Raw genomic sequence first — 70,658 nt, 5'->3', positions numbered from 1 at the left:
CTGGAAAGGAATTCCGAGTCACAGCATCAAGAAAGAGTGGTCGGCTTGGAGCTAGACCAAATATTGTGAGGCAAAGGGAATAGCATGTAGGTGATGTTGTGATGGTTCGTCTGATATGATCTTCGTGTGCGTATAGGAGTTAGTATGTCTTGCTAGAGGCCGCTATTAACTATTGGCCGAGTAGGAGTACTCGGGCCATGTATATACGTTTATGAACCTATAAGGCCACACACTTAAAGGGCTGGAAGTCCAATTCGGATGTGATCTGAATTGGACCAGGTTTAGGAGTACTAATGGGTCTCGGACCCAGAGACCCATTAGGAACCCATATATATTGAAGGGTGGGGGCACCCTAGGATTTAATCCCTTCTCGCACCAGCAGCAGCCGCGCCCCCACGCCCTCACCTTGTTGCAACTCATGGACCTATCAGTCCGGCTTGCGACGCTTCCTCCCGCACGTGTGGATACCTTGGAGGTGTTGCATCTGCAGCACTTGGACGAGCCGCCGCACGAGAGCTCTGACGAGGAACCTAACGAGCCGACGATGAGCTTGACGAGCCGCGGCACGAGGAGGGCGTCTCTGCACGTGGACGAGCTGCGGAGGAGTTGCTCGACATCAACGTGTGATCGACTTCGCTGCCCCGACGCGTTTCTACAACTTCCGCACCCGTGCGTCGAGTGGTAATCCCGTGATCTATAACAGCAGTTATTCCTGATTTATGCGGTAAAAAAATTTTATTTTGCGCTAGCGTAGCCTACCTCATATCCCTACAGGAGGCAATTGGGGGCGGTGGCGAGTGGAGGTGCTGGGCGGAAGGGGGCCATCAATGGTGAGGCTCACAGCGGCAGAGCTTGCGGGGGACTAAAGGTGTGGGGAGGGGAAGCTCTGGTAGCGTGAAGCCTTTTATGGCCGTGGGTGCGTGCGAGGGAGTGAGGCAGAGCCAAGGCGAGCGAGCGATGTGGCCGGAGGCGAGTGGGGGAGGAAAGCTAGGTGGCGGGTGAGTGGCCGGCGGCGTTGAGTGGCAGAAGGAGATGCGGGTCATGGGGTGATCTTGCAGCCATTGGGTGCGGACGATTGCAAGCGCGAAGAAGCAGCTTTGCCGGGTGGACGAATTGGCAAAGCTGGCACACGAGTTGTCGTGTCGAACGCCAGGGTTGGGTAGAGAACGGCGGCCAGTAGGCGGCGACGTCATGGCGGAGGGAGGAGCTCGCGGGATAGGACGGAGGGGATCATTTGTCAGGGGAGGATAGGCTCGCGCGTTCACTGGTCAGGAGGGGTGCCGTTGGGTCTTGTCGCGGCCGCATGTTGGGCACGACGAGCTCGCCGGTGGGGGAGAGCCACGTGGCGACGGCGAGCTGGAGCACACGGCGTGCGCTCTGGCGAAAGGGGTGCGACGTGGTTCAGGCGAAGGGGTGATGTTTGGGCGGGGTTTATTTGAAATTTTTCAACTAATCTTGAAATTTGGCCTTTCTATGATTTGTTGTTCACAGGTCAGGCTTCAACTTCAATAAAAGGGTTAAGTCCAAAATCGAGCTAGATTTGAATTTATAAAGGCTCAAAATTTGAATTTATAAAGGCTCAAAATTCGGCAGAACGCACGAATTTGAGACTTAGGCTGATTTGCAGTCTGGGCTGATTTCACGGATTTGACTAATTTTAGCTTAAAATTTGATGGGCTTAGGTTGGGAATTTGACTAGAGGCTTTTTGATGAAGTTGTTATATGAACTTAGACCTCAGACTTCTATAAAGGGTTTTACTTAAGTTCTGTGAGTAAATTGTATTCCAAGATACACACTTGAACTGTTTTCAGACTTAGCACCATTTTGCAGTTTGAGCTGAGTTGACTGCTTTGGTCGACTTTGACCCAAGTTTTGAAGGATTTTTGTTGAGATTTTGCCCTGGGTCAAAAACGTTAAATTGAAATAGACTTGTATTAATCAAACTTTTATGAAGGGTGTAGGTCAAGTTTGGTATAAATTTTGTGAGAAATAGAGCTGCCAAGTTGAGGAAATTTTCACTGGTTAGACTTTAAGTGCTGTTTTTGCTGAGTTGGAGAGTTAAGCTGAGTTTGGCCTAGAATTCGAGCAGATTCTAAATTGATTTAGTTCAAGATATAATTGTAAAACTTGTTCTTCTAGGTTTACCCTAAAACTTTGTAAAAGGTCTACCCTAATCTGTGGTTTATAATTTGAAATAAAAGCTAGTAAATTACTCTACTCAACCCTGTTTTTAGGACTTGGCAGTTTTTTGGATTGAGTTGATTTGCCTCTGAATTTAAATCTAGTTTTTGGACCTCTTCCTCTTCAAATTAGCAAAAGTGCTAATAATAAAAGTTGTTGGAAATGAAAAGTTCTACAACTCTTAGTTTGACAAAATTGTATGTTTCTATGTAAAATCTCAAGTTTTGAATTACGCCCAAATTAAGCTTTAAAAGGGCAATTTGGACCTTTCATGTGCTAATTGAGTGCCTAAACTTCCTATCCAAGCTTAATCAAAGCTAAATCAGCTAAGGTTGTCACACCTTACCAGTCGGCGGATCCTGATTAGAGTTAGCTACAACAAATGACATTATTATTATGAGGTTAGAGCCAGTCAACCGAGATTGCTCCAAATTTAATAAAATCATATGCTATGAAATATGGTAGTTTTAATTGTGGACAAGGAATCACTCACAAGGCCTATCATTCATGTTCCTCATACGATCATCACTTTGATGGGCGATCGGCGCCATGGCCAATGCCAGCACTACCAGCAAGACGCTAATGCTCGAAGAACGCGCAAGCTTGCTCCAGCACATGGCGGGGTAGGCATTCTCTCAGGTTCTGAAAAACAGCCCGTGGGCACCCTTATAAAGTTACAAATTTCAGATCTTTGTAACCATTACCCGACACAAATCGTTCCTCCCTGGTGTCTTTCTTCCTTGGTGGCCCACTAGGTAGATTCGTGTGTGCTAATAATTCCACTCACCGTGTCTCCACTTGTCAAACTCAATGTCTTAGTCTTCCACTCTTGTCTTAGTGGATTCACGCACATTGGGCAGTCGCTTCCAAATTAGAAGAGTGATGACCAGTTGACCACAAACAAGTCAAAAGTCTTGAGTAATCTCCAGTCTCCTGCGCACCTCTGCCGTAAGCCACGGTGTTCTTTTCATCATTCAGCACTACGACAGACCTTTATTGTCACCTGGCATCCACCATATTACTTGGGAGATTTCTGTTTGCCGAGTCCAATGAATCTATCTCCAACGTTTTATGACGTTTAGAAACTACAACATTAATTCAAGTCTTACTCGTAAATCCTGGGTATGTACACAGCCATTGTTTGGGAGTGTGACATTGCAGGGGATAAAAATGTTTAGATTGAGATTAATCCAATCTAGGAGGAATAATTGACAAACGTACAACAGTTTCTAAATTTAGTAATTACTGGAAATTATATTTACTAACAGACAACTTATAAATGTTCATATATCAAAACTCCATTAGAAAACCAGTATTGCAACTTATCATCTGGATAAATGTATTATTTTTCATTTCATCCATTTATCTGTCTAATGGCTCACATTCGTTCTTTTCTTGTGAGTGAAACAATTTCTAAGTCATTTCACCCAATTATCTAGTGAACACAGGTATCTGGACATGCAAACTCAAAAATTACATAAAGTGAGGTATTTTTAGTACTGTACTTTAGGCTGAATTACATGTAATTTCAGATGGCGATAAATAAGATAATGTTGGGATAAATAGCATTTTCTAATTAGAATGTGACAAAAAGACTGACATGACAAAAATTCCCAGGCGAATGATTTAAAAAATTTCCGTCGTGTTCTATTGTGCGGTCATGGTTATCCTCTGATTGTGATGAACACCTAGGGATGATGGACACTTTGACTCATGATAGTTACATGGAACCATAAATCACATATTCACATTAGTGGTAGATTGCCAGTAACATCAGTGGCCATGTGGGACTAATCACTTAACAAAATCGCTAGCCACTCACACTGTGTGATGTGGTCATTCAAAGTAAGAACGTGTCATTCAACTATTCCTGCTCGCTTCTGCTATTTGGACAGCTGCGGCTGCAGCAGCTGGTGCATGCCAGTCGATCAGCTGCAGCCAAGCATCTTTTTTTCCCATTCCAGTCTGGGCATCTAGCAGCAGCTGTGCGTTTTACTGTAGCAGCTGCTGTTCGGCTGCAGGACAGCCCAAAAATCTCTACCAACAGGCCGTAAGTCTCTTTAAAAGCACTCAACCCCTGTTTGTTTGAGCTATACGTTTTGGAACTTTTCTGAAAACCTCTGGCTGGTTTTTGTTCTGAAAGCCAATAATAGTTTTTAGATGGTGTTTTTAACTTTCTGAACTCACAAAGCTAAGAAAAACTCAGATAATTGAGTTTTCCAGTTTTACATATTAACTTTTAGCTTTTCAGAAGCTGCATAAGAAGTTTGATGTTTGTTTAAACTTCTAGCTTTAGCTCAAACAAACAGGTCTCAGAATGCTGGACCCTCCTTTGCGTACACTGCAATATATTGGCTCTCATTTTATTTTTTGGAAAATAATGGTTCTCATATAAATGTCAAATTCGATGTTAAATCTGGTCTGGAGTATCATGTATGGGGTGATTCAAGTTCATTTATTTAGTACAGCTTGACCTTGCTCCTTATGCTTTGACACAAATAGGCCGATTACACCCGGACCCGGTGCAAGGTAATTAGGTAAATAAGTTTAACCTAACACGTTTTTGAGCATCGACTTCCAGGTCTTCGTCCACTTTCAGGTGCCATGAAGCAACGACTGATGACCATTCCACAAAGCTCGAATGTTGTAAGCAATAATGTGGTCAAATTGTAGAGCACTAGATAGCGGGCTGAATGGGTCATTTGAACTTGTACCTCCCTGCACCAACTAATATTATATATAGTGATAGAAACTCATAGTAACCAATGCAAAAACCACTACTCCCTTTGGTCATCCAATAAGAGGACAACAAAATAACATGGCTGGTCTTTGCAGAAATCTTCACCCACACTTCTCTACCATAGTTCATGTCCCCCTCATCCTGCTCTGCACCTTGCCATCTCCTACAATAGCTGCAACTAACATAAATAACCCATCAGTCACCGAAAAATCCTCTGTTGACAGACAAGCTCTCCTATCTTTTAAGTTGCAGCTCTCCAACGATCCTCTTGGAGCCTTGGCCTCATGGCGCAATGGTTCTGCCAATTTCTGCAATTGGCAAGGAATTACGTGCAGCAAGAAGCACACTAATCGTGTTATTGCACTGGACTTGCGCTCCAAGGGCCTTGTTGGTCAGATAGCACTCAGTGTATCCAACCTCTCCTTCCTCACAACCATTGACCTATCCGATAATCATCTCCACAGTGCCATACCCGATGCAATTGGTGGCCTAAAGAGGCTTAGAAAGCTGAACCTCAGTATGAATTCACTCGATGGCATGATACCTGCAGCTTTATCATCATTGTCTAGCCTTGAGGAGATCAGCCTCTGGAACAATTTACTCACAGGTGAGATCCCTTCAAACCTTAGCCGATGCTCCAATCTCAAGTTCATCCATTTTAGTAGCAACAAGCTCCAAGGAAGAATTCCTCCATGGATTGGCACACTCCCTGCCCTTCAAGTACTGAATCTGTCAGGAAATAACTTTGTCGGTAACATTCCTGACTCATTAGGTACTACGCCATCTCTTACCTTTGTTAATCTAGGTCAAAACTACCTCACTGGAGGAATTCCACATAATATAACAAACAGTCAGTATCTGCAATACCTAGTACTCCCATATAATAGTCTTAGCGGCAGGATTCCTCCAGAATTGTTCAACAGCTCATCCCTCTTGGTGCTTGATCTTAAACGTAATAATTTCACCGGGGTTATACCATCTGTCAATACAGTGTCATCACCTCTTTTTTCTCTTACCTTGAGCGATAATAGCCTTTCAGGAAGCATCCCTATATCCCTGGCGAATTTTTCTTCCCTTTCTCATTTGTACCTTAGTGACAACAACCTCGTTGGTAGCATCCCTTGAAAGTTTGGATATAAGCATCAATGAGCTGTCAGGCTTGGTACCATACTGCATTTATAACATGTCATCATTAACTTTTCTAAGCATGGGTAATAACTCCTCGGCTGGAAAACTTCCATGGAACATTGTCTCCTTCTACCTTCCATTAGCACATTGATACTGCAAGCGAACAGATTTGAAGGTCCAATTCCAGCCTCATTGGTTAATGCGTCTAGTCTTGAAGTCCTTGATCTTGGGCTCAACTCATTCCATAGGTTCATTCCTAGATTAGGGACCTTGACTATGCTGAAGGAATTGGACATAGGCGTGAATCACCTCGAAAAACAAGATTGGAGCTCTCTCTTCTATCTCACAAATTGCAGCAATCTGGTCAAATTGCTCTTAGATGACAATAAGTTTTCAAAGATTGGTCTTCCACTTGGTGTTTTTTCCTTGCTTTCACTGCTATGTATATTACGGTTATTTTTCACTAAGAGAAGACAACCTCAAAGGGTTTTCATCAGTAACAAGAAGCTGAAGAAAGTATCTTATGCTGACATTTTCAAGGGAACTAACAATTTCTCACCTGATATTTAGTTGGTATGGGTCGGTTCGGAGCAGTATATAAGGCTGTATTGGATGTTGCTACTTTTCCTGTAGCGATTAAAGTGTTCAATCTTGAGCAACATGGAGCAGTGAAGAGCTTTTGTGATGAATGCAAGGTCCTGAAGAGAATTCGTCATCGGAATCTAATTAATGTCATCACCTTGTGTTCTACCATTGATTACAGTGGGAAGGAGTTTAAAGCTCTCATCTTCGAATATATGCCAAATGGTAGTTTGGATAAGTGGATCCATCCGACAACATATGCATCCGAAGAGAGGTCACTAAGTCTTGGGCAAAGGATAAACGTAGCCATGGATGTCGCGCATGCTTTAGATTATCTTCATAACCGCCGTGTGCAGGCTTTGGTTCATTGTGATCTGAAGCCAAGCAATATTCTATTGGATTATGACATGACAGCTCATGTTGCTGACTTTGGATTGACAAAATTTCTGTATACAAGCTCATCCATGCTGCATAATAGCTCTTCTATGTCATGTGGACCCAACGGTTCAATCGGACATATTGCACCAGGTTAGACATTAAGCATCTAAACCATGACGTTTCATGCTCGCATCTATCGATTTTTTTTTCTATTTTATATACTACACCAGAAATGATTTGTGCTGGCACAGCTAAATTAGCGTGTTGGCGGGCATGATTGGCACCCGCCAGCATAAAGCTTTCTTGGGCCGGCGACGCAAGCACCCGCCAGCACAGATGCACCCCGTCTGTGGTAGCGGTTGGCTTATGTCGCCCGCCAGCACAGAGCTTGCCAGAAATGCTCCTATTCATTTTCTTCCATAGGCAACCTTCCATTTGGAGCTTGCCCGAGAGAAGCTCGGGAAAAGGTCCAAAAACACCAAATCTAAGGGGGAGGGTTTTGCTCTTGATTTCTTTGGAGGAGGGGCTATATAAGGTGAGTTTGTGCCATTCCAACCTTCTTTTACAGCTTCTATCCATCATTTCTAACTTCAATAGCTTGTCATCTAGATCTAGATCTATAACTAGGAGAGAGAGAGGAGGGAAGAGAGAGAAAAAACTAGAAATAAATTATTTTTTAAATAAAATTTTATGATCATATTATAATCATTACAATGCTATGTTTGTCATTTTAATATAATATAGAATTGAGTTTGATTATATTTTCGTACTTATTAATTATTACATCTATAGTTTAATTAATGAAGTTGATTATCTTAATATTCAATTAAGTTTGATTTTTTTCCCTTCTTCTTATTAATTATTACATCCATGGTTCAATTGATTCTCATTTAGGATAATATATAATTAGTTTTTATTATATTTTTCCTACTTATTAATGATTACATCCATAGTTTTAATTAATGAAGTTGATTGAATTAATATATAATTGAGTTTAATTTTTTTCCTTCTTCTTTTAATTATTACATCCAAGGTTTAACTGCTCGGGAAAAGCTATGAAAACACCAAATCTAACGGGGAAGGTTTTGCTCTTGATTTCTTTGAGGAGCTGGCTATATAAGATGAGTTTGTGCCATTCCAACCTTGTTTTTCAACTTCTATCTATCATTTCTAGCTTCATTAAATTGTCATCTAGATCTAGATCTAGAACTAGGAGAGAGAGGAGGGAAGAGAGAGAAAAAAATTAGAAATGGATTATTTTTGTAAATAAAATTCTATAGTCATATTATAACCCAATGCTATCTTTATCATTAATATAGAATTGAGTTTGATTATTTTTTCCTCTTTATTAATTATTACATCCATAGTTTTAATTAATGAATTTGATTATCTTAATATATAATTGAGTTTGATTTTTTTTTCCTTCTTCCTATTAATTATTACATCCAAGGTTCAATTAAGTTTCATTTAGGGTAATATAGAATTATTTTTTATTAAATTTCTTCCTACTTATTAGTTACTACATTCATAATTTAATTTAGTTTATGGAATAACTCATTAAATTAGTTAATATAACATAGAATTCTTGTCATAGGTTGTTAAAGATGGATCATAGAGCATGGATGTATGGCATACGAAGACATTCACTTACTTTCATGTTAGAGGTATCGAAGTTTGTGGAGGCTGCGAAGAAGCACGCTCGCATTTGCAAGACAAAGCAAATACGTTGTCCGGTTTTGACTGCAGCAACAATATTGTATGGGAGGATACTAACACAGACATTGATACTGGTTGTGATGAAGTGCGTGGTGATGATGCAAACAACAATGATCATGTTATGATGGATGATGATTACGATCGTGGAGATCAAAATGGTGATCAAACGGATGTGCGTGCGGAACCACAGGTGGACGAGGAACGTGATGTTGATATGGAGGACATGTTGCGCCACGTTGAACCGGAAGTGTTGCTAGGGAGTGCTAAAGGGTTAGAAAATTTTGAGACACTCAAGAAGGCAGCAAAGGACCGTATGTATGTGGGATGTGTTAAGGAGTGGACAGTGCTGCGTTTTATCCTTTATCTTCTGATCCATAAGGCTAAATTCGGCTGGTTAGACAATAGTTTCAATAATCTCCTTACTTTGCTGGGCAATTTCCTCCTGAAGCCTAACTTTGTGCCAAAAAAACATATACAAAGCAAAGAAGATTATCAATCCATTGAAGATGCGTGTGCAGAGAATACATGGAACCATTGCATATTGTACTATGGTGAGTACGCGGCATTGGAAAAGTGTCCAAATTGCGATGCTAGCTGTTACAAAAGTTATACTGATTTCTATGAGGACCGTGCCGGTTCCTCCATCGGGAATAAGAGGAAGAAGGTTGCAAAGAAAAGTGCTGGTGCTCAAGTGGAGGATGAGTCCTGTATAGGTACTAACACGATGACTCAGCGCAGAGTCCCTGCCTTGGTGATTTGGTACTTGCTGGTGGTGGACCATCTAAAGCGTTTGTTTTCAAACCCAAAGACCGTTGAAATGATGACTTGGCATGCTGATCGTCCAGTAAAGGATGACAGAAAGCTTCGACATCCTTCCAATGCTCGCCAGTGGAGGACCTTCGATGCCAATCATCCAGAGTTTTCAGATGAAAAAAGGAATGTACGGTTCGCATTGAGTACAGACAGTATGAATCCGTTTAGTGAGAGAAGCAACACGCACAGCACATGGCCAATGCTGAACCATATACAACCTTCCTCCATGGCTATATCACAAGAAAAAGTTTTTTTGCTAACCATTCTCATACAAGGTCTGAAGCAGCCTGACATCGATATAGATGTTTTCCTTGAGAAATTCATGGAAGATATGCAGAAGTTTTGGGAAGATGGGTTTGGATGTGGGATGAGTACAGACACGAGCACTTCACACTAAGGGCCATTATGTTTGTTACCATTAATGATTATCCCGCCCTATTTTCCCTAATAGGTCAGGTAAAAGGTAAGACAGCATGCGTAGTTTGTCTGGATGGAACATCATATGTGTACCTTAAGAGATCTATGAAGACAGTGTTCATGCGGCATAGGCGCTTCTTATTGAAGACACATAAATACCGCAGTATGAAGGACTTTTTCAATGTCACCAATGAGAATGACTTTGCTCCAAAACCGGCTACTGGTAAAATAGTATTTGAAATGTGCGAGAAGATCATGTTCAAACTCGGTAAGAAGTCATTAGGTGGTGCTGATAATTCGAAAAGGGGAAGGAAGCAGGTTGAAACTATAGACATTGCGGACGTGCCGTTTAAGAAGATGTTTATCTTCTTTAAGTATTTGCCATACTAGTGAGAGCTAGCAGTGCGCCATGCCATTGATGGGATGCATCTTCAGAAGAATGTGTTGGATAGCACCACCCGATTCTTGGGCTTATCAGGCAAATCAAAGGACGGACTAAAATCACGAAAGAATCTGGTTGACCTTCAAATTAGGACAGAGCTCCACCCGCAAGAACTACATAATGGTAAGCATTACCTTCCCCCGGCTAGCTACAACTTAACACCAAATGATAGATTGGCTATGTGCAAGTGCTTGCGCGGGTTGAAAGTGGAGATCGAATTTTCATCAAACATCCGGTCACTAGTCTCATTGAAGGACATGATGCTTGCCAGCTATAACTCTCATGATTGCCATGTAATGATCACAATTTTTCTCTCTATTGCGATTCGGGCTATCAAACCAGTATTCGTAAAGATGGTTATCACACGGCTGTATTACTTTTTCAACGTGATTTCACAGAAAGTGATTGATTGTGTCGAGTTGGCTAGGCTTCAACTGTTTGTGTTGGAAACTCAGGCCTAGCTTGAGATGTGCTTCTCTCCGTCCTTTTTTGATATCATGGAATATCTCATGATCCACATGGTCCAGCAAATAACTGAACTAGGGTCTATGTACTTCCATCAGATGTGGACATACGAACGGTTCATGTTGACTCTCAATGGATACATGAGAAACAAGGCCTTTCAGATGGTAGCTTGATCAAGAGCTACCATATAGAAGAGAGTGTTGATTGCTGCATAGATAACATAAAAGATAAGAGAGCTATTGGTTTATCGGAATTTTGACACAAGGGCAAATTGTCCGGGAGAGGTACCATTGGAATGAAAAGATTCATAGACAAGGACAACCAGCAAGTGGAGAAAGCGCATTCAAGCATTCTACAACAACTTGCAATAGTGGAGCTCTTCATCGAGCAACACCTAAATGAAGTCTGTGGACAAAGTAATGGTCGCTCGGAGGATTGGATCATCAAAGAGCAAAAGCGGTGTTTCCCATCATGGTTGAGGGACCATGAGGAGCTATTTCAAGGAAATTTCACAGAAGATGTAACATTAACCAGGTCGGCATCTGGGCCATCAAGCAATGTCACCTCATGGCAAGCATATGAAATTAACGGATACACATTTTATACCACAGCAAAGGACAACAAAAGCGTGGCTTACCAAAACAGTGATGTTCGTATAGAGGTGATTGATACATCCAAACAGAACATAACTTACTACGGTTTCATAGAGGAAATATGGGAACTTGACTATGGAGAGAATATCCAAATACCCATCTTTCGGTGCCAATGGGTCAAACACCCGATGGCGTTACAGATAACAATTATGGGTTGACACTTGTAGATCTAGCTAATGTAGGTTACAAAGATGACCCATGGGTGTCCTGGTAACAACGAGGTGAAATCTGGATGTTGAACAGGTACTTGAAAAGAAAGATATTTTCTTTCCATATTTGGTTCACCTACATCCTCGGTTTGCACCACAGGAGAAGTACCACCTAAAGTTTTGACAACATTTTTGAGCCATCTAATAGAATTGATAAGCTGCATTAAAGTAAATTTAGAATTTATTCATGTGTAGTAACAAAATCAATTAAAAGAAAGAAAGAATATTACAATGTTGGGAATTATTCCTCTGCTTCGATCGCCGAATGGCAAGTCAATGGAGCCATGGAATTGAAGTCCTAGAAGACTAGCGGGAGTGTCATCGTGCCCGAAATATCCCCTGCCACCTCCACGGCCACCACCACCACAGCGGCCACCTCCACGGCCGCTACCACCACGGGGAAAGAACTTTCACTTGCCATAGTTAGCCCAAACTATCCACATAAAATTTACAAAATGTTCAGAATAAAAGATTATCCAAAATAATGGAAGAAATTTACCATTGTTGGTTTAGATCTCATGAACATTATTATAACTAATCATAACGTATTCATTATCATTTTGCAATTGCATGGAATAAAAATGGTAAAACGTAACAACTTTTAATTTCTCACACAATCCTTATGTAAACAAAATTTACACTATCTATATGAAAAAATAATATATAGTGGAAGCAAATAATTTAGAAAAAATAATGCAAAACTTATTTGAACAACATATACATATAAACGATTTACACCACAACTAGCAAATTATAGTAATTGCAATGTAAGTAAAATTCATATAAATAACCATATATATGTGGATAGAATTTCAATCAAATAATCAGATCTACTTGAACAAAAAGGAAAAAAATGAAAAAAAACATCAACTGGCCGGTGGTGCTCGGTGGACGCGGTGGAGGAGTCTCGGCCGGGGAGGACAATCATGATATTTGGCATATAACTACATCGGAAAAACTTCGAATTGGGAGGGCGATCCTCCTGGTGAACTGACCGTGAGGTATGTAGCACCAAGATTATCACACCACAACACTGGTGGTCATGACTGAGGAATATCAAGTTCATGAAGAAGAGATTGTATCCATATTGCTTCGGCTGTACCATTGGCCAGTGCCTTATATTCAGCTTCAGTTGATGATCGCGACACCGTGGGTTACTTTTGAGAACTCCACGAAATCAAATTAGGACCAAAGAAAAGAGCATAGCCTGCAGTAGAACGCCGATCGTCTGCACTGCCTGCCCAATCGGCATCAGTAAAGACACTAAGCAACATGGAGGGAGACTTTTTGATGAGCGGCCCTGTACTAATTGTGCCCTTTACATATCGCAATATTCCCTTCATAGCTTCCTAGTGCATCGTGGTTGGCTTCGAGAGGTACTGACAGACCTTGTTGACAGCGAACGATATGTCTGGTCTTGTAAGCGTCAAATACTGGAGAGCTCCAACAACACTGCGATGAAGATAGGCATCAGCATCACCTAGTGGAGTGCCCTGATCTGAACATAGCTTCTCTTGGACAGACATCGGAGTGGAGACTGGCTTGCAGTTTTCCATGTGAGTGCGGCAGAGCAGATCCTTAGCATACTTGCTTTGTGAGAGTGACATTCCCCCTAGATCGCAAACAACTTCTATTCCCAAAAAAATTGGAGCGGACCAATATCCTTAATTGGGAAGGGGACACGCAGGAGCTGAATGAGACGTGAGACGTGTTAATGCCCTGGGGCAGGAGCTTGCAATGATGATGTCATTGACATAACTCAGCATGTAGATTGTGGTGCCATCCTGAGAGAAGATAAATAAGGAGGTGTCGGATTTGCTGCACCGAGTTGCTTGTGCAGTTTTGCAAACATGATCAGGATGACGGGGTCATCAAAACTCGGCAGTTGGCACATGTAGGTTGTCTCCTCCAACACTCCAATTTCGTGACAAAGCAATAGTGAGCACGAGTCGCACAATAGCCACTTCACTTGGATTTATCTCCTTAAGCGCAAGTCTGATGTTGAGTCCGCTTTCTACAGCTTTCAGATTTATGTTGAACGACAATTCAACACTAAAGTTCGTGTTTTTCAGTCCGATTGGGGTGTTGAATATCGTCGTCTGAATCACTACTTCAGTCGTATTGGTAGGGTGTTGAATATCGTCGTCTGAATCACTACTTCAGTCGTACTGGTATACACCATCGTGTGACCTGTCCACACACCTCAAAGCATAATGGCATTGCCGAACGCAAGCATCGACATATTGTCGAAACAGATCTTGCTCTGCTCGCTCATTCTTCCTTTCCCACTAGGCTGCAGGCCACTAGGCTTTAACATGTACGTTAACACAATATAATTAGGATATTAATAAACATATAATACCTAGTCATAAATAAAAAAAATGTTATGTCATGGATCTACTCATGGATACATAATTAAACTCACAGTGCAACAAATAGCAACATAATTCAACAAGAAAAGAAATTGCAAGGCCAAGACTTCTTTCCCCTTTTAAGTTCAAGCATCGCAAAGTACAGACCGGTAAGCATCCTTGAGTTTGTAAATCTTTGTCCCTGCAAGAATGGATGCTACTCACTAATAGAAGAGCATGCATTTGATGCTAAAAGCCTGATTCTAAAATGCAAGAATGGATGCCCCGTTCACAGCGCATAAGAAAATTGAAGCAGTAGGTCTGATGGAGGACTCGGTGAAGCAGGGAATTGCCAGGCAGCCGGATCCAAACCTTGAGGACAGCTCCCGTCGATGGAGGAATGAGGGATCGGTCAAGCAGAGGAAGACACATCCATGATGCAGCAGCCTTGCAGGTGCGCTTCACTCCCGCCGCCGCTGCCACGCCTTTCCTGTCACCCGTAGCTGCCGCTGTGGCTGTACCATTCCCATCACCCACCGCTGCAGCGCCCTTCCGCTGCACGACCTCTGCCTCGCCCCTCCACTCCCGCACATCTACGAGTGGTCGCGCCGCCGCACCCTTCTGCACCGCCAGGAGCCAGGTAGGGCTCGGATTGGGGATGAATTCTGAGGATGACTTGAGCGTGTGGATGAGGATATTTAGAGCAAGTATAATAATGTGAATAAGCCGGCTGGGAGAAGTCCACATCAGCAGAAAAACAGGCCACGTCGGAGAGAGACTACGGAGCCGGCGCTTCCCATCTCGCCCGACTTGAGCGCAAGGTACGAGAAAAAATTAACCCTCCCAGCCTTCTCCTAGCCCGCATACGAGCGAGATGCCGCCGCTTCCGTCTCCCGTCCTTCCCCTCCCCGAGGGAGATTGGGTGCGCGCACGAGAGATTTGCTGCCATCGCCCTCGGGGGTGAGCCGGCAACCTCTCGCAGCGAGGCGTACAACGGGAGAAGGAGCCGTCGCCAAAGTTTGGGAGCACGAGCCACGGCCGGCCATGCTCTCTCTCCACATTTATTCATGTACACGTCGGAAGTATCTGCCATCATGGACATATACAGTCAGTGTTTGAATACCCCTTGCTAAACTTTAGCACCTGTCATATCGGATGTTTGATACTAATTAGGAGTATTAAACATAGTCTAATTACAAAACTAATTGCACAGATGGAGTCTAATTCGCAAGATTGATCTATTAAGCCTAATTAGTCCATGATTTGATAATGTGATGCTACATTAACTATTTGCTAATGATGGATTAATTAGTCCTAATAGATTCGTCTCACGAATTAGGCTCCATCTATGCAATTAATTTTGTAATTAGCTCATGTTTAGTCCTCCTAATTAACATCCGAACATTCGATATGATCCTATTAAAATTTAGCACATCGTATCAAACACCTTTCTATACGGCTTCTATATAGCTTGAGGACGATCGTTGTACGGGCTTGAGGACGATCGTTGTACGTGACCTTAATGCACCGTACTATAATGGTGGCGGGGTGTGGGCGTGCGGCTTGGGCAGCTGCCGCTGGCTGCTGCTACCGGCCGCGTCGCATCCAAGGAGCGAGGTAATAGGGAAGAGAGGGAGGCGGTAGTAGCTGCTTGAGGAGCTGGGCTGAAATGTTTAGCATGCTGAGTGGTGACGAGCTGGGCCGGCTTCGAATTTGTGCCAAGAAGCGAAGCAGGCCAAGAAAAAGAGAACGGGAGATTGGTGGGCTGGGATTTTGGGTTGGTGTCGGCCCAATCCAAGAGATTAGGCCTAGGAGTTATTTGGTTATTTGTTTGGAGGCTTTTATTTAAATTCGAATTTAAATAGGGTTGCGTTTAAGAACTTAGAGGTTTTGGTTCCTGGAAAGAGTTTTGAACATTTGGTTAAGAACTTTAGGTTTGAATAGTTTTAATATTTGGAGTTTGAATATTTGGATGGGGTTAGGCTCTAGATAGGATTTAGGAATTTATGTGAGGACTTTGGTTGGATTTAAATTTGAAATATGTTCAAATTTAAATTGGGGAGAAAGATTCATGGGATCCAGGTTTTAGAAAGGGAGAAAATAAATAAAGCACACATGTAGATTTTATGCAGGTTTTCAAAATAACAAATGTTTCAATAACTCTAGCTAGCTACTAAAATAATGGAAATAAATTGGATTCATGAAAAAAAATAAAAAAAAGCTAAAATTTTAGTGAATCTTAAATGGTCTAAAAACTGGGGAATTACATTTATTCAATACTATGACTCAGAAGATAAGTAAAAGGATGTAACCTAAAATGAGATGGCAGTAACAGAAGAACTAACTATTTCCAATGCTCCCCTGATAACTCCATTCAAGACATTGCATTGCAATATTCAAGGCCTTGGAAGTGTCTAGGACCTCAACAAAATCAACGAGGATAATCCTCACAATGCTGCATCTCAATTGGTTATATTCGCAGTCACACCAAAGAACATCTTAAATCTAAGCTGTTCCGGAAATGAAAAGAAGGGAGCTGTCATACCGTAAAGCCATACAGGTATAACTTCCATATAGTATGGAAAATGGTCACTGGAATTCACGAACAAAGAGAAAATTGTACGTTTACAGGAAAAAGCTCTAGTTGCAACCTTCTTCCCTACCTCCTCGTCGAAGCATCGCACATCTTTAAACCTAAAAGTTCAGGAAAAAAACATATAATCAAAATCATTTTACTGAAAAGCAAATGCATCTGAAACTTCAAGGAGGGTTCGATTTAGTAACCCATTCTACTATAGTTTGCCGTGACCATTTCGCTCAAAAAGATTTATTTTATTAGAAAACAACTGACCAAATAATTCAAGTCCCTTCACTACGCCAATACATTTGCGCTTGTAAAAGGCAATATTCTCGATCATAATCTATTGTTTCTCCTGTGATTAAAAAGTAACATTGTCAGTGACGAAATTCTTTATTTGTACCACAAATGCAAAATGCATCTACAGAAACCCAATTTTGCTTAAACTCTAAAAGACAGGCCTTACGACCAGGCAGGCATTTCACCTCTTCCGGGTTAGATGCAGAAGCATGAAATTTACCTAAATGTGTGCAATTTATATAAGGTCAATTGCAATTGCACAGCTACTAATACCAATCACTGTCAGAAAACGGAAATCCCCATTCAGATAGACATGAACACTAAAATATCATCTCAAAACAAGATAAGATCATGTCTTCACTTTTAAATTTCCAGTGATTTATAGAGAAACAACTCTCTCCGCCACTAGTATTAGCATCCAGCAACATTGTCTCCCTGGTCGATTCATGAGGGCTCTGCCACATTCTTTGTCGTCGATCCCCAGCTACTGCATACATGATCAGGTTGAAATTCACAAACCGAAGCATAGAAAAGACATCAAAGGGAGACAGGGAGTGCATGTTCAGCTATTCTAGCGAACCAAGCAGCTAGCTAAAAGCCTAAAAGCGAAGCAAGATGAGGGACATGCTCGGCGATGACCCCCTCTCTGAGTCTGCTATTTTCAGAGGCCTCCGTGATCCCATCACAGGTAGAGACTGCACATACGGGCAATGTAAATAAACTATTTATTTATGTAAGCATTTTAACAAATGCATAGTGAGCAAGTTAGCTTGAAGCAGTATTGAACAAATCAACCTGAAGCTTTGAGCTGCTTCATAATCTCATGACATGGCGGTGCGTACACTGAATGCTACACCCTCCGTCCCAAATTATAAGTCGTATTTGTCTTTTAAGATTCATAGATTTTGCTATGCACCTTGATATATATTACTCCCTCCGTTCCAAATTGTAGGTCGTTTTAGCTTTTCCTAGAAAAGCCAAAACGACCTACAATTTGGAACGGAGGAACTATATCTAGATGCATGGTAAAATATGTGAATCTAGAAAATCCAAAGTGACTTATAATTTAGGATGGAGGGAATATGATATTAGCATGGTTCAGGATCCGTTCTTCCTCCCTGTTATCCCCATCACACCATCAATCATCACTACAAGTGCGGGTGACTAAATGTCATCGGGACGTATGGCCGAAGATGATTCGACTCACTAATACACTGTCACCGGTATAGATGGGACGCTGGTCCAATATAGGAGGTCGGTGAAGAGGAGAGCATAGCAACTGTCGTGGAAGGGGTGAGACGGGTATTAAGGAGGAAAGCTTGCGCAGCTTCGTGCCCCGGGAGAGAGGGAGAACTGACGACGTAGCAGATTGGGCCCACCTGTCACCTTAAGAGATAGAGGTTGAAAGTGTAATTGAGGGCTAAAGTATGGGGTGAAACAAAGCTGCAGTGGTGATAAGATCGATGCACGCACTAGGTCATGGTCGATGGGCTGTTGCGTGGGGATGCGTTCGATGTCGAGGCCCATGGCGGTCCGCCACACTTGATTTGGCAAACCTTCTCTAGAGGGGTAAAATCGTCTTTCCACCACATACTTAACAGCAATATGATGGGTGCGTAACGGCGATGGCACGTAGGGGATGAAAAATTAACACTGATGGCATAAAAGGGTGATCTAAATCTGGATGGCATAGAAGGGATGGTTATAATTTCCAATGACATACAAGGAATTTTCTTTTGAAGTTATGGGGTGTGGCCATACGGAGGGGGAGATAGTCAGCGATGTGCTGCCGCATGGACAATGTGTTTGGGAATTTGTAGAATTTGATGGTGCATAATCAGGAGTAGCGGTCACAACGTGGAGCTCAATTTTAGCAACTAAATTGGAATGTGGGAGGAAATGCGGAACGAACTCAACCGAGAAGAACGATACATACATGGAAAATTATAGAGGAAGTGCGGTATCGATCATGCGTAGGCCGATGATAGTAGAAGAGGAAGACAGATATGGGTGGTAAATGACTTGTAGGAGTAGAGATTTAAGCTTGCTTTCGTGGCCTTATGCAGTGGCGGACCCAGAAGCTTCCAAGAGCCGGGGTGGGGGGGGGGGCGTCTTTACTACAGCTCTACATATTCTGCTAACTAATAGCTTAGCATCGAATAAGCTATGGTTAGTAATGGATTTAGCGGATGGTGAGCCCGTGCACGGGCCAAGGTCGCTGGGCCTTGGGTCTGCCCCTGGCCTTGTGGTTATGTTGTCGTGGCTTAATGCTGTTTTTCATGGCAGAAAATCGTTGTTTATTGGGACGGATCTATTTTAGCTTTGCAAAAAAAAAAGCCAAACATGCCATATATATGCCCCTCTTTTCATTATCACAAAATACAGTAGCATAGAAATGCAAACATCAAGGTGATGCGGTGACCATGCAAACATTACAAAAGCAAAGTTGGGTCCAAGCAAGGAGACACAAATTAGGGGCGGGGGTTGAAAATGGTGCAAACCGTTTTTTATTTACCATATAAATTTAGTACAATATGTTTTCTGTTTCAGCAAAAACATGAAACTTGTCATGTTCAACTGATTTAATGATAAAATTGTAATAACACAACCATACAGTTTGGAACCATTTTCGTATTTGTAATATCATTTTCGACAGCTTTCAATTATCTTCATCACTATGTATAAGTGAGAGCTCAAAATGACTTTAGTTTGATGCTTTGAGCCATCCAAAAGTCGTGAGGAAAATGCATGGTTTCAAGAAAGCAAGCAGCGGACACGTCATGTTCCTTCGCCCATATCATATAAGCTAGCAACGTCAATTTTTCATTTACTCCAAAACAGAAACAGAAACACCAGTTTAGTTTCAAACTATTTCAAATAGAGAGTTTTCAATTTTATTATCTCAAAAAATTGTCCCATGCGACCACGCCACCACGCATGGCCACATGAGTCCATTTTTGCTGAAATCCTCCCTGTAAAATGTAGTAAACCTGTAGAGTGGAGACCATCGTCAGAATTCAGAAAACCCGAAGAAGAGAGGCGTGCTGTCTTCCTCCGATCTATACTCGGCTGCAGATATACCGCGGCATATACGAGCCGTGCACAGTTCCCCTTCCTCCTCCTCTCCCTTCCCTCTCGCGCCGCGACAGATCGCCCCATCGCACGTCGCCCCCGACCGCCCCCCAGGCCAATGGTGGCCGCGCTGGCGAGCCGCGTCGAGTCGTGGGTGCGGGACCAGGCGTCGCGGCTGCCGCCCTGGGCGGCGGCGCTGCCGCATGCGCCGCGGTGGCCCTGGCCCCCGCCGCTGCCCGCCTGGCCGTGGCCCGGGGGCCGCATGCGCCAGCGGGAGCGCATGTTCCGGGAGGAGGTCGACCGGCGCCGGCGCCAGCTCCGCGAGCTCTGCCGCGCCGTCCGCGTTGACACCTTCGCCGAGCTCCAGGAGCTGCTCTGCGCCATGGTCCTCGCCGAGTGCGTCTACAAGGTCCGTCCGGTAGCACTCGCCCCGCGCTCGCTGCATATACCTTTTCGGATCCCTATGGACGGATTGTAGATAGATCTGTGCAGCCATTTTCGGCTGGAGATAGGTGCAAATGGTGCATGCGGCAAAAGGAGTAGAATGTTGTCTAGTTGCTGGATATATGAGAGTAGGAGTTGCCTGCCTCTTCTGGTAGGGGAAGGTTAATGAAATGTCTGTATGTTTCTGTCATGTAATGTTCCATCCACCAAATGTCGGCACACCAGCTTGGACACTTTTCCAACCAAAACCGGGAATCCAGGATATTGCATACTCCCTCTGTCACGAATTGTAGGTCGTTTTGGTATTTCTAAGTTCATAGTTTTTGTTATGCATCTAGATATACATTATGTATAAATACATAGTAAAAGCTATGAATCTAGAGATGCCAAAACAACCTACAATTTGGAACGGAGGAAGTACTTCATACTATTAATGTGGAGTTCGTCATTTTGTGATTTTCCCACCAAGAAACATCACTAATCTTTAAAGTGCTTGCTCGATATAGTTGATCTTTGGATTACTTATGCTCATCTTGCTATAACAGTCATGTCTCATGTAGATTTTTCATATTTATTGTTTTTCATATTTACATTTCAACTCTTCATCCCTTTTCCAAAAAGTCCTACTGTCTAATTTCCACCTCGCCCACCTGATCGCTGTGCTAGGACCCACTATGCTGCCCGACTAGCATCTTAAGCTTTCTAAAACACTGTTTTTTATGGATGAGTCACATTAAATGCCTGAATGCTTACACTGGGTCTGGTTGCATATTGTACTGTTACATTACATTATTTTATTCATCTTCACTTTATAATATGTCTGATCATCATCTCTCTTCCCATTTTCTATCTTCCTGAATGTTCTTACTAAAATGCTTTGTTGTTGTTGATAATAACAATAGTTAGAATATTTCACAATATTCAATTTCCCTCCTTGCCACATGTCACTTAATTAACCCTTTTTTTTCAGAGGCCTGTTTCTGAGATGATGAGATATATTAACAAGTTTAAATCTGATTTTGGTGGAACCATTGTGTCCCTGGAGCGTGTTCAACCATCCTTGGATCATGTACCACATCGGTAAGCCAAACGCTAAAGCCCATTCATTACTTCAAATATTTGTGTTTTGTGCTTCTGCTTTCGCTCTCCACAAAAGTTTGTACTCAGGCACTATAATCAAATACAGTACTGTTATTTTTTGTGCAACTCTTATCTCTAGTAGATCAAGTGCATTTGCAGTCCTTGATTCACCTGAGCTCCCTTAATAAAGGCACACGATGAGGTAGTCCTTTTTGCATTTATTGTGAAGAGAAGGCAAATTATGCTATGGGACGTCTTAAATTTGTGATCTTGCTGGAAACCACTCTAAAATTTTGCTTTTCTCATGGAGCCTCCTGTAGAAAATCTGCATTATGTCAAGGACCTTTGAAAGAAATTTGTCGACATATGGTCCTCAAAAAAAAAATTGTCGACATATGGATCTCTTCTTTGATTTGAATTATGAATGGTGACTAACACATGGGGATTAATTCCAGCATCACCAGGCTCAATAGTCCATTGGCATTACATTTTGTTGTGCACATTCTGTATTTTCCTTATGAACCCTTCAGTATCGTATACTAACGGTCTACTGCTCAATTACCAAGTCTTGCAGCATTGTATCTTTAGACAATATTTACATTTGTTCTGATTATCTATTTCTTATTTTAAGTAGTCCAAATAATGGCAATCTTCACACGGTTTGTCTGCCTTTTTTTTATATGAATCTACTTAGTGGTGAAATTATGTAGGTATCTGTTGGCGGAGGCTGGTGACACCCTGTTTGCTACATTTATTGGCACAAAAGATTACAAGTAAGACTTTGTTGGGAACTTCACACTATTTAATGTCCGTTGTGTTTGCAGTAATACAATTGCATCAAGTGTTTGTTTTCCTTCTATAGAGATATTATTGCTGATGCGAATATACTCCAAGGAACCATGTTTCATGAGGAGACTGCTCAGGGTTTCGCTCCTGATGTTGACTCTGCACAAAATGATGCTCAAAAGGGTGAGGAAAACCTTGGCAAATCTTATCGAGAAACATCAAAGAAGTTGAGAAAATCAAAACCTGCAGTGCACCGAGTAAGCATTTTCTTGTGGAATCAATTCATCTTGTGTATTACATATCATTATTGTTAGGATTTGCTTAACGTAATATACCATACAGGGTTTCATGGCTCGTGCTAAGGGGATTCCAGCACTGGAGTTATACAACCTCGCAAAGAAAAGGAACAGGAAACTTGTTCTTTGTGGACACTCACTTGGTGGAGCGGTAGGTACCTGTAGACAACATACAGTGCCTGCTCGTTATTTGCTCATACGCCTTTGATATCTCTGCAGGTAGCTGCATTGGCTACACTTGCAATCTTGAGAGCTATTGCATCCTCTCCATCTAAGGAGGATAACAGGCTTCATGTGAAGTGTATCACCTTCTCTCAGCCACCTGTTGGGAATGCCGCTTTGAGAGAGTATGTTTCTTTAGATATAGCTATAATGCTACACTTGACTGAGCATAAGATTATTAGTTTATTACAAATACTATTAACTAATCCTACTTGATTTGTCTGGAGAGGGTGTGTTGGTTTAACAAGGTTGATACTATCAAAATTGCTTCTTTATCCCTTTGTTTGCCTTTTGCTAGTTATGTTCACACAAGAGGATGGCAGGACTACTTCAAATCCTACTGTATTCTAGAAGACTTAGTGCCACGCATTCTATCTCCAGCATACTTTCACCACTACAATGCTCAAACACTTGAAGCATCTTTTATAAATAAAACTGATGTGAAATCTGAAGAAAATATGGAGACAAGTGCTGAAAGGGCCAAAGGGAACAATGGGGAGCAGCTCGTTCTAGGTGTTGGTCCAGTGCAAAAGTCACTGTGGAGACTTTCAAAACTTGTTCCTTTGGAAGGGGTGCGTAAAAGCTTAAGTGTAATTCAAAAACAAGCAAATGTTTTTAGAAAGGCACCATCACAATTAGATAGTTATTTACAATCAAAGATTGATGAATCAGAAGAAGAACCACAATCTCTAGAGATTCAGGAAGGTTCGCAAGGAATTGTTCTTACCCCTTTATCTGATAAAGATGGAGAGCACAATGAAGATACTAACAGGACTGAGAAAATAAATGCATCTGAAACGGGGCGATCTAAACGCTGGACGAGGGTACCTTCTTTGCCTTCATATGTGCCATTTGGTGAGGTTAGTAACATACAGTCTTCTTAATTTATGTACTCTAAAGGAGTTCTTGTTTTTAAATCCTGTTTAACATGATAGCCACTGTCCCTTTGCCTCCAATTGGAATTTTCAGTTCAGTAAGGCAGATTTACATATTTGTAAACAGATTATCTGTGAAGCACAACTGTGAATGTAAACAAACATGTTGCCACACAATTTCCAGTCACATGATTGAAGGTCATCCACGGCATATCGCTAAACAGCTAGAATTTTGTTGTAAAATATTAACTTTTTCGTTTCTACATTTTCTCCAATTTAACTACAGCATTATTCCACATAATATTCTCTCTCAAGCTAGTCATCATTTGCCTGTTTGAAAATGTGTTTTAAGTCTGAAACTTGCCCATTCATAAAATTAGATGATGAGGATCATGCAAATATATGATTTATTCAACAACCTTAGTGTGCTATGCCTATTAGTGCTCTGATTTTATATGGTTTGCTTATCACCTTAGTGTGCCATGCCTATTAGTGCTCAGATTTTATATGGTTTGCTTATCATCAATCTCTAGACATTATCATATCTTCAGAGAATCATGCAGCAAAAGATTACATTTTATTAATGCGGTATCCATGCTCTTGAAAAGACCCTAAGTAAATTCTCAAGGTACATCTAGATCTTTAAATGGATTAGAGCTTCAACTTCTGTCAATGTTTTTTGTTTTCAGCTTTACCTATTGGGAGATTCTTCAGTCAATACACTATCAGATTCAGAATACTCCAAGATGACATCGGTATGAACTTCTTATTTCACTGCCATTATTTTAAAAACTAAAAGATAGGAAGCAGGTTTCATTTTTCTTAGGTTTTACTTTTCAATTTCTTGCCATATTGGGTCTACTCATTTTCTTGCTATATTTTGGCAAAGGCATTTGCAGGTGCAGTCTGTTATATCAGAGTTAAGAGAGTGTTTGCAATCACACTCGATGAAGTCCTACAGGGCACGGTTCCAAAAGTAAGACCTCACTATCAGGTTATCTTCAGCTAGAACTAGCTCTTACCCAAAACTTTCACCTTCCAATCTTCCATCTCACTGGATCTTATGCCTGAGCTTTCATATTCATACCAAATATGACCATGAAGTCATTGCCTTCTTCAATCTTAAACCTTACATGGATGCTAAATGAATTGCTACAGTGACTAAAGAGAATAAAGGAAATTTGTATTATTTGTAATGGTCTTCTCTGTAAACGTTCATTTGCCATAATGGTTAGACAAGGTATCCACAATGCTGCATCTAACATAGGAAAAATGCGATTAGGTGTGTCCGTGTGTGTCAATGTGACTCTTTACTTTGATTACATTAATTGCAAGGCAGCCAACTCATAATTTATGGGAAATAGATGCAACCGGTTCTCCATTTTCCTGTTTGAAAGTGCTAAATCTGAGCCTTTGCTAGTTTGACAAAAAAAATGCTTTGGTATATTTTGTATCAGATTCAAATTTTGAAATAAGATTTTTTTTCTTTTCTGAAATGAAATACAGAATATGGAAAGATAAATGTTGTAATATGAAACTAAATTTGATGCTGTAAATGTTGGTGCATTTTTCTATAAACTTGGTCAAAGAAAGAGAAATTGACTTAGACAAAATTAAAACGCCTTGCATTTTGGAATGGAGGGAGTATATATCATCCTGTGTGTTATCGTGTTTGTGGTAAATTATTTTCTCCACATTTTAATCATTCACAATTTGTTTCTTAGTTTTAATGACTTGTGTATTTAAGCATTTTCTTTAGTTGTCGTACATCCTTCAGTCAGTCTCATTGAAATCAAATGACTAGTGCTGTTTTCTTTATGCAGAATATATGATTTGTGCATGTGTGCAAATGCCCCCATTTTCACGGGCATTGAACAATTGCCACAATTTTCACATATACAAGAACTAATTGGTCTAGCAGCTGCTGATTCTGTTGAACTTGGTCACATCGTGGACCCTCCTGTTATTCGGACTGCCACTTCTATTCTTCCTCTTGGATGGGATGGACTCCCTGGTGGTAAAAATGCTGAGCCGCTGAAAGTTGATATAATTGGGCATGGCCTGCAGTTGTGCACTCATTTCCAGGCACAGATAAATGGAAACTGGTATGCATTAGTTTGTGAAATATTTTACAGATTTTGCGATACAGCTCATCAAAATCTATTTTATTTAATTAGCAATGTAATTGGTAATCACCATAGCTTTTGTTAGCAAATTTAAAAATACTGGTGTCTTCTATCTTGTGATACTCCATTCTTTAGATGTAGAACATTAAGATCATGATGCTTGAGAATTTTTTTTTAAACTGCCATTCAGAAAAGATTTTGCACATGCTAGTGGTGCGATGTGTATTAAATTTGAAACTATCAGTGAACTGCATGCTTTGTGGAATTTGAAACCATTTATCTTTAACCTATAGACAAGTCATCTAATTCGTTATTTCACACTTGAGGTTTGTGTTGGAGTGTGAGGTAGTACAGCTTTGATTGCTGAAGATTTTTGATGTTTGCATGTTGCATTTGATTGATTGGTTATCATGTACAAGTTTTGCTCTTCACAGTGTTATGTCTATAAGTATTTCCACACTTTAATTGAAGTATTTGTATACAGGTATTCCACGGTAGTAGAGACTCTACCATCAGCCACTTCGTACTCACCAAATGAAGAAATGCAACCTACATTGCAAAAAATGCGGATCCTTGTTGGCCATCCACTAAAGCAGCCTCCCAATTACATTAGCGAGGATTTCCTGGTTCCTCTGATCAAAGGTGCTGATTCAACCCCGGATTTTGGATTTGAGTCATTGTTTGAAGATAAAGATTGCTGCAAGGGTTTGAGTGGATTCCTCATATATGGAACAAATGATTTTGTAACCGTGCGTAAAAAGGTCTATGTCAGGACAAGGAGGGTGCGATTGCTTGGATTAGAGGTACCTCCATATCTTTAGGTATTGTTATAATATGTCCATGTACGTAAACTCCATGGAAATACTACATATTGGATATATTTGTGTGATGTAGGGGGCAGGTAAAACTTCCCTGCTTAAAGCAATGTTAGGACAAGTTAAAGAAAGAAACAGCGTAGTTCTTGAATGCATACATGTAGATTTGCATGGCAAAGGAATATCAAGCGGATTGTGCTACATAGATTCGACAACAGTGAACTTGCAGGTACTGTTGTTACTTTTTATTCTTTTGAAATTATTAGCTCTAAATGTGTTCTGTTAAGAAATTGCTATTAACTTGTGACACGGTTTAAACCATTTTAAAATTGTGGCACTTGTTTAAGTTTCCAGTTGAAGTTCGTATGTGCTGATACAACTAAAAATGTATTATTCTCTCTAGATTTTACACAACTGCATTGTGCTTGACTGTACTACTCACTACTCAGTAGTGTACCACGGAAAATGTAGTGATGTTGTGTGATGAAAATTGACGTGTGAATTAGAAAACAATCTGGAAAAGTATGCTTTGCTCCATTTTTTAACACTATGCCTACAATTTTTTTTTGCCTTTTCATCACCAGAGCGTTTATTCATAGGATTGGAGTCTTTTTTTTTTCTAGTATGATCCTGAGTCTACTGGAGTTAAACTATTACTTCTGAAATGTGTATGTAATTGGTTGGTATTGTTATTGGATTTCATGGTTCATAGAAGTGCAGGTACATGAGAGAAACTTGTTCCTTGTTCTTGTCTGGTGAATTCTTTTATGGTAGATGAAGAGTGGATACCCCAGAAGTTTTGTCTATATCCTCAGTATCTAACCCTAAGTATTGTTGTGAACTCGTCTTATATCAGGAGCTACCTTCGGAGGTTAGGCGGTTCAAAGAAGAATTGCTCTTAGGAGTACATGATGTCAGCAAGAGGACTGACCTCGTTATTGCCGTGCATAACCTAGCACATCGAATTCCACAGTATCAACAGTCCAATACTTCTCGGCCTCAGCCTGCTCTTTCACTTCTCTTGGATGAAGCCAAGGCTCTTGGCATTCCTTGGATTCTTGCAATAACCAACAAATTCTCTGTCAGCGCACATGAGCAGAACACGTTGATCAGCTTGGCTATGGAAGCATATCAGGCTTCTCCTGAGATGACAAAAGTTGTTAACTCTACCCCATTTCTAATGCCAAGTGCTAGAAATAGTTTGATGCCGATTGGTTCATCTGCTGGGAATTTGGGGAACAAGGATCCTGCTAACAGATCTACTTATCTTCCTGTAAACTTTGTATTATCACCATTTCAGAGAAAGGACATTGTTATGCATGTGGAGGGTGTTACTGCCCTTCGCCAACTTGTACATCAAGTAGTCCTCAATAATGAAGAACCAGCATTTGAGGTACGTTTTACTATCCTTCTATGTTTGTTTTAGGGGGGGAAAATGGGGCGAGAGCATGATCTATCCATTGCATGAATATGAATCTTTAGAAACCCAGGTTTCATAGTACTGTGTATGCCACATTGCCACATATATTGCTTCAAATGTGCCTAAATGGTCTTATCACTGCAAAATAGCATGGCAGCTTTCCAATAGAAGGGCGTCATTCCATGAGCTGTGAATTTAGAAGATTGTGAGGCTAGGGTTGATCATTGCTAAGATTTTAAAACATGATTTGTGTATTACTTTTTAGCTGTGACCCTAAATACTGCATATGGTTGGACAGGAGCTTGCTCATGAGAGATTGTCGCTGGACCTGGCACGAGAGAAGGCGGCGTCTCTGCAAGCAAAACAGAAGCCACCGAAAAGAGATGGCTCTGTTACAGCTGCAGCTGTAGGCGCATCGCTTGGTGCGGGACTGGGGATTGTGATGGCCGTAATAATGGGAGCAGCGTCAGCTCTCCGAAAGCCATGACTCTTCATGTCTTGTTTTGATTTATTTGTTGTTTATAATTTCTTTTATTACTGTTGTATATATAGTTTAATTACTCATTTTCCAGGTATGGAAGAATCTCTCGGGAAAAAAGGGCACTAGGATAGGGGGAAAGTAGATCGGAATAGGTAGCGGATAGTGCAGTGCCACATTTGGCTGTATATAGAATGAAATTTACTCCTCATCAATCGACTGATTTCTTGCTTATCCATAATCATCCAAAATTATACTAGAAATTGAACTAGACATGAGAAATTGGAGTTAGGGTTGGAGGGTTTGGGAATTTTTTTTTGGTTTTTTTTTGGTGGGGGCGGGGGATCGAAGGTTTGGGATTTGGGGGTTTACCTCTGTATCTGGCTGTAGAGGAAGCTTCGGGGTGGCTTGGCGGTCGAGGTGGAAGAGATGGCAGAGGTGGCGAGGGTGCCGCCGGAGCCGGGCAGTGGGGACCTTCGGTGGGCAGTTGAAGCGGCGGGGAAGGGGCGGTTTTGGATTGTTGGATCCACATCCAACGGATGGAATAGTGACTGACGGCAAAATGTTTTTTCAATCGACTGAAGAGAAGACAGATCCAGATAGAATATGTTAGGCCTTCACTGATCCTGAGTATGTCTGTTATTTTCGTATAGCCCTCGGGCATGTTCTTTACTACAGTTCGTTGCAAGTTGCAACTCTATCCTACTATATCTTCGTCAAGTTCACTAGCCCAGTAGCCCAAATTTACCACTGTCATCTATTGTTAATCTGACCAGAGGGGATAAAAGAAGCTTTTAAATCGATCAGGAAGAGACATACATCGCGTAATACTGCTCTTCTGGTTGAAGTAGTAAATGATTGTACTCTACCGTCATAATATGCGTTCTTTTTTTTTTGAAACCATAATATGCGTTCTTAAATCTTAACCGACGGCCAGTGGGCGTTGCTTGAAAATTGTGATGCTTACACGGAAGAAGAATAATGGAACGGTGGTGAGTATCGGGAGGAAGAGCAAACTACCACTGCAAAGAGGACGTGACAGAAAGCGCAGTCCTAGCAGGTTGAAAACGATCATGGGCAAGGTCGAATGCACATCGGATGAGCGCACATAATCACATTGATGCGTCTTAGCACCTATCTAAAAATAAATTGAAGGCATATACGAGCACCCATGTTATGTTTCTTCTTCATTCAATTAGGCCATTGCCCGTGAACACAACTGCAACGATTTTGCCCGTGAACACAAGTAGTCATGTGAACGATTTTGCCTTGATAATGAATCATGAAATGGGGAAAAAAAAAAGTGAACTACGTGTTGCTGCCGTCCGTCCAAACGATCGACTGTGAGCGGCCCGGATCTATCCAAACCCACCCCGGTGAGCGGTGGCCGCCTCCGCAAAATCCACGCAAAACCCTAGCCCCGGCCGCCGCCTCGCCCCCTCACACCTCCTCGCCGGAGCTCCGCATCCTCCTCTTTCGGCTGCCACCTGCCCTGATCGCGCCGAGACCCACCTCCGGCTCCCGATGGCCATGGCGCAGCGGGCGATGGGCCTGCTCCGGCGGTCCCTCGGGTTCGCGCCGCCGACGGCACAGAGAGCCCTGAGTACCAGCGCCGCGCCGGCGGCGGAGGGTGCGGCCGCGGCGGCGGCCGAGGCGGTGGCGAAGGAGGCGAAGAAGAGGAAGAAGAAGAACCTGTTCGACGTGGTGCAGTTCCTGCCGGGGTGGGGCGTCGGGTACAAGGTCGCCAAGACCACCTGGCGCGACGTCTCCTACCAGATCACCAAGATCAACCTCTACAAGGTGATCCACTCGCTCGAGTTCCCCCTTCTCCATGCTCACTTGCGCTGATTCGTTTCCTTCCTCGTTCCCTTTCGATTGGTTTATTATGATTTTTGCAATGCAGGACGGTCGGCATGGGAAGGCGTGGGGGATTCGGTACAAGGCAGGTCAGTCTTTGCCACTCTCTCGAACTCTTGCTTTGTTCCTACGCTGTATTTGCACTATGCTTGAAAATGTTGTCATCAACTGCTTGTTCAGTTTCTCTCTTGCAAAAGCACATCCATGAGTGTTTTTATATGAATTGAGATCATTGATTTCATTCAGTTGACATTCGTAGAGAACTTGTGAAATCTAGATTGTGGAATATGCAGAAGATAGTTGCAGTTACACATCAATCTGTGCAGTTGTACTAATGATCCTTCAGTGTCTCTTCTCCTCCTGGCTAATCAAAATGATTTGTCTGTGACTGACAATTCTGGTTTTAAGATGGCCTTATCACAATGGTGGACTGGTGCCTGTACTTTTTAATGACTCTGCAACGGAAAACCTTTCATTGACAATATCAAATGTCTCACGCAACAAAATTAAAGGACGTACCACTTATTTATTTAAATGTTTAGCATACAGAGAAGATCAGCATTTGTTTCTATTTTGACATTTTGGGACACACAATTTGCAAAACTGTAAGGATGGAACCGTAGCTGGTGGAGCATGTGGACAGTGTGATATCTTTTCCAATCAAGATAAAGAGATGCAGGTCAGAAAAATGCAACTGTATGAAGATTCCCATAAAAAAGTACACATAGAATGTGTCAGAACATGTGAAAAATCAAGACTTTAGTTAGATGTTTGGGCACATAAATATTATCAACTGCCAGAATTGAATGGTTGGATTGCTAGTACTTTGTAGACAAATATCCATTACTATTTATATTCTCTTGCAGTTTGGTTTTTCCAATCAAGTAGAGAAACACAGGAGGTTAGCAAATTGCAACTGTATGAAGATTCCCATTAAAACAAAAGGTACACAGATAGAGTAGAACGTTTCAAAACATATGAAAAAGCAGGAGTCTAGATGTTTGTACACATGAACATTATCAACTGCCAGAATTGAATGGTTGGAAAGTTAGTAGACAAATATCCATTACTATTTATATATTCCCTTGCAGTTTGGTTAACAGAAGAAGGATAACACGTTTAAGCCATTACTATTTCTTATAGCACATTCTTATTTCTCTGAAGAAATCGCTTCTCGTTATGTAGAATATGGATCTTTTTGGTCTTTGTTAGGTTCAATGTCAACAAAATAAATTGAGGTGGTGATTGCTCCAGTTGACCAAGTGTTTTTAAAGTCAACTTGAGTAATACAATTATCTGCAGTGTCTAAGGTCTGTTGAGGCATATAGTTTGTAGATAACTGTAGTATCATGTATTGTATTATGTTAAAATATTTTATCGATTATGTTGTATCTTGAAAATCAACTCATGTTTCATGTATCTTGTGGGCATATAACATATTAATATCTTATTAACTCATTGTTGTATAATCATTTCAACAACATGTTCATTGCTGTATAGTTTCTATTATGAGGATATAAAGACAATATTCAGAGTATCCGGTAGACAGATGGACATATTTGTGTGTTCATTTGTTTTGCATCATGTTCAACAATTCTTGGGTATGCTTCTTCTTAGTGTGCTAGGTGTTTCTCCATATATGTATTTAGATTGTGATAGAACCCATGATGCTTTGACTGCTTTTCCCCTCCAGCTTTTCCTGTTTGCTGTTTCTGTTTGTCATGGTAGCTGGCTGCTGCTCGGCAATCAATCAATAGTCCGGAAGGATGATAGTAAAAATTAAAAAAGAAGTGTTGAAACCTTTCAGAGTGCATCTTCTGTTATCTCATATAAAATCATGTATACATGTATAGGTAGGATAACACACAATAAAGTAGTATGCACATTGCTTTAGTTTTCATGATATTTTCTAGAATTTGTTTGCTTGGTTTCTAACCGAAATCTCTTGTAGGTGTTCAAGCTGCAGACGCTCCAATTAGGATCAGTGGGGTTAACAAACGTGGGTGGAAGTACATAAAGGAATCACAGAAGAAACTACAAGATGCCCCCAAAGTAGAAGCCCCTGTCAGTGCCTAGTTGCAGCCTGTAAGATGCTTCTTGTGTTTCTTCCCTTATAGCAAAACTTTAGATGGTTGTTGCCGGATGAACACAGGTCCACTTTTGGTATACACAAGGGTTCCCTGTTTGTCAATGATGACTTAACTCTCTGCAGACTTGCAGTGGTTGATGTCTATTTTTTTTCCTTGGAACTTTTCCCATAATGTACTGATACAGAAGAACTGTGTTGATCGTAGCATCTAGTTTGTATTCTAATGCAAAGCTTTGTTTCATTCAAGTCATTGTTCCCCGGTAATGCTTGTTCACCAAGTTGAAATCTTTCATGTGAAATTACTAAGGGTATTGAATTTTTCATGCTAAGGTTGAAATTGCTGTGGAATGAACACCGCTTATTGAGAGACGAGATACATAAAGCCTCTGTTTAATTCTCGGGTTTGGGCTGGAATTGGAGTGGGATTGGCTGGGGGAATTGGAGGATTGGAATTGGGCTGGGGCCAGAGTTGGAGCATCGGAATTGTGAGTGGGATCTGGTTGCTGTTAGACCTGTTGGGTAACAGCTGCTAAGCAGTGTGTCTTTGGTCGCTTGTTTTGTTTCACGGGCGCGCTTGTAACGAGAGAAAAGGGTGTGCGTGTGTGGGTGTATGGCTATTTAGCTTTTTTTCTCTCTCCTGTATTAATGCAATGATTCGCAGCTCTCCTGTGCATTCGAGAGAATGGGAATTGTGAGGTGGGGAGGATTGAATAATGGGAATTGGGATCCAGCAATTCTATTTGGTTGCAACACCAAATTAGAACTCAATTTAGGTGGAAATGACGCATATCTAAGGGACGGTCTATATCACATTAGTGTTTCTTTTTTACCGCTAGATCCGGATGACATTTTTTCAACCTTCAGGCAACATAGCACGCTCCTTCAGGCAACATTCATCTCCCCCTCCCCGCTCGCACTACCCTACACAACTGACCTCCTACACTGCTCGGGACGTTGGCGCCACCTATGCCAGCCTTACCGCACACTCCTACTAGGCCAGCCTATCACCCCCCGGGCTTCCCTATTAAGCATGGTAATGGAGAGAAACCCAACCCAAACCTAAACCCCTAAATTATAGCCTTGTCAAAGACTCAATGGAGGTGGAGAAGAAACTTGCACTGCCTTGGGTTGGCGAGTGGAGGAAGGAGGCAAGAGGAGGAAGGAAAAAAAACAGACGTGTGAAAAAGACAGAACACTCGAATATCATATAACTTTCCTCCTTCAAATAAGAGATCACTCCTTGAGTCCTGCTTGTCACTATGCTAGGGACATGTCAATATCCACATGAAGACATCACTGATGACACCTCAATGTCATGACAAGTACACCAGTGGCTTCGTGAGGTAACCACTGCTAGCAACAACCTCCTACTATTTGTAAGGTCATTTCTCGCCTCTTGGTCTAGCTCCTAATTAAATTGTTTTCCTTATCATACCCTAATATAGTCACACGGAGCTTAAATACCTATTAGGTCAGGACCTACATAGAGGTGAGGAAGGATGGCTTCGACTATACAAAATCATGCCTACTTGGTTTTATTTTTCCCTTGATAGAAACAAGCCTGTTTGAATTAAATCACTAGCTTCAGACCATTGTACGAATTTAATTTCTTTTGCATATATTGAGGTGTAATTCGTACACTTGCGGACAATCCAATTTGCACATACACAAATAACATTAGTTTATGACACATCCAACTTGTTTTGCATATATTGAATTAACATGTATTGGAATTCATGGACTAAAACCTATCCTAGTAATTTCATTGCATAACATGATAAATGATATTGCAATATCAGATCTAATTGGGTTTTTGAAAAATTCACCTAACAAGTGGTACCTTTTCTTTGCCCTCCATGGACTCACGGTCACGCTGCTCCTATAACATGTGAGGATAGCACCGGGGAAAACATGTTGAAATCTTTTGAGCAAGTACCAGTGCAAAAACACAAGGTAGCAGGGGAGATTGTTAGGGTTTGTTTTTCTCATCTACTTAGCCACTTGTGAGTATGATGGCGACGGGTGATGACGCCCTCGAAGCATGCCTACACTCCTACATGCATGCTAGCTTATCTTGTCAACATTGGTGAAGTCTCCAACGTGCCGACGCCATACATCTTTCCCACATCATGTCCTCCTCTATTGATGTCGACGCATTCATGCTATCACCCCGCGTTGTAGGCAGGCTATAGGCAGATTCCGCGCTTGAACGCACTGCATAGTGGTGAAGGGACTGAGCCATAGAAAATAAGTTCCGTGTTGATGACTACTGAAATTTAATGATATAATTAGAACTTTTCTCTTTTCTTAGGAAAATTTGAAGAACCGTACGAAGTTCCGTATGAAGTTACATGCTAATGATTTTTGAAGTTCAAACAGCCTGCATTGAATGCAAATATACTCAAATAAAGTTGTAATGTAGAAAACATTAAATCATCATGGGTTTGCACGATGGTAATATCAAGCATTTCTCTTGGTGACGTATACAAATGACGCGAAAAAGACCTCTAACTTAGTGGTCCCAGCAGGACCGAGTTGGACTCCCTATAGGGAGCAAATTAAAATGAGTCTATAATTAAAAAAATTATAAAAATAGGTATGGGCTTCCCCTGCTGACTTCGGTAAAAAAAAAGACACATACAAACGACTATACAACACGAGTCTCCCAGATAACTCCCAGGTTAGGCTACACGGCGTGGCGCTTGGTGAGCAGGGTGGTGGTAGTGGCCAGCGGCAGCGGGGCGGGCAAGACGCGAGCCCGAGGACAGTTGTGGCTTCGCGAGTGAGTAATTTGAGTGGAATCTGAACACCAACACCAAGTCTTTAGGACATCCGGAGCACACGGCGGTGCAACATCAAGATGGTCCTCGACCGCTTAGCCTCTTAGCACCTTGTTGTTCAATGAAGTCAACAAGCCGTCATGGTTGTTGGTGAGCCGCCGACGGTGGAGCCGCACCACCCTCTGTTGATTTGCAACCATGGATGTTTACCTTCGGTTGTTCTCCCTCTTTCTTTTTTATTCTATTTGACCTGTTCCAGTTCGAGGCCGGTTCTTTTTTATTTGGTTGAGTTCCAATCGAGCTTTGATTTTGCGGTATGAGTCAGATTGGGAATGATTTCTTGATTCCGTACGAACTCAGGGCATCAAATTGGGTTCTCGATGGACATTGAGCATCAGGAAGAACATGTTTTATTATTGGGTCTACATGTCAATCTAACTAAGTTGGATAAAAAAATAGGATAGAAGCGTTAGTTATTTTAATAATAGGTAAGATACTGGAACTTTTGGTTGTCGACCAAAAGGAGCTGGAGGAGGTTCGTAGAAAAACAAGAAAAGGAAAGGAAGTGAAATTGGTGACTGGTGACCCCCTGGCCCCTGGGACACGTGACGTACCCACCTAGCCGTGGGCCCGCGGTCCGGTCGCGTAGCTACGGCCTACTACGGTCTAGGCTGGCTGGCGCGCGACGACCCCGCGCGACTTGGCAGCGCGGCGCGAGCTGGTGGAGCAAGCAGAGCCAGAGCGGCGCGGCGCGCCCACGCGGCGTACCCGCGGACCCGCCAGCCCGCGGAGCCCGAGCCCGAGCCCAGAAAGGAAAACAACACCTCACGCCGTCGCATCGCACGGACCAACCCGATTCATTCGGCCTCCCTTCCGCCTCCCCTACCGCGGCTGCTGCGGCGACCCAACCCGACCCCACCTCCCCCCCGCCGCCACCGCCGTCGCCGCCGCCCCACGCGCCCTCGCCGTACGGAGCAAGGGTCCCGGCGGCCGCGAGCACTCAGCGCTGCCGCCTCCGTCCACGCGGCCGCGCGCTACCACCGGAGCCCGTCGCACCCTCGACTCCTCCGCCCGTCCCCGGCGGCGATCCGGCCGGCCCCGGAACCCTAGGGTTCCGCCGCTGCAGGTAGCTGACCCTCCCTCGCGTGGGGCCTCTCTCTCCCCTCCTCCCCGCTCCTTCTGTCGGATCAGGATTCGTGACGGGCGGCGCGCGGGCCCGCGCTCGGTCGTGCGCTCGAGATCGTAGACCTAGGCGCGGTGGATTAGATCTGTGGGATTGGGGGCGCGTGGGCTACGGGAAAGCTTGGGGACGACCGTTGCTCGGGTCAGATTTTGTTTGTATCGGCTTCTGGGATCCAGATTTTGTGTGCAAATGTGATGCGCTAATGCCTTTGAGCTAGTTGTTTTGTTGCTTTGCTGGGTAGGAAACAACTGTAATATAGCTTTGTAGGAGTTTTGTCTGTGTGGACGCGTTCCTGCTAATCCAGCTGCAGTTTAGCTCCAGCTAGCATTATGTGGGTAGTACTATCAGTTGCAAAATATTCAATATATGATGTTGCATCTAGCCAATCACATTATTTTTTTATAGTAATCGGCTTGTTGTCACTGTGATCCATTGCTTTTATCTTAAGATGATGTTGCATCTGGCCAATCCAGTAATCAGATGGCGAGCATATGACATCTTATGTGATCTCATATGACTCATTTTGTTTCAACATCTTACACAATCTCTAATGGCATACACTGTGAATGGAACAGTGAAAGTGTACCATGATGATCTAGAGTACATGAAAGGAACTCCTGCAAATTCGCTTGTTCATGTTGTCATCTCTGTATGTTCTTTGATTGATGAAGCAGGCTTTTTTCTGGAAAGATAATTGAAATTTGCAGTGTTTAATTCCTGAGTGGTATATTTATTTACATCATGGAGCACATTGGATTCACAATCATTTACATACATCTCTTTGTAGAACTTCTTCGTTCTATTGCTACCTTTGCTTCAATTGCCATTGCAAGACCTAGGTTCGTTGTGTGCCAAATGAGCTATGAGCAATCTGATTGTCCAGACTCCAGCTAGCACTTTTGCCATAGTTTTTGCTGCTTAGGAGCTTTGTAAGGTCGATAATACAACTTCTGATCTAGATGCCTGCATGTCAGACCTTTTATAGAGAGCATGGGGATCTCTATGTAACTGCAATATTAGATAATCATATGCATAGATCTTACAAAGTCATTACATAGGATAATTTTTAAGGTAATCATGCAACCATAATGTTATAGTATGATGGCCAACCTCTAAATACTTGTTCTCCAATCAGTTTGTCACTAGTAACCAGTGCAATTTGTGTCTGGTGTATGCAAAGCTTTCTTATTTGTACTCAGCATTAATTCTGAGTTTCTTATACAGGAATGATGAGTCATCAGCAGCAAATGGCCCCTCCTAGTAGGAGTTCTGTGAATGGATTCCCCCATCGTAAGCTGGACAGGGAGAGTAGTGGAAGGCATGACAATAAAACAAATTTGGTGAGGTCATCATCTGGTGGTCTTGGTGGTGCAGGTGAACATCATACCTCATATTAAATGTTATAATGCTTCAAAAATTCAAGAGCTATTGTTAATATTGTTTCCTTTTTTAAGAAAATGGCATCAACTTAGGGCATGCAAGCCATTCGAGGGATCGGCTAGTCTATGTTCTAACACAACTTATTGGGCATCATGTGGACGTGCATGTGAAAAATGGGTCTATAATCTCTGGAATTTTCCACGCAACAAACTCTGACAAAGACTTTGGTACACCTCTCTTTTTATCTTTTACGGCTTTCAAGAATCCTTTTCAGCTTTCTATGAATTGTGTTGTCATATTCCTTCAATGCTTAGCTTCAGCTTCTCCTACAGGAGTTGTCTTAAAAATGGCTCAGGTCATAAAGGATGGTTCTGCCAGAGGACAAAGATATGCTACTGATGTTGTAAAGAAGCCTGAGACTATGATAATACCAGCAAGGGAGCTTGTGCAAGTTTTCGCCAAGGTTTCTTTTTCCATTTTCATTTTTGTTCTCTATGGTTTGCAAATTCACTTTGTTATTCCCTCCCTCAATATTAGTTTTCTGTGGGTACCTCTGATGTCTTTATTGGTTGAATTGACAAGATGTCATGAATTATGTTGTGATTATCTATTATCAATTATCAGGATGTAGCACTTGGCGGTGATGAGCTGCCAAAAGGTCCTGGCCATGACAAAAGGAAAGACTTGTTGATTGATTCTGCTATTTCCCGCACTCATTATCTTGAAGAGAGGGAACTTGAGCGATGGGCACCGGATGAAGGAGATTCAGAGTGTATCGAACTGGAGAAATATGACAGAAAGGGAAATAGGTATTTGTTGTGCTGAAGCAAATTTAAGCTTTTCTTTGCTGAAGCAAATTTAAGCTTTTCTTTTCTTTTCTTGCATTAGTTGCAACAACCAACCTTATGTGTATGGTCGTGAGATGAGCAATCCTGTCTGCTTAACTGATCAGGGTTTATGTCTTTTCATTTCAATTGCTTATCAGCTTCTGTTAATTGTTTCATGCTGAGCCATTGTTAATTAGATCCATAACACAATAGCAAGTAGACAACCAGCCCTGTGACATTAAACAATGAAAAAAATAGACTATAGATGATAATACTGATCAGCAATGTGTGACTTCGTCATCGTGACATTGTGTATGCACTTTTCCTTTATAGTAATGCCCTAATCGTAGTGCTCCTCATAAAAAAAAATCGTAGTTCTCCCATCAGTTTGTATGTTCTGGATGGAAATATTGCTGGAACATGTCTTGACTTCACAGTAACTTGTGCAAAACTAGAAATGAAGAAAAACACGTTTTAGGGAAGGAATGTTACATAATCCTGTATTCCAGTGTGGATATATTTTCTTATGTGCTTTGGTTGTACAAGGCTGCATGATTGATTATAGCAACTCATGTTTGTAGGAGCTGGGACCAGTTTGAAACCAATGCAGCTTTGTTTGGGGTAAAGAGTACTTTCAATGAAGAAATTTATACCACAAAGCTTGAGAGAGGTCCTCATATGAGAGAGCTAGAAAAGCATGCTTCAAGAATAGCTAGAGAAATAGAGGGAGAAGATACCAAAGATATTCATCTTGCAGAGGTAAGCCTAGGCTCACATAACTGTTTTTGGTCCAATTCTTGAAAGTATTTAATATTAGTGAAGACTGAAGGCTGAACTGCATAAAATATATTATACAAGCACATGCTTATTGGTAAACATCTGAAGTATTGAGATTGCATCTGCAGGAAAGGGGCTTATTCCTGGGTGATGACTTGGACCATGATGAAGAGATAAAATATTCAGCAGTGCGTAGAGACACTGATAACAGCAAATACAAGCCATTTACAAATGTCCCAAGCAGTACACGTCATGTTGATTCATTTAATAGGACTGTCAACATTGATCCCAAGGATTCACTGGCATGTTCATCAACAATGGTACAAAATAACTTTCATACTAATGTCACTGATTAAGTACTGTTTAGGTGTTTGGCGCAGTCTCTACTGTACACTTTTGCTGGTTAATTTATTTTTTACAGCAAGTTTGACTGCATACATTCTCAAAAAGCTGTGGTGTGAGTATTCGAGTCTGTCTTTCTCCATGTTTCTTTTAGCAGTTATAAGTTTGTGGAATATTTGCCTTTTTCATGAATATTTTATATATATTCTTTGGTTTTCTGCATTGTTGGTTTTTTCATTCTAGAGGATCTTTGAAGCCAAATTACAATTTTTGTTTCCAGAGTATGACCTATCGACACACTATATTCACCAATAATAGCTATTCTAATGCAATATTTTAAGGCATGACAAAGTACAATTTTCTTAGTTTGTATCTTTGATAATATGCAGGATGAACAATCACCTTCCTACATGTTTGATGATACTGATTCATCTTCTAATATCCAAACCAATAATGTTAGCCAGCCAACATCTGATGACCCATCGAATAAGCCCTTTTCTGTTGATGAAAACAGGTACAAAATCCTCTATCTATATCGGCCTTCAATTTATGAGCATATAAATTGCATGGGAGAACTATATATAATAGTACTTATGTTTCCAGGAAGAGTTCATGTTACCTTTTACATAACTCCCACAATAAGGTTTCTTTTTATGGTCTAAAACAAAATGTTGATCTTTGGGTGTTCTGTTTTATCTCGTCTTCTCCACCTACCCTTGGTTCTGATAAAATAAATTCATTAGCTTGATAAGCTTCTCACGCTCATATTGAACACAAACTACACAGATGTGTGCTGTGAACCACAACTATGTTGTAATTGTTTTTTTTTTTTTTTTTTGAAAAGAGGCACTATGTTGTAACTGTAAGTAGTTCAAGTAGTGTTAAATGCCTCATTGCCTCAGATCTGCAGATGTTTTCACTGTGGGAATGAGAGCATGTAGCTTTCTAGTAAGAAACATTAAACAGGAAATAGAACAGAACATGGTATCCTTAAAAATAGAAGTGTGCTGGTTCATATACTGAACATTTGGTTGGTCAAGTTACATATTGGTGGGGGGTAGAAAACAATCTCAGGCCTTACCAATTGGCATGCATGCCACCAACTTAGAACTTTTTTAATCTTCATTGCATGCTGCTGCCCATCTCAGAATTTTGACTTGCTACAAAACACAACTGATGGTGGTTGGGTGGTTGTCTTGCTGCTGACTGCTGCAAATTTTAACTTTTAACTTAAGACAAATCTTGGAGCTCTGGACAACACTAGAATATGATTAACTCTTAATCATGTATGATGACCCTGAAAGATCGCTTCGTCCATTGTCTCAGATAGTGAACTGTTTACCATAATACAAATTGTCTTTCTCTTAAGTGTAAATGTTGTTTGGCATACCACCGCTATGCTCATTGTATGTTCCCGCACTAGTCCCGTGTATCAGTATGCATGGTTTCCTAAAATTCTACTTTTTTGTTCAAAATTAGATGGTGTGCACGTATCATGATTTAGCTTTATAATTTGTGACCAACAATTAGACTTGTAAATGGGTTTAATTAGACTTCATTCCAATTGCCATAATTTTATTGTTAGTAAAATAATTATTAATCATAAGAAAAAGTTGTGATTGAAGCTTAATTTAGAACATAAAATTTAAAGCGCACCTTGTAAAAATGAACAGAAGGTGTACTCCAGTGTTAACTGGCTAGACTTGACATGTTTTCCAAGTAATAGTTGCTATGGTAAATGATGTTCATTGGACTGTCCTAACAAGAACATGTTAGGACAGATGACAACATAGTTGATTCATACAGCAAATTTGACGGTTGTTCATCTTAGGTTGGACAAGAAGCTGAGCAAAGATAGTAATGAAAACTTGGATAACAGAAAGTTGCAACCTGAGAATAATGTAAGTTCATGCTACTGTGTTAAATATAAGCATGAAACTTTTCTTCTCACATCTGAACTCAAACCTATTTTCTTTTTAGCAGTTATCTGGTGGTGGCAGACCGCTTATTTCTGAAGGTGAGTGGTGATGCATCAGTTGGAAACTTTCTATACTTGTAGACATAGAGTAGTCAATCTGGTGTTTATTTTTGATCTTGATATCCAGTATAAATACGAAGTTTATTTTTTGAAGTTTTCCTTTACATGCATCACATGATCACACATGTGGTGTTATAAGGAACTTCTGAAACGTCTGGACCAGTTACCCTGGGCACCGACCAATTCCCTATTATATGTATCAGAGATTTATTTAAACAAATCATTTCCTTGCTGTGTCCCAAGTCTATATTCTGTAATTTTGATGTTAATTAGGCCGTTACTGTTATTTACAGCTGAACCTTGATTCATTTGATTACATTGCTTTGTTCTTTTCTTCTATTCTGCTTCTAAACTGCAACCAAGTTCAACAGCATACCATATGATGCTCAACTATTTGCAGGGTTGGATGGGCCACCTTCAAGTTCACATGCATACGAACCCTCGTCTTCTGGTCAAGGATTCAAATCTCCAGAAACACTGGATTCGACATTATCTGTCAAATATCCTTCCACAATGGAACCTGTGACTTCCTCTCAAAGACCTGGTAGTTCGGCGTCATCAACGTCAGAGCGCATTGCTGCAAACTCAGTTGCGAGTGCTCCTGGCTTGTCGCCAAGCTCTTCAATAGGATCTCTTACCTCAGAAAAATCAACTCTGAACCCAAATGCTAAGGTCTGGCTGACATAAAGTTGCTTTTTATACTCCATCCGGTCACTTTTCGTGATGAATCTGCTACAATCAATCTGAAAGTTGCCAATCTACCGAAGTTAAATATTGGATATTGAAGTTTAAAAGTTTGACTGTAGGATCTAAAGCAATATGTATTTATGATCTGAGAGTATATAATTATGAACTGCATTGAGCCATTGTTTGTGCTTGCACACTGATGTGCATCCTGTCCATTTTAGCTGTTTTGGCAATTTATCAATAACATTGATAGTTGTTTTTATTCAGGAATTCAAGCTAAACCCTAATGCCAAGAGCTTTACTCCGTCAGCATCTCTGAGGCCACCACATCCTCCAGCATCCGATGCATCATACTACTATCCTAACAACATGCCGGCGGCACCACTTGGACCTGGTTTGCCAGTGGGCATGGGGGTGAGCATTTTAGTACCATTTCTATTTTGTGTTCTTCTGAGATCTATATGAACTTGATGGAACATGAGTTCAAACTAAATGCAAATGGTCATTTAGATGTCTCAGTTATGAATTTCATTGGTTGGTTTGTTTCCTCTGTAACATCACTGAAGAGGGCACTTGTTGACAGAAATAAATATGCCATTAGGAACTAGTTACCCAAGTCAGGTAGTTTCTTATGTAACAAATCTTATTAACCATCTCAGGTAGTTTCTTATGTAACAAATCTTATTAACCATCTCTTATTGTTGTATCCCTTCAACTCTCTCCAATCTTACAATATTATCTAGAACCAGAAAGATTTTTGACAAATAGTAATATTATTGTAATTGTGATTTTACAAACAAATTATATTCCCTGAAATGCTGACTTTGCATCTCTTGTTTTTTTTCTGGAGGGGCCTCACTGATGATATATTTGTCCTGTTTTATTGTCCTTGAACGTTAATGTAGTGTTAACTGTTTTTAGTAGTACTTTTCAGAAGGTTGTATTTAATTTGTTAACTTTGCTTCCGAATGAGTAATATATGATAATCACTTCATTTGCATAAATTAAATTACAGTTCCCTCCAGCATATGGTGGCCAGCCTGTCATGTATAATACTCAACCTGGAACACCACCCCAGGGTTACATGCATCCTGCTGGGCCGCAGGTGAGGAAGCTTCACCTGTAATCAAGTTCACGTTTTCTGTTTGTTAACATCCTTAGATATCATGTCCTGGCCAAATCTCAAGAACTTCCATGCTTGATGTTATTTTCCTCCCTAGCTAGAATCCCCATCCACCTTTTTCATATTCCATTCAATTCTCTTGGGTGTATTATCTAATATGGTGCTGGTATGTTTCTCATGTGTGGCTAACCGAATGAAGGGGATTTAAAATATGCTATCTGCAAACTGTTTTATTTTGAACTTTTGCCATCTATTGTTCATTACTTAACTTAATTGAAACTGATTTATGGGGTAATACTACAATCTTTATATCTCAATGATTGCGATCAGGCAGCTTTATATCTCAATTTTTTCATGTTTCACATATTTGATTTATCTGGAGCACCTTCTGTCTAATTGCAACTTGATGGTGTTGTTTTTAAGTTAGTGCTGGACTAAGTTGACTAATTTTACATGTGCAGTATGGGCAGCAGATGATGATGGGACAGAATCGTCCTGTTTATTATTATGCACCTGTAAGCTAACAACAACACTTCCATATGCGCTTGCACATACGTACCATATGCGATTGCCTTAATTCATTGTGTTTGAATGTTTTGCAGGAGATGCAACAATACAGAGGAAGAAACTTCTAAATATACTATTTTGAACTGCTGCTGGATGAAAGTCGCAGCTATCCCGCCTGATGGGATTATAACCAGGCAAAAACCGCTATTAGAATGGAAAGAACTGGCGATGATCTCACACCAACTTGTGTGCTGCTCGGATTGCTTTGACAACAAGCTCATCATTGTTCCTTACCAGTGTTCAACTCCGAAGCAGGATAATTATTTTTGTCAGACTTTTGGTGTTGTAAATTAAATTGCGGGTCATCTGTTGGACCCTGAAATGACATTCATAAATGCGTGAGTTTGCCCCATTGTAATATTTATGCGTTCCTTTACTTCAGCTTGTTCTAATGTAAGATTTGAAAGGAATTCTCAGAGCTGAAGGGGATTAAACTGCTGACTAGATATCTGCCCGTTTGGACTCTGATCTGCTGCAGGGGACTTGCCTTGCAGATACTTGCATAATCATCGTGCTGGCCGTTCATGTTATTACTCACCATGATCATGTTTTTATTTAACTATTCACTTTTTTGGGGGCAAGAAAACTTACTGTTAGGGTTTGTCAAAGGTCGGCTTGTTTAATTCTGAAATCTGCAAAACGATTCAGGATTTGACACCAGTTTAGCACGTGCAGATGAAGCATCTTTACATATTTTAGCTTCACCTGGTTAGCTCCTGTCTGATAACAAGGCCGATCTTGTGTGTAAGAGTGCTTTTGTGTCCCTTGGCTTTTACTCAAGTTTCAAATTGTTATTAGCTTTTCTTATTTTGACGGTCGGCTTCTTAAGTACTGTGAAATCAAACACTTTGGTCTATGTGTATAAATCTGTCATAGTTTTGGCATCGCACATTGAAAGTAGTGATGCTTACATATCTGAATTGATTGCATGATGTTTTTCTCAATTTGATAACATATGCATAAAGTATACGTAGTACAACCTATCACGGAGTCACCTTATTGTTTTCGCTTTTGTTCGATGAATTGGTTGAATTCTCACGTCTCCCAAAGCTTTATGTTCTCAGACTAACAAGTATAATCTAGTTTAGCAATAATTCATAAAAATTAAAGTACAAACGACAAAAAAAATGAAAAATGAATATACCAGAGTGATGTAGCCATGTAAGGGTACATGTGTTGCTTGGCTGCGGTGGTGAAAATGATGGAAATTCTTGATTGACCGAGTATCGTTTTCGATAAAATGAGTTTAATTTCCGATTGTTTCCGATTTACTCAAACATAAAACTTGGTACTTCTAATACTTTTACCTCTACAATGCATTTCTTACCTAATAGTTGATTTTAAAAAATATGGTAATTTTTCTACCGACTGAGTATTGTATCCGATAATGTGATTTCGTTTCGGCTCGTTTTCATCCTTAACTGCCAGGGGGAATTTGCAAAAACCCATTACACCTTGATTTTTTATATTTTCAGTTTACCACCAAACGTGTTGACAGAATGTGGCTAGTAGGGATACGCAAACCAATGAAACATGAGTGTGTGAGAATATAGCAACGAAAAACTAGAACTGTGGCACAAGCGCTACAAGCGCAATCTTGGGTATCGGACATAAGAGGAGCTCTTAGCTGGCATGGACTTCATGATTATCTGGAGCTTTGGGATGCTTTGTCAAATATTATGCTAAACACTATGGAAGATCAACACCAATGGAGGTTCGAAGCTTCGGGCCATTTCACTACCAAATCAGCCTATAGAGCTTTTCTGGTTGGGTCTGTTACCTTTGAACCTTGGAAGAGGCTTTGGAAAGCATGGACGCCTAGTAAATGCAAAACCTTTGTTTGGCTGGCAATCAGGAACCGATGTTGGACATCTGATTGGCTGCAGAAAAGAGGCTTGCCTCACCCTGACCAATGCCCCTTTTGTGATCAGGAAGAGGAGACGGTCCAACACATCCTTACCACCTGTGTTTTCGCACGACAATTTTATTTCTATATTATGAATCCCTTGAACTTGTCTAGTTTAGTGCCTAGCCGCAGAGCTAAATCCTTGGCAGATTGGTGGAGAAGGTCTTGGAAGAAACTTCATAAACAGTATCGAAAGGGATTTAATTCCCTTGTCATCATGGGATCATGGACCCTCTGGAAACATCGCAATGCTTGTGTCTTTGATGGTTCTGCTCCAAATCTCGTAGAGCTCTTCAGGCCTTCATAGATGAAGCACATTTGTGGCAGGTAGCTGGAGCCAAGGGGCTTGCTGGCCTGCACCTAGAAAGGGTGGTGATCTAGAGTTTAAAACAGGGGTTTAGTCCGGTCAGGTCCTTGTGTGTTTTTGTTGTTACAAAAAATTAGTGCCTATGGTTTACATCCCTCATCCTGGTCCAAGGTGGGGTGATGCCCTGTAATTTGGACCTTTATTCTCTCTTAATCAAAGATACGCAGCTCTCCTGCGTATTCGAGAAAAAAAGAGAATATAGCAAAATGGCCTGCTTAATAAGTAGGTGTTTTTTTCCTTGTGGAATTTCCCGTCAAAACTTAGCATGTCTATATTACTCCCTCCGTCCCAAATTACTATTCGTTTTAATTTTTTCGCTATGTATCTAGACATAATATATATTTAGGTGCATAGCAAAAGTTATGTATTTAGAAAATCCAAAACAATTAATAATTTGGGATGGAGGGAGTACTTCTTTATTCCATTATTAAAGAATAGATTCAAGGTGAGAAGTTCCTTCCTAAGTTCTTGTACAAATGATGTTATCACCTAGTTTTGTACAAGTTTTAATATAGTATTACACTTACAGACTTCATTCCTCTTGGAATATAAGGGATTATGAATTTGTCCTTAATTAAATTGTTCCAAGTTCGTGAAAAAAGTAGTAATATTTACAATATCAAATGAGCATATTAGACTATTATAATATATATATATTTATGTAGTCATTGATGTGGCACATGTTAGTCCTCTTCTCATAAACTCAGGATCCCTTATATTTCGATATAAACTCATATCCCTTATATTTTTCTATAAGCTCAGTATGTTTTATACTCCATCCATTTTACAACACTTGTTTTAGCTTCTTCTACTACTTTTAAAATACCTATTCTATTCTAAGGCAACTGTTGGCGCTCGTTAATGACACATTTTTACCCATATTTATCTTCAATAATGACATGAATTTATTACCTAAACTATTGATCATACCTAATAATCGGGTCGTTTTTGCATATGCATTATATTTTGAAGAACATTCTGCTTTCGCAGGTAATTGGACTATAATGGAGTATAATTGGATAAGGCTCTGAACAAGTGATAACCTAGAGAAAGACCAAGGCCAACAGGCCAGAAAGGGCCTAGGCCGATCAGCCTATGGAGCCCAGGTCGATCGGCCTAGGGTCCTCAGGCCCCATTCGTGCTCATTATTGGTGAGCAATCCTGCTGGATGACTTAAGGGCTAAGTCTATGAATGTATGGCAAGTTGATCTCAGGATCAAAGTGAATCAAACAGGGATTTGTAAGATTATCAGGAACCATTCTTATCCCGAGGTTATCGTCGTGCCAGGCCAACATGCAAGCGAAAAAAAACTCTAGAACACCTGAGGAGACTTGGAGACGAAGGGAGGTGCGAAAGGCTACAAGGAAGGGCCAGATCGATCAGCCTAGACCATTCCTTCACCCTCTCGACTTCCCATTTCAGTCATGGGTCCTCTAGACAATAAATACCCCCATTCTCCATCAACCACGTAGATTCATTCTATATTTTTGACGGTAAGTAGCAGAGAAGTAGAAGGAGCTTGAGGGACTCACTTCGGAGAGCCAAAGGCCATGCAGTTGTCTAGGGATTAGTGTAGCTTAGCCCTAGCCGATGTGGGAACCCTGTGAGGAAGATCCACGTCGGATTTCTGGAGGTAGGATCAATAGATCAAGGTAGGATCCCGGTGGAGATCTGGTGATGTACAGTCATTCATGGTGAAGTAATAGATGGGTTCCAATTCTTAGCGATCTAAGTGCCTACTTCTATAGTTTTATGCTCTTTCCGGGTTTGCTTTGTTTTCAATCTATGATCAATGATAGATTGCATAGGATGTTTATGTGTTCATGGTGATAAGATTTGCATGCCTAATCTATCAATGAGTATGACATGTTCTTATGTTCGCTTAAACTGCCTATGCTGATAGGGGGTATCGTGATAGGATCTACTTTGTGTAAGGTGGGGGTTTTTGGGAGCCAGACCAGAGGTGTAGATTTAAAGATGCTTTTGATTGAGATCATATCTGTGTTGCTTTGCTATCTTGCTCAGAATTACAACATATGCATAATATAAGTTGCTCTAGATTGGTTACCTTTTGCTTATATTTGTAATATCCATAGCCCACCAGGCCCAACATATGCATAGCCCACAAGGCTGCTCCTCCCCGCACGTCTCGCTGTGGCCCAGACCAGCAGCCGTGACCGGCCCATGGTCAGCGCCACCGTTGCTCTAGCGGGCTATTCCTCCGCCGCCGCCGTGTCGGAATTACTGCGCCGCCGCGCCCGGACTCACCCTCCTCCTATCCTCTCCCCTCCCTCCTCTCTGCCCAACTTAGGCACATGCACGCACGCACGCCGTACCTCTCCCCTTCCCCTTCGTAGCCGCCATTAACTCTGGCGATAGAGCACCCCCCACCTTTCCTTCACCGCCACGGTAGCCCGCTCGCCCTCATCCTCCCTAGCGACGTGTCCTTACTGCCGCTCCCTTCCCGCCTATAAAAGGCGCCCCACCCCTGGTCTCTCCTCTACACCCCTCTAAGCCAAGCAAGCCCGAGCCTTCCCCTTGCCACCCCATTCCAACCCATGCCTCATCTCCCCAACATGCTAGGCATGTTCTCCTTGCTCCCCTCTCCCTCCCAGACTAATTCGCGAGGCCAATGGCGACCGGGAGCACCTTTTCGGCATGTTCATGTTGACACCGGTTTTTGACCAGAGCTAACTACTGTGGATAAGGTTCTGATAGCCGATGAAGGAAAAAGATAAAGACCGTTGATGACTCCACATTGACCAGGACTAGCCGCGGGAGACCAAGGTTCCAGAAGCCGATGGAAGACCGGAGGAGGCCCGATCCAAAGCGAAATCGACTCCACTAAATAAGGGAAAGCGTGGAGATTTATCTTTAGTAGTTTTTGGAATAGCTATAATAGTCATGTCATAATCGACTAGGATTTTAGCTTGTTCCAGGGTATAAATATAAACCCATGAACCTTGTAATAATCACCAATCAATCAATACAACCTTTGGGCTCATGCCACCAAAACTCTAGGACTAGGAGTACAGTAGATTCGACGAGTTCCTTCCTGCGCGCACGACTGCATCGGCTTCGATCTCAGGCGAGCTTGTAAGTACTGTCACCCGATCATCACATGCTTTATCGAAACTTTCTAAGTTAAGTCTTATATTTTGATATTTGTGTGTGTGGCTAGTTATCGAGTTATCTTAGATTGCAAGTAGAACTTTCTAGGCTTTATCCAATATTCTGCTTGTCTTTGACGTTGCTCACAATTATCAAGTTGTTTGGTTTTATTAAGTTGCATCATATCGATCTCTTAGTTTTATCAAGCACTCACAATTATTGAATGGCTTAGATCTAGTTAGGTTATCTTCGTCGGCTCCTTGACCTTATTTAAGCGTTCAGCAATGATTTGATTGTATCGACTGGTTAGATCTTGCATGCTTTTATTGCTTTACATATGCTAGGTCTGATAGATCTTTACTCCTGCCCCTCGTATTGCTAGTCGTCGGATCCCTAACGTCAGAACGCTACTGTTGAAAGCTGATGCATCGGCTAGGTATCATCTATATCTCACAGAAGCGCGATGGCGTCATTGAGCCGATAGGTGTGTGTACGAGGCCTTGCTGCCGCAATCTTGTCTGTTAAGTTTATGGGTCGAAGTTAATATCCTATCATTCGTGTTACCTTTCTAAGTTCAATACACTTATTATGATATTAATTAGATCTGTTAGCTTAATTAGCTTGTAAGCGGTAGGCAAGAGGTCCTTGTTTGCTGTGTTCTAATTTCTTAGGTTAATAGATTGATGTCAATGCCTTCTCATTCGTGTTACCTTGTCTAAGTTCAATATACTTATCAAGACATTGACTAGATCTGCTAGTTTATCTAATGTGTGCATGATGAACAAGGACTCTTTTTATGGCTGTTGTTTTACATTGTTTTATCTTAGTCCGTCGGCTCATATAGCCCATGGCACATACCATTAATGCTTTTATTTATTTACAGTGCATGATTACATTGAATACCTATCTTCCAAGAACGCCTACCCATGAGTTTGAAAGGCTTCGTCGCCGATCAGCTCAGGAATTTAATGTTAACCTTGTCAATTTTCAGATCAAATTGACTGGCACACCTTGCACCACTCGCGAGCCAATTTGGATCCTGCACTGGAGTTAAGCAGATCTCTCAGGTCCTCTGTGTTGTTCAACGTAAAAGCCTAAAATCCACATTTTGCGTCAACAGTTCCCGGTGAGCCGCGTGGTGGCACCTATGGCATCCCGGCGGCGTCGCCTGGCCCCGGCACCTCCCCAGCCATGTCGTCACCCTCCCATCCCACTTCCTCTCCTTGCCACACGGGCCCAACCCCGATGTCATCGCCCCCTCCCATTATCCCCTTTGCCGTGTCCCTGCACCCGGTCTGTGGACCGAAGGCTCGTGGGGTGGTGGTCCACGCACCCATAGGGTCGGCCCATGAAACAGTGGTCGCAGCCCCCACCCACCTATGCCAGCCCTTGAGAAAATGCTGAATACACCCGGTGAGTACACACCTACTTAGAGTCCTTCCACACCCCAAAAATTTCCTGAAATTCATAAAAAATCCTAGGAAATATTCTAAACCTATCCATACCCTCCTTTTCCATATCGGGTTACATCCAAGTCACTATCAATCATCTCCCGTTGTAGGTGTAAGCCCAGGAGATGAGTTTGAGAAGACAACGATATACCCTAAACCCCTTTGTCGCCTGATCTTGTCCAAGCTCCACCCTAGCGGTCGAAGTGAGTTCGTCATGCCAGCTCTCAAACCTAGAGTTACCCAAGCCCATGGGAACTTGTCAGAGCTCCACCCACCATAGGGCAGGGCCTCGGGTCAAAGCCGAGCTCTCGTCATACGAGTTTCCTAAACCCAACCCCAAGGAACCTGATCTCCACCCGCTAAAGGGCTAAGCCCCAGGTTGTAGAGAGATTCACCGTGTAACATCCTTGGAACTACTTCTGATCCACCACCCTTCCATCACCCTTAGGATCTATCCCAAAACCCTAATCTCTTATAAACCTAGTCGGGATACTGCCCGACTAAAACCTCGCACCCTAACCCGACCGTTATGCCGGTCGCCCAAAATCCAAATATCATCCCAACCTAGCTGTTGTGCTACCCGACCAAAACCCCAGAAACCCCTAGTGCTACCCGACCAAAACCCCAGAAACCCCTAGGAAATTAACCACCTTTAAAGTCCAACCACACAAATTCATTAATTATTAAGGAACCTATTTCCAAATGATTAATGAATTATTCATCAACCATTGGGGAATTGATCTCCCAATGCTAGGTAACTCCCAAGATACCCCTCGACCTTCTTTTCCAATTCCTTAGGTATTTGATTGATTGATTGTTAGATTGATTGTACTATTGTGTGTTTTGCCAGCCCATATATGACGAGGCTCTGGTCCACAACTAAGGAACCAAAAGACAAGAAACCAAGGACCTTGTCGCCATAGGAAACATTAAGGATCTTCGATGAAGGCAAGTCCTAGCATCCCCCCCTAATCATATTTTTGCCCTTTTTTTCATAAATATTAAAATAAACCAAGGTAATAATTTGACTTGCATAATTTATAAAACCATAGGAGCAACCCACATCTATTCTCTTCCTTGCCTTGACTTGGAGCCACTTCTAGCCAAAATCCCATAAATGACCCCGATCACGACTAGATCGATGATCGAGCGTCATTTTAGGAATAGAATTTCATAGGAATATTTTACATACAATGATTTTCATGGAAAATCCAAAATGGTGTGAGTTTTAGTGATAAATCTAAAACAAACCAACTAAAGAGTTAGAAGATAAAGACGTGGAAATAAGGGGGCGGCCTCGGTGGAGGATCCTGTTCCAAGAGCTTACTTCGGTCGTATAAGGATTGGTTCACGGGCAAATCTTTCTAGTGTAACATGCAACCATGCGTGCCGAAAAGGCACATCCTTTGGGATTACCTGTTTATGTGAGATCTTGGTTCATACCCCGCTGGCTGAACCTAGGAGTCCATCCTAAGGAGCCACGGTGGGCAACGGATATGCTGGAGTAGGACCTTTGCCTAAGTCCTAGGTGCGGTTGGCACGGGTTGATTGAGAGGTTCAGAGATCATGGGGGCAAAGGCCCCGCTTATTTGCTTATTTGTGCACACTTTTCCGAGAGGATATCCGCGTAGCGGATGATAGTCGCCCCCGTTGAGACCCCAGTATATCTGTGGATGGACCTAGGGTAGGCTGTCTAGGGATAGGCATGGGTGGGTATGGATCTCGTAGGTCAGTACCATCTAGTGCAAAGGTATGGGTTGGCCGAACGTATGGGTAAATTGTGCAAACTCTGCAGAGTTATAAATCTATCTGGATAGCCGAGGCTCACGATCATGGGCCCACATAGTCAAAGTTTCCGTCGATTAGAAATCATGTGTTTTCAAATTGTGTGATGGTGAGGAAGGGTTGAGGCCCTAAGAGAGTAATTTTGGAATAAGGCATAAGCCGACCCAGAGGGACCCTGATGGTCTCTGGGGATTTTTAAAACTTGGGAACTAGTAGGGGAAGTAACAACACAGTAAAAATGCTTCCTTTCTTTTCTTTTTCCAAATATCCACCTTACCTTGCATAAAATGAATTTTTGAGTACAACAAAACCCATATCCTTTTCTTTGATCACCCTTACATTTCCTATAATTTTGACGCTAGGATTTGCTGAGTACCATGTATAATTGTACTCAGACTTGCTTTTATTGTGCAGGATTAAGGACTATGGTGCCCTAACTTCACTCTGCTTGTGGTATGGGTAACCGCACCGCTCTCCGCCAGGTAAGGGTAAAAACCCTATTTCCTATAATTTTATGTGTCTTTTATTGTTTTGACACTAATATGTAGTGAGTACTATATCAGACTGATACAGGTAATCAACAGGTTTTTCGCTAGGAAGGAAGACGCTACAATTTTTTATTTAATAGGAAGGAAGACGCTACAATTTTTTATTTAATTTCTTGTCTCATGCTGAAAGAGAGGTTGCAGTGAAGGTCATGACATATTCGATTATTGATTATTTCAACATGGTGAAGAATCGTAGAGAGAAATTTTAATGAACAAGATATATTGATTTTGCAAACTGTTCGCTTTTGTGCATTGTTGTTGCCTAATTAATTGTTATAGTCATGGCTAGCTAGTGTTTTCATTAGGATAAATTGTCATTTTCATTAGGATAAATTGTCAAGTATTTGAACCGGTAAATGTTTATCTGCCCCCTTTAATGTCACAGCCCAGGGAGGTTGGCGCGTGACATGCAGCGCAAAGGTTCGATCCCCGGCGGGTTGCGCTGCACCTTGGCGCTCTACCATCGCACTATTTGTGCGTCTGCAATTTGTACTTTTGAAATCGTAAATACATACTTTTGAGAGGATCAAGTAAGGATATGATGGTTATTTCATTGTCCTTCTTGATTGTTAAGCATATTTATTATAGCTAAAACAACGTCTCGTGAACCTGAGGGAGGCACAGGACAACTTTCTATAAACTCATGATGGTATGGATTTCACATGTAGGTAATACAACAAAAGAATATGGATACAGCGTAGTTGCCGCAATAATGGATAGATTCTCTCCTTTATGTTTGCCTATGTTTTGTGGACCCATTACACATCACGATTCCCTCACTTGTGAGTGGAAGATGAACTCTGGAAATGTCATGGTGATATCCCTGCATAACAAATACGAGACTAACTTTAGCATAGATCACTAAACATAACATAAACTATCGGTTATTCTTCGAAAAAAAAACTATCGGTACTATCAAGCATGCGATGATTCATAAGAACTTAGCAAGTAATTCATGTGTTTAAAGTTATCATTACTTTAACGTTCAGGAGATTCATCTATTTTCTCACCAATGCATGTCAATTTTCCATGAGGTAAATTACTTCGAAAAGAATGTAATTTTTCGAGAAATGAACCCCTCCACAATCACTATGACATCAGTTGACTGGAATTCTTCAAAAAGATGATATTCTTCCTTTTGTATTTTCTTAGAAGTGGAGTTGAATTGTCCTTACTTGAGGTACGTGAGAGTCATGTTCTTCAGTAGAGAAGGATGTGCCATGACAAGGCTATGCCACTCCTCGAAATCAATTTTTCCATCTTTCTTTGTATCTGCTTCTTCAAAAGTCTGCCATGACAAAGTGGTTTAATTTGCACAACTGTGATTAGTAGTTTAGAAAGGTTTCCCATAATCATATTGACACTAGTTATTTTTTATGGTTCTAACTTCTTTCATTACATAGAAATTTAATACCTTGTCAATGATGACTTCGATGACCTCGTTTGAAAGATTTAGATTTGATTCAGCAAGGGTGGCCTCCATCATTTGCTTCAGCTGTAACCAGAACAAAGGTCTATCAGAATTTAAGTGTTATTAGGTAATGCAGTGATAATAATTATTGCACAACTTCATGATCACCTCTGGTCTTTCGATGAAGCCTTGGCTTTTGATATCATACAGTCTGAAAGCAACTACAAAGACGAAATTTATGTAAGCACTCCTTATTTTTATTTTAAGCATGGTAAGAAATTAAACTAATCATGATACCAAATCATGAACAACAACCGCTTATCTACAGTTGAGTAGATGCATCACACAAACAATACACTAGGGAGCTTGCCTATTAACATAAGTTTCCATCAAAATTTGATAAGAAATCAACATGGCAATGGAGTTTTAGCATAGTTATTGCAGTTTAATTATTTATTGTAAAGCAATGTAATCTAGCTATATGGTATGGATGAAGACAACGAAAACAAGATTGACTTACACTTGATCTTATCATCAACAGGAGTGTCAGGATGGAAGACTGAAAGAGCTCGTGCAAATTCTTCAAATTCAAGTCCCTTGGTTTCATTTGAGTCAAACAAATCAAACACCTGAAAAAGTATGAAAATATATAAGCAAATAAGAAAACATTGTGTATGTTTCATTCATGGAAATTTTAAGATACCTCAAAATAACCGTGAACCGTATTTAACTAGATCATAGTAGTCATGATGACCTATTAGCTCCTAGAAGGTCTAATGATTATATTTGTCTTTTGGAAAATCCAAACGGGCACTTGATTCTAGCTGGATTTTCTCTAAAGTTATTTCTGGATTCTGCTCCCTAGGTTACCTTTTGTTTGTAGGCAGCACGTGCTTCAGTTAGCCAAAAAAACAAAGGAGAGCATGCTTATTTGTAGAGAAACAAAATAAGGGTGAAAAACCTGCTCCTAATTGTAGACAACATGTGATGGTTGGGTTTTTGGAAAGTCAACTAGTCATATTAATTAGGAGCAGATTTTTCACCCTATATAGTAGCTGTTTGTTATGGAAATTAATCTGGTCGACTGGATTTTTTGTCCCCAAGTCTACTAGTCAGTGTTTCTATCCCTCATAGGAACAAATTAAACACGTGATGGATTTTTATATATATCCACTATTACCTTCACGGAATTTCCTCCCTAATTAACAGCTGAAATGACTAATCTCCATTCATTACAATTTGGAAAGTGAACATGTGATCAAGGGTTGAGATTAATTTGACTCTAATCTTAAGAGGTCATGGAGCCACGGTAACAAAGCCCTTCGTTCCTTTATCCATGTAACTGTAAACACGTGATTTGCTCGATGTCCAATGCAACCATTTATACCCAATTTAGCAACTTGGTGTCCTTAAGTAGCATGTATACAAGGGCCGTGCTCAAGGAAAACGTGAAAAAAAGAGGTTGGAACAAATACATCAGCGCCTAATGTGAGCGTATATAACATACCCGGTCAACAAAAATAGTGTGTTGTTTGTTGGCACCAAAGACTTTGAGGTTGAACTCTTCCTGCAAACAAAAATGACACAAGCATGAACATGAGATAAAATAGGTGGTTGGACACAACATGTGTTAAGCACTTGTACGTTAGTTTCGTCCTGTTCGAGTAAGTGCATGTGTTCATGGTTTCCAAGGATCAAAATCTGGACATGAACAGAATCCATGCATACAGGGTGCATTGCACTACATCGAACAGTTAGGGCGTGGTTGACCTTTCTAAAGCAAATTCTTATTTAGGAGTAAAAATTCACACCGTGTTGATTAGCGCACTACTGCAGTAGCAATTTTAGCGAAAACAACTGACCTTGCTGATCACGCCGTCCTCGACGGCGGCGCGGTCGATCCGCTTGAACAGCACGTAGAGGGCCTCGATCTCGTTGACGCTAACTGCACCACGCACAGTTAGGTTGTTGCAGATGGGATCAGCGAGTTCGAGTTCCATACACACAACGCAAGCAATGCATCTGCTTACAGATGGTTTGCCTGGACAGCAGCTCGGGGTCGCGGGGCCCGTCACCGGCCGCGCCGCCGCACCATCGGATTAGAAAGCGCGCCACCTTGGCCAGCCACGACCAGAACCCCGCCATCGCCGCCGCCGTCAATCCGCCTTGATCGGAGGCACTCCGGCGTCGCAGTCGGCCTTTGCCGGCGGGATTAGTTGGGAGCGTACGGAGGATACAGGTTTTTCGATCGTCACATATACGTATAGATGCGAGCGTGACGTGGCAGGATTCGTGAATCCACCGACGAAACAGGATTTGGGTCGATTTTGTTTTGATTTGTCAAATACATAGGTTTTTTAGTTTTTTCAAAAAAAAATACAGAGGTTTATAAGGGGAGCTTTTCTTCGAGCAGGAGTTAATCTGTCAGGAGCAATAGCATCCAGAGGTCCGACGGAAACCCATCTTTCTCAGTCAATGTTCCATCAGACAAAGGAACCCCAAGCTGCCCAATTCTGTTGTCCTTCTGTTCAATGCACAGAGCGTCATGAAACAAAATCATCACGGAGCACATGGCGTGATCACCACAGATCTCAATCCTGGATGGTGTATGAAGCTTCAGGTATCATATGGTGTGCCACTCTTCGTGCTGGCTTGCTCTTCAAATCCAAGCTGCCTCCAAGAAACTCAGGTCAGTTTCTCCAACATTGCAGCAGAAAGGTCCCAGCTTCTACCGCATAGGTTCCTCGTGTATTTGACCTGCAAGTTATCGCAATCCAAGTTCAGATTTCCACTATACCTACTTGATGTATCTCCAGTGCTCTGACATTCTGGTCCTTACTGCTAAGCCAAATCTTACCAGCCACCAATTTTCACAATTTTAGCAATATCAAAACAGAATAAGTGCAAATTTGACCCCTTTCCACTGCAGCAACTACTAGCTCAGGTTTAACATTATTTTTATCAAGTGCCCTTTTTTCATAATTTCGTGATGTTACAAAAATCATAAAGGACAAATTACTCCTCTCAAGTATAACCAAAGTCTGGATAACCCCCTAAAGTATTTCTTGGTTCAGTTTACCCCCTAAACTATGCCATTTGGTTCAATTTACCCCTTAACACAATTTGTCTTTTTTATTTCTCTATGCACAAGTGGAGTCTTAAGTTCAAATTTTGCAAGATGGTAGGAGACATCATAAGACATGGTAGAAAAATATATCATGAATTTTTTATCATTATTTTGATAGGGTAGGATATTTAACAATAAAATTATCCTTGAGATACAAAATTATATAAAAATAATGATGAAAATTCATAAAATATTTTTTAATATAAATTATGATGTCCACTACCACCCTGCAAAGTCTCAAATTAAAATTCAACTTGTGTATGGAGAAACAAAAAGGACAAATTAGCTAAGTTGAACCAAATAGCATAGTTTAGGGAGTAAATTGAACCAAAACATAGTTTAGGGGGTTATCTGAACTTTCGCTATGCGGAAGGGAGTAATTTGGACTTTTTCCAATCATAAAAGGATCACAACTCTAGCAAGGATATCAAGCTTCCTAACAGCAGGCTTAAACAGATTGAAAATATAAGAATAACAAGAACGAGAGGAATACAAACCATTACTTTCACAATGCCAAATAAGCATCATCCTCATCAACCAAAGTAACAGAATTATTGTTTAGAGTAACAGAAAAAGATTCACTTATTTGGCATTGTGAAAGTAACATAATTAGCCGTGCACTAATTCTAACCACTCATCAATAAGGCCCCCCTGATAAATGTGTGCATAATTTAACCATAGCCTAAAGTATCAGCTACAGTAGTACCGTTTTCAATTAAACAAAACATAGATATCACAAAACTGGACAGATGGAGGAGAATTTTCAAACAGTCTCCACAAAAATCTCAATTCTTACAAACTCCATTAAAACAAAATTCAATAGCTTAGCAAAGGAAAAAAGGGTGTAAATTGAAAACCGAAGAAAATTATTAGCACAGCCATCACTCTGGTTGTAGCATTATCCAGATAATCGAATAACATGAGGATAGTTCAAAACTTACAATGCACTAACATTATTGCTTCTATTTTTCCACGGGAGCAACTAAAAGTTAAACACTTTGTTCTGTTGCCCGCTATATTCAAGTTTTACCTTGGCTAAAGATTTCATGACATATGGCATGGTATCAAAGTATCTATTACTACTAAAATGATTTTGTAGAATTAGCCGAAAGACACTGAGAGAAGTGATACAGATCATTTTATTGTCTACAAGTTATGTAAAAGAAGTCACAGTCACAAGCAACAGGTCAACAGAATTGAACCAACCTGGATGTATGCAGTGTGTAAATGTCAGAAATGATACATAAAAAGTCACTCCTCCAACAAGCCAACATGCCATCTTGAACCTCTACAACCTGTCAAAGGACCATAATTGTGTGCTACCAGAGCTGCAGCTATAACACATATACAATATGGACAGTGAATATACAAATGAAGGGTACAGTCATATTACACAGTTCCAACCCACATTTGGCAGCCGGTACAATATGCAAGTGAACAATAAAATATTCACGAATTCATCAAATGCACATTATACGGTCGATGATTAAAAGAAGCAGCTAAGAGTTTTACCTTTCCAACAGCATTGAATAACCTCACAAAAACTTCAACTTGCAAGATGTCTGGCAAATTGGTAATACTGTATAATTCATTAATGTCAAGAATATACAAATTTACCATGATCAAGTGACCCAGGGAAGGCTTACCTTGAGACTTGAGGCAGCATGGTTTGACAATATGTCCATCACTTGAAAGAGCACTGCTTTGATATCAAGAATTCACTCAAAAAAATATATATCTTTGAAAATATAAATAAAAACTACATGTAAATTCCTAAAGTGAATTCAGCTTCACAGTATTTACTTTTGCAGTTCGTTGATTATTGATTTATTCTACAAATTACGATATTAACTAAACATGCAACTCATAAATATGCCAGATATTCTACTAGAGAATAGACTGTAAAGTTGTGTTTTCATCGTTTATCAATAGCTCGACTGCAAGATAAGCTAATATACTAACATAATTAGGTTTAATAAAGTGTCACATCCATCTTCCGTGATAAACACATGATAAAAGGAAAAAAGAAAAAAGAAGACACATTCTGCCTTAGGTTAGATTGCCTGCAACAAACCCGATGCTGCATCCAGACCCAGAATTTGGTAATTTCTATCAATTTCTGTAGAACAAATTTGAATCCATCATTAACACTTTCAGCATCCCTGCATGATTAAAATTACAAAACATGTCTGGATATTAACAAGAGTCCCAACTCCCAGCTCAATGAAGTGGAACGAAGTATAAATAATTTTCACATTTGTACTGATCATATTCAAGCAGGGTGCCTACTGGAGACAGTTAGGACTTAGAATGTACAAATGTGCACTCGGATATGGTTGGAGAAACTCTTGTGAATTAATGACAGAAAAGGTTGATGACAAACAGACAAGGTCATAGCAACCGATGCACAGGAAGTTGTAGCACTGAGATGAGTACAAAACTATATGAAGTACGGAGATCGAAATGTACACAATGGGTAACTAGTAGACATTAGTGCCAGTGCATCCTGTGAAAAAAATGTAATATACGATTTTTTAAAATAAAAACTGTAATAATTATTGAACATCATATTGACATCACATAATTCCGATTTAATGCTAAGTCTACCATAGCTGTTGAAGTAATGCATGGATATACAAAAGTATCCTGTGACTTTCACAAAAAAATGAAATGTATCCTATGATCATGGCACATATCCAGTATTTGACTATAAGAGCCAAGGGCCAACTGACAAATCTGTCTTGAGTTTATTTACTAGGTTACACACGATGACACGAAGATCAGTCAACATGCCAGGACTTGGCAAATCAGTCCCAAAAATCTACTGTTGATAAATTAGTTGCTTTTCATTAATGTTGTTTATACCAAAAGTAATGTACCACATCCAGCAAGTTTACAAAGGAACGTGGAAGTTGATAACAGCATGGTGCAATTTCAGGGTTCCACGTCATTCTAAAGCAAATGTTATTTGCATCTGATGTAACTCTGCAACTGCAGAGCCATAAAAGCAATGCCCAGCTCTTCAACCAATACAACAAATGCAAACAGTTCATGTATGTACTCTAATGGCCTCGATCATTATTTCATTATTTCATTACAAAACTGTAGCTTTGAGCAATATTATAATACCTTATCATCCAGGGATGCGAACTTACACATTAGCTCACTACTTTTTTTGTGCATGCAGTTGCAATAGTCCAGAAAACAAAATACAGTAGTTTACTCCAATGCTAGCATATTTATGAAGCAAGAAACAAAATGCTGGAAAACAACAAAAAAGAGTTATAAAGAATACTGAAGACAAATTTACTTTGTTATTTCAAGATCTGGTGCATTTTGTATGGCGTTCATGAAAAGCCACACTGAAAAGAATATATTGTGAACTCCTAAACTATACGAATCAACTAAGCTGAACAGTTGTAAGAAGCCTTGTGAGTTTACTAAGGGTTTCTCGAGCAGAAACGGTGTCAGGATGGTGCTCGCCACAGATAGATGTGCGGATAAATATTGCCTTCCTTATCAGGTCATCTCCAATGTCATATTGTCCACCTCGGAGCATCAGCTTGGCCCTTGTTTCCAATACAGAAGCTTTCAGAATAGCCAGCTCCTGCCAAAGATAAGTGTACTGGGCTTCCGACTGAGCTTGCCTAAAGCAGGAGAATGATGTTTCTCTCCATTTGCCAGCATGAGCAAGCATGGACTCAGCTGCTCTCTCTAACGCATCAGTGCACAGGCGCAGCAGCTCCAGTGCAGCGTTACACCGTGAATATGTTATAAATGTGTGTATAGCAAGTGGCACAACAATCTGTTTCACAAAGAACATCAGTTCAGATGGCCTCAGTTCTACCAACAGAGGATCAGAACCAAATCCAAAAACCATGAAGCAGGAAGACCACAGGTGCTCAGAAGAATGTTTGATTGAGCCTTGGAGGTACACTGATTGGACGACAGCCTGAGCCGTTCTTGTGCCTCCGCGCTGTCGAGCATATAGCCTGATCAGATCATGAAACTGTACATGGTCAGGCTTTGCGCTGCATCTCGCAATTCCAAACCTCATTAACATTGCAGCTGCTTCAGCTTCAGATCTCTTCATCCTAGAAGTTGCAAGGCCACAAGTTAGTGTTTGCCACAACTTCCTCCACCTTGGACCTCTCCGGTGCTTTTTTGGGACTTTATGTGCAGCCAGGGCCAGCATGTGAACTGGAACTGCAGAGGGTGCAAACCAACCGCTAACTTGAACCATCCGAGTTGCCAGACTCCTAGGACCATCAGCGTGGTCAAATATGGATAAGCACACATCCAGCAGCCGGACAAGGATTTCATGATTTTTCAAGCTGAGAACTTCTCTCTCATTCCACGAGAAATTTCTTACGAGTGGTGTCCGATTCAATGTGTCAAGTAGTCTAGTCGGAGTTATTGGGAGCTCCGAGAGTATAGCTCCAACAATACTTAGGCCGAGAGGGAGTCTTCCAAGCTTTTCCTCAATGATTTTGAGAGCATCGATTTCCACCAGTGGATAGTCCTTGACACCTCCCTTCATTAAAGTCATTGCCTCAGCACCAGATAAATAAGAAAGCTTCATTGGCTCCAAGTTGATCATGCGTGGAAGACGTGTTGTTATGATGAAGTGAGTCTCCCCACCGAAGTGTGGCAGAAGGTCCATTATGACTCTCTTATCCCACCAGTCCTTCTCACTCTCCAAATTATCAATTATGACTAAAAATGGTATGTCACGCATCAATTCTTGCCGGATTTTGGCAATGGCTTCCTCTTCCTGCTCTTCAAAGCATCGGTCACTTCCCTTTTCATGCAAGTGACTATCCACGCTTAAATCTACTTCCAGAAAAGTTCTCAGAGCCAAATAGTTCTGTCGAATATATCTGCTTTCCCCTCTGACCCATAAAACCATCTTATATCTCTGAAAGAATCTATAAGCATACTCCAAAACCAACTCTGTCTTGCCAATTCCAGGCTCCCCTGATATGCAAGCAATACCCTTTCCATAAAGTATCTTCCTAGATCTTTTCTTCCTTCCATGCCTTATGCCATTCTTCACTCTCAATGGCCGCCCATGTCGCAATGGACTATCCAATCTCTGCATCTCAATGTCTTTCTCAGTCTCCTTCCACAAAACTGGCTCCTTACCTTTGCTGTCATCAGTATTTACTTGCTCATGATTGTTAGCAGACCGCCTAACCGCGAGGCCTTTTCTTCTCTGTTTTGTCTTGAGCTCAAAATATTCTCTTTCTCCATCTCCAGTGACGTCACCAAACAAAATGAGCTCCAATTCTGAGAGCTCTTTTTTCCTGCCGACAAAATCGTCGTTACGGGGGATAGGAAATTCCTCCTTCTCCATCCTCCCTTTCCATCTGTTCACCCTATCAACCACACTTCTCCTTCCTAATTTTGTGGCCAAAAGAATAACTGCTTGCAGTATGCAATCTCTCCAGTTGCCATCATTCACTTCTAATTGCACATCTACCACCCGAGAAAGAGCATCAACTGATTCCATCCACTCATGTTCTATCCCTCCATACAACATCCACAGCTTGCCACCATGTTTCTCCCACAGTTCTCCTCTCTTCTCGATGATATCCCTGGCAAGGCAATCAGCTGCATCCAAGTCAAAAAATATAGGGATGAGATTTTTCTTGCCAAAGAAGTTCCTGAGCTCCTCAATGGTATAAGGGTTACCAAATGACTTCTTTGTGAGAACAACAACTCCATATGTGGAAGCATTCATTATCCTCTCAACAGCATCGTGGCTGTGAGAATTCCGGCATCTAGATCTGTCAGAAACAAAGCAGCTGATTCCGTGTATCTCTAGTTCTGCACGAAGCCAGTTTGTGAACCTCAGCAGTGAAGCCTTGCGGCCATGAAATCCAATGTATACATCATAGCTCCGAAGCCTACTGACAGAGGCCGCTGATGTCGTTGGTTGGGATGATGAAGATTTACGGTACATTCCCCCCAGCCTCTTCTGCTTCTCCTTCCTGGCCGAACGACCACCATTGCTGGTCGCTGACGAACTACCTTGGCACGGGCCATTGAAAGTGGAAACGAAGCTGGGATTGTTGTAGACAATCGCTGGAGTGCCAAAGTTGCTTGAAGTGCAAAGGCTAATAGGAGGAGACACATCTGATGGCAAGACCCCAACATTGGCTGATGGTGGCTGCTCTGGCTGTACGAAGGAGTCACCAGAGAGTATGTCACTGATTTTCAGCGCAATGCCATTCGCGGAGCACTTGTTCTCAGGACCGGCATGCTCCGGGGCACGAGCGGAGAGCGACCGTGGCGTGAAGAAGGGGGACTGGTTCGCCGAAACAAATGCTGAGGACGAGGAGGAGAGGTTCCTTGATGCTGCCGAGACCAAAGCCTCGGCATCGGAGGTTTCATGCTGAAGCTTCATGAAACCATTTTCAGCACTGCCCAGCCCTCAGACTAGTTTGAAGTTCAGTCCATCCCCGTGCCAATGGTTATCTGCAGAAGTCAAAGAAATGATTCCCTTAGTGATCTGAAGGTACATATAAACGGATAATACAATGGAGCCAGCCCTTTTGAGAGAAGAATGCTGGCAATCAACATGATGCGTAAGCAGTACAGCAGAAACGCCAAGCATTTGAGTGATCTTTGCGATGAAGAAACAGACAAAGAAGTACTAGCAGCAAAAAGGACTTTATTTTGAGGCCAAAAGACAAGGTACTACAACCTCATAACTGCTGACTCAAACAGGAGCAAGTGAGTGAGATTCAGAAACCAGAGAGAGAGAGAGAAGGAGAGAGGGAGAGAGAGAGTGGGGGGGAAAACAGGCTGTAAGCTAAGCGGCGCATTAAATCGGCGATCCAGGGAAAGCAGCCAATCATAACTCAATCAGTAGCACGTAACAGCCGACCAAGTACCGCGACACAAATACAACCACTCCACGAAAGAAAGCGATGAAGAGGGGGAGAAAAAATGCAAAAGGCTGCGACGCTTCACTGTGTCGGCAATCAATGTGCGGTGCGGGCGCAATAACAGCGGCATCATTCGGCGAGGTAACCACGGGATGAGGGGGGGCAGGTAATTGAGCGATGATGCTGCCAAGGGGTACAGCCACCACCGAGCACGACGTACCTGGGGCCGGAGCGGCGGCGGACTCGGAGCGCGGCCGCGCCTTCATCGGGCTGCAAGCAGTGAAGTCCGGCAGCGTCAGCTCGTGGCTTCGATCTTGAGGCGGCGCGGAGCTGAGGAAGAGCAGGGAGCGCCTAAGCGGATCGAACTGCGGACGGAGGGATGGATTCGGATTAGCGTGGACGGCAAACGAACCAACCGAAGTGAGAGAGAGAGAGGGCGAGGTAGAGAAAGAGAGGGAGAGTGAGATTCGGATCTGGGTGCAAAGCGTACCAACCGAATCTCGGGGGGAAGGGACGACTCGCCGGCGACACGAGTCCCGCCTCCGCGCGGATCTCGGCTGGACTCCGCCCCGCTCCGCTGGACGAGGGGAGTAGGCGGCGGTCGCTTTTGTGGGGGGTGGTGGTGGTGGTGGCGAGGATCCAGCCAGCGGGGAGCACGAGGGAGGGGGAGGGAGGGAAGCGCGCGGGGAAGGCTTCGGAAAGGTGAGGCGAGACGAGGGGGGAGTGAAGCGAAAAGGGGTGGGGTGGGATTAGTGGGGGGATTAACTTGCCGCGTTCGCTGCTGGCCTGCTGCTGCCTGTTGCGTTCCCATGTGTGGCCTATTGTTTAATCCAACGGTGGGACGGCGCGCGGTGCCCAGCCGGCAGCTGCTGCAGCACAGGGCTGGCTCGAGGCTGACCCGACAGCCGACAGCGAGCCAGGCGGAAGCTGACCCAGGCCCAACTCCGATCCATCCCCATGCCATGATGCAGCCCGCCCGACCCAAGAGGGTTACGTGTGAACGAACCTGCTGCTACCGCCTGGTGTGTTTGTCCTTGGCTCCTTGCGTGTGTGGAAGGACGCCGCAGGGGTCTACCATACCGATGTCTCCGTAGGAGAGAATGGCAAAGGTGTTCTGAAGAAATCATCTCATCCACGATGGAATTGCTTTTACATAGGATCATCATCTTACGAATTCTGATAGCATGGTGCCTTTGTCACCACTAAAAAAAAATTGATGATTTTCGTCGTTATGGAGCTAGCCCTGTGCTTGTGAAGAATAAGGCACTACACTGTACTATATCATCGTTTCTTTTATTGTGTTAAAAAAGTACTAGTATTGTTAAAAAAGAACTAGCATGAAAGCATCCGATTGTTAAGATTAATTGTATCTTGATATGAAAATATAGAAATAGCATCTATGTACCATATTTTTCTTTTTCTTTGAGAAGGTAATATATTTTCCATTTGATAAGGTTACAGTGGCCCATTAATAATTTAGTAACAGCTACTATATTACCTTAACTAATAGACAGTTAGATCGCCTCTCTATTGTTGGATAAACAAGAGAGCTACGTATTATTGTATTAAGAAGAAGAAATTACCAAGTTTGTTACAAATTACACAATGCAGAGCATTGCTCACGATAGGGAACTTGGGTTGTAAATGCTAGCCTACACGCTAAACGTTAAACAATCGGTCACCTATCGTTTAGCTATTTATTTAGGCTAAATGGCCATTAAATGAGGAAATTCTTCATTTTACACAACTTCTAACTTTCGGAAAATGACTCAATTCCTTTCTTGACCCTTGAAAATTTTCCCTACACCAACTTCTAACTTTTTCGTTAAGTCGGATGAAACAATCTCTAAATCACACCCAAAAATCATGAAACCTTTTATGGTGATAAAACAAATGAATATAAACCCATGTTTATTAAAAGGGCACATGTACCTTTATGGTTTTAAAATTAAAATTCACGCTATTGTTAAAATTATCTAATTTTCTATGGCACCAAAATACTTTTAAAATTATAAGAAAATAACTAATATTTCTCACATAACATGCAATAACTTATTAAATTATTTTCTAACAAAACTTACATAGAGAATTACAAAGAACTATAAATTTCAGAAATTTTAGAAGAACCTTTGTAATTTTATATGTAATTTATGGTGGAATATAATTTTATAAATGACTACATCTCATGTAAGGATTATTAGTTGTTTTTCCATAATTTTTTGGAAAGTATTTTTCCCATAAAAATTCCATTATGCTTCAAAAGTAGTTAGATTTGGTGAATTTAATTTGAAATTTGCAAAGGTACATAGATGTTTTTAAGCAAAATGGATTCATCTCCATTTGTTCTATTATCAAAAAAAAGTTTCATGAATTTTGGAGACTATTTTATGGTTGTTTCGTTCGACTTAAGTGACAAAAGGTGACGAAAATGTCAAATAAGGAATAAAAAATAGAAATCGGTGTCATACAAGGGGAAAAAATTCAATGTTAAGAAATGAATCGAGTCATCTTCTAGTGTCGAATAAGAAATTTTCTTTTATTAAACGGGGGTAAATGGCAGATTAAACAGACACGGCTAGCCACCATGTAATGTTTAAACAGCATGTAAACGGGCAAAAACTGACTGTGTAGGCGAACACTTGCAAGGGAGTAACGATCAGCAAGAAGATATGGAAAAGAAACAAAGCTAAGTTACTACTCACTTAAACCAGCAACCATATGACCAAGGTGTTGGTGCTCCTGCTGCTGCCCATATGAACGCCTCTTGTAAGATCACCTCCTGCAACTCGATCGTTGTTCTGGATTGACGAACAATATGGCATTTCCTCTCTTTTTTTCATAGATGCCAAGCTTTCAGCATGAATAGCGAGAAGAGGGCTCGAGGCCCTGGCGTTGCGTCTATCACTAGACTGTAGACGCCGTTCAATTGGTCAGGAAATATGTACATGGGATCAAAGTTGGCAAGAAAAATGAGATCCTTTTTCGCATGGCTACACAGTACATTAAAGGATAAAGGAAAAAGTTCATTTTACTCCTCTCACCTATTCACTTTGTCCGCTTAATTTCCAAACAAAATTTAGGCTCAATTTACTCCGCCGAACTATTTCATTTGGTCCAATCTACCCTTAATTAGATTTCTCTTTTTTTTTCCTCCATGTATGAGTTGAATTTTAAGTTCAAATTTTGTGAGCAGATACAAAACATGATGCCTTATTTAAAAAAATTATACTAAAAATTTTTCATGATTATTTTTCTAGGTTAGGAATATTTAATACGAAATTGATCTTAGATATACAAAATTGTATGAAAAATAATCATGAAAAATCTCTAAAGTATTTTTCTAACGTAGAGTATCAAGTTATAAGTCAAGTGAGAAAATCTGAAATTAAAAACTCAACTTGTACGTGAAGAAATAAAAAAATAAAAAAACTAATTAGGGGGTAGATTGGACCAAATGAAATAGCTTGGAGGAGTAAAGTGAGCCTAAATTTTGTTTCGGAGGTTAAGCGGATAAAGTAAATAGGTGAGGGGAGTAAAATGGACTTTTCCCTATATTAAACAATGTAGAGGTGCCATCAAAATAAGCACAATGAAAATGCTTGCTGACATGTAGAAAACGAGATGTCGAGGTGTTTTATATTGGACTATACTAGTATTTAAAAAGGAAAGAAATCTTGCTATGGTTGTGACGCGCGGGATCAAAGTTTTGTGAGAGGAATCTTTCTATGGCTGTAGCTTTTGTTCTGAGTTGGTTCGCGTTGTGATGTGCGCTTGTTGTGGACATCTTTAGTGACAAATCCAAAGTCCAAAACCATCCATGGTTTGTCTTTGGCAAAGCATCTTTGCTTGTCCTTCATGTTTATTACATGCTATTTACAGTGGTCAAATGATGCCCTTGAGCTGGTCAGGATTCATGTCGGACTACTTGCAGATGAGAAATCGTTCCCTCGGCCCTTTACATAGAACCAATGTTCTTATTCTACCATTATTATCTCATTACTTAGTATAATAAACTATGTGCTAATAAAATACAATATAAACACGTTTCCATAGAAGATAGCGTAAATGCATTGTTAGGAGGCAGACGCTGCTATTTCTTTTTTTACTTTTGGTATGACTATTATTTTTCCTTTTTGGGAGGACAATAGTGTGTTTTCTCTACAGCTAAAAGAGTCAAAAGGGCAAAAAATTACCGTCCTCCCGACGCCCTACGGTCGAATGGGTCTGCCATCGACCGATGCAACGCCGTCCGTAGCCCTCCGCCCCTCCGCACACGTAGCGCCTGCCGTCTGATCCCCCACATCCCTCCGGCCGTCCCTCAGCTCCTACGACGTGCCCGCCGCCATGCGTGTTCCTCCGATCCAGGCAAAGGCGCCCGCGACGCCATCGCCTCATCACGATCGAGAGCCCGCGACGCCATCGCCGCGGCCATCGCCTCCGCCAACGACCGCGCCATCGCCTCCGCCAACACACCTCCGAAGTGTCCTCCAACCCGCCGCCGCCGTCTCCTCCGACCTGGCAAAGGCCGGTACATCCAACCCCAGCTCGGCGCCGCACTCACATCAAATCCTAGCCCTGCGCCCGTGTGTGTACTATGTGCACGAGATGCTTCAGGGCGTGATGCTGCCATCCTCCGGCCACCATCGATACATGCAGTCATGCAGAACTTGGCCATCGCCGCCCACGGTGTGCAAGAGATCACTACGGGAAACACACAATTTGCCGAGTGCCACAGGCACTCGGCGAAGACCCAAAAACCCTCGGCAAAGGCTTTGCCGAGTGTTACACTCGGCAAACAGCACACGGCAAATTTTGTGTCAGCAAACACTACTTTGCCGAGTGTCAAAACTCGAGCACTCGGCAAACATTTTGCCGACGGCCAAAAAACACTCGATGAAAAGATATACTCGGCGAAATAGGCGCTGACGGCGTCGGGGGTAACGGCGGGTTTGCCGAGTGACAAACGGTAGGCACTCGGCAAACACCAAGGCTTTGCTGAGTGCCAACACTCGGCAAAACCCCCACTCATATTATTCCATTATTCCAATCACCTGCCGTTCAAATTTGACTTAAATCAACAAATTACTCTAAATGAAATTAATTGATTAAATATAGCAAACAGGTCAATAAATAGTCCATCTTCTACCATGCAGTGCCAAATGTCGTACATGTGGAGTATAAAAAGTTTGGAGGGTGGAGGAGGGAAATTTTTTTTCTTGTTTTGCCGAGTGTGTCAAAAAACACTCGGCAAACCTTCATGTTTGCCGAGTGTCCCATCACAACACTCGGCAAACACTAAAGTTTGCCGAGTGTCCCTCCTAGCACTCGGCATATCTGGAGCTTTGCCGAGTGTCCCCCGTCGACACTCGGCAAAGAACTAACGTCCGTCACGGGCTCCACCGGACGCCGCACGTGCAGGTCACGTGCTCAAGAGTTCGCCGAGTGTATTATATTTGCCGAGTGTCCCCGTGAGTTTGCCGAGTGTTTTTTTATTTGGCACTCGGCAAATCATATTTTCGCCGAGTGTATTATATTTGCCGAGTGTTATGAGTAATACACTCGGCAAACGGGGCCTTCGCCGAGTGCCCGCATTATTGCACTCGGTGAAAAAATTACACTCGGCGACTTGAGTGTTTCCCGTAGTGGATTGCAGACGAAGGCATGCATGGAGACCACACCTGTGGCATCCTCTCATCGCCCTCTCCACCCTGAATCCATTACGCGCCGCCGCTGTCCTCCGTGGCACCCTAGGTGAGATCCCCATCCTGAGGACGTTCTGTTTTGCCTATTCCCGTCGATTTTCGATCCGTGCACCGTAGGCCGATCTGGCATTTTCTGGT

At 41.7% G+C, this 70,658-nt stretch overlaps 5 protein-coding genes and 1 long non-coding RNA gene across 9 annotated transcripts; 3 read left to right on the top strand and 3 right to left on the bottom strand.

Moving 5' to 3' along the window:
• Positions 1-14,075: 14,075 nt before the first annotated feature.
• LOC101785150 lies at positions 14,076-14,762 on the bottom strand. The gene is made up of 2 exons (XR_214493.2): positions 14,449-14,762; positions 14,076-14,278 (listed from the first exon to the last, which is right to left on the bottom strand). It is a non-coding gene; the product is annotated as an uncharacterized LOC101785150 (long non-coding RNA).
• Positions 14,763-20,034: 5,272 nt separating this feature from the next.
• LOC101785409 lies at positions 20,035-28,804 on the top strand. Of its 2 annotated transcripts, none has more exons than XM_004952436.3 (14): positions 20,035-20,435; positions 21,441-21,550; positions 22,261-22,323; positions 22,413-22,593; positions 22,679-22,783; positions 22,852-22,979; positions 23,153-23,714; positions 24,419-24,484; positions 24,629-24,705; positions 25,553-25,834; positions 26,340-26,658; positions 26,750-26,899; positions 27,527-28,063; positions 28,389-28,804. In XM_004952436.3, exons 1-14 carry the CDS (start codon positions 20,145-20,147, stop codon positions 28,575-28,577), a joined length of 3,060 nt encoding a protein of 1,019 aa, XP_004952493.2. In that variant the 5' UTR covers positions 20,035-20,144; the 3' UTR covers positions 28,578-28,804. The 2 variants fall into 2 exon arrangements, with proteins under 2 accessions (XP_004952493.2, XP_004952494.1); XM_004952437.3 differs by having other exon boundaries at positions 20,298-20,435; positions 22,445-22,593.
• Positions 28,805-29,886: 1,082 nt separating this feature from the next.
• Positions 29,887-32,760, top strand: LOC101786082. Its single transcript, XM_004952438.3, has 3 exons — positions 29,887-30,368; positions 30,472-30,514; positions 32,377-32,760. The coding sequence occupies exons 1-3, from the start codon at positions 30,093-30,095 to the stop codon at positions 32,499-32,501; spliced, it is 444 nt and encodes a 147-aa protein (XP_004952495.1). The 5' UTR covers positions 29,887-30,092; the 3' UTR covers positions 32,502-32,760.
• Positions 32,761-36,179: 3,419 nt separating this feature from the next.
• Positions 36,180-44,748, top strand: LOC101786488 (polyadenylate-binding protein-interacting protein 4). Of its 2 annotated transcripts, none has more exons than XM_004952439.4 (15): positions 36,180-36,420; positions 37,702-37,851; positions 37,932-38,084; positions 38,190-38,320; positions 38,482-38,666; positions 39,266-39,443; positions 39,590-39,781; positions 40,193-40,317; positions 41,635-41,704; positions 41,784-41,820; positions 42,242-42,513; positions 42,796-42,942; positions 43,544-43,633; positions 44,113-44,166; positions 44,254-44,748. In XM_004952439.4, the coding sequence occupies exons 2-15, from the start codon at positions 37,704-37,706 to the stop codon at positions 44,284-44,286; spliced, it is 1,815 nt and encodes a 604-aa protein (XP_004952496.1). In that variant the 5' UTR covers positions 36,180-36,420; positions 37,702-37,703; the 3' UTR covers positions 44,287-44,748. The 2 variants fall into 2 exon arrangements, with proteins under 2 accessions (XP_004952496.1, XP_004952497.1); XM_004952440.4 differs by having other exon boundaries at positions 36,187-36,420; positions 41,787-41,820.
• A 9,264-nt stretch (positions 44,749-54,012) lies between these two features.
• LOC101757352 (calcineurin B-like protein 3) lies at positions 54,013-56,943 on the bottom strand. The gene is made up of 8 exons (XM_004954868.2): positions 56,829-56,943; positions 56,661-56,743; positions 56,306-56,365; positions 55,319-55,427; positions 54,967-55,019; positions 54,802-54,882; positions 54,563-54,675; positions 54,013-54,210 (listed from the first exon to the last, which is right to left on the bottom strand). Exons 1-8 carry the CDS (start codon positions 56,941-56,943, stop codon positions 54,153-54,155), a joined length of 672 nt encoding a protein of 223 aa, XP_004954925.1. The 3' UTR covers positions 54,013-54,152.
• Positions 56,944-61,184: 4,241 nt separating this feature from the next.
• On the bottom strand, positions 61,185-65,542 carry LOC101752613. 2 transcript variants are annotated; one of them, XM_022823875.1, is made up of 3 exons: positions 65,309-65,542; positions 65,039-65,183; positions 61,185-64,405 (listed from the first exon to the last, which is right to left on the bottom strand). In XM_022823875.1, the coding sequence occupies exon 3, from the start codon at positions 64,332-64,334 to the stop codon at positions 61,326-61,328; it is 3,009 nt and encodes a 1,002-aa protein (XP_022679610.1). In that variant the 5' UTR covers positions 64,335-64,405; positions 65,039-65,183; positions 65,309-65,542; the 3' UTR covers positions 61,185-61,325. The 2 variants fall into 2 exon arrangements, with proteins under 2 accessions (XP_022679610.1, XP_022679614.1); XM_022823879.1 differs by having other exon boundaries at positions 65,313-65,542.
• Positions 65,543-70,658: the final 5,116 nt, after the last annotated feature.

The sequence above is a fragment of the Setaria italica genome, chromosome I (assembly GCF_000263155.2).
Source record: "Setaria italica strain Yugu1 chromosome I, Setaria_italica_v2.0, whole genome shotgun sequence".
Taxonomy (NCBI): Eukaryota; Viridiplantae; Streptophyta; class Magnoliopsida; order Poales; family Poaceae; genus Setaria; species Setaria italica.
Note: the sequence above shows the minus strand (reverse complement) of the source record. Positions and strands in the feature narration are given on the sequence as shown.

What these genes read in the sequence shown, in the direction of transcription:
- LOC101785409 (XM_004952436.3), top strand. Translation starts at nt 20,145, where the DNA reads ATGGTGGCCGCGCTGGCGAGCCGCGTCGAGTCGTGGGTGCGGGACCAG. An exon ending in ATTGGCACAAAAGATTACAA is followed by an intron (nt 22,324 to 22,412) that starts GTAAGACTTTGT and finishes TTCCTTCTATAG; the next exon opens with AGATATTATTGCTGATGCGA. An exon ending in CATATGTGCCATTTGGTGAG is followed by an intron (nt 23,715 to 24,418) that starts GTTAGTAACATA and finishes TTTTGTTTTCAG; the next exon opens with CTTTACCTATTGGGAGATTC.
- LOC101786082 (XM_004952438.3), top strand. Translation starts at nt 30,093, where the DNA reads ATGGCCATGGCGCAGCGGGCGATGGGCCTGCTCCGGCGGTCCCTCGGG. An exon ending in CCAAGATCAACCTCTACAAG is followed by an intron (nt 30,369 to 30,471) that starts GTGATCCACTCG and finishes TTTGCAATGCAG; the next exon opens with GACGGTCGGCATGGGAAGGC. An exon ending in GGGGATTCGGTACAAGGCAG is followed by an intron (nt 30,515 to 32,376) that starts GTCAGTCTTTGC and finishes AATCTCTTGTAG; the next exon opens with GTGTTCAAGCTGCAGACGCT.
- LOC101786488 (XM_004952439.4), top strand. Translation starts at nt 37,704, where the DNA reads ATGATGAGTCATCAGCAGCAAATGGCCCCTCCTAGTAGGAGTTCTGTG. An exon ending in TATGACAGAAAGGGAAATAG is followed by an intron (nt 38,667 to 39,265) that starts GTATTTGTTGTG and finishes TCATGTTTGTAG; the next exon opens with GAGCTGGGACCAGTTTGAAA. An exon ending in CTCTGAACCCAAATGCTAAG is followed by an intron (nt 42,514 to 42,795) that starts GTCTGGCTGACA and finishes GTTTTTATTCAG; the next exon opens with GAATTCAAGCTAAACCCTAA.
- LOC101757352 (XM_004954868.2), bottom strand. Translation starts at nt 56,943, where the DNA reads ATGGCGGGGTTCTGGTCGTGGCTGGCCAAGGTGGCGCGCTTTCTAATC. An exon ending in ACACTATTTTTGTTGACCGG is followed by an intron (nt 55,428 to 56,305) that starts GTATGTTATATA and finishes ATACTTTTTCAG; the next exon opens with GTGTTTGATTTGTTTGACTC. An exon ending in ATGACTCTCACGTACCTCAA is followed by an intron (nt 54,211 to 54,562) that starts GTAAGGACAATT and finishes TTTGTTATGCAG; the next exon opens with GGATATCACCATGACATTTC.
- LOC101752613 (XM_022823875.1), bottom strand. Translation starts at nt 64,334, where the DNA reads ATGAAGCTTCAGCATGAAACCTCCGATGCCGAGGCTTTGGTCTCGGCA.